The following is a 60,948-nucleotide window of genomic DNA, read 5'->3' on the forward strand; positions in this document are numbered from 1 at the left end:
GGAATGGAACAAATGTATTCATATGTCAGCCCTGGAATTTATTCATTGTTTCGTGTGTGTGTGAGTATAAATATATATATATTCTTCCACCCAGCAAGGAATTCATACACGCGCGTACTGTTATCCAAGATGTGGCTCGTGAATCACATAGTCTCCAGTCCAATCACCCGTTGGCACTTTTGCAGAATTTGCCACCTTCCTTCTCAATATTCCCAATTCCTTCTTCATTAAACAACTTCTCTAATTTTATTTTTTCTGATGATTCTCCTGGATCCTAGTTATCAATTTAACTTAATTAGGGGACTTTCATTGTTCATTTAATCACGTAGATCTATTAATAATTAATTCTATTTCACTGCTACCAAAACAATACAGGTTATTCAAGGGAATAGCATCTCGATGCTCTCCTTCAATTATAATTATTCTGCTTCCTCCTATATGTTCCTAAAATATCTAGCTAGCCAGCTTCAACGGGGACAGTGTGGATATAACTTCAGTATGTGTTAAAAATCATTTAAATCCTCGTCACCGTATTCTGTATTGAAATTTAATCAATTATTTGACGGCACACGAGCGCCAGCTCCAACCAAATCACAATAATGTGGCTACCGTAAAGTGACGGTGACAGAATTAATCAAACAAAGCAGTAAATCTGGATATGTTGTCCAACTACATATATCCACAACACCACCGCTCATAATTGAAAATTATTCATTTAGTGGCCCCTTTTTTTGGATGGATTAATACATATTACAACAACGCTACCCTGACTGTTCACAGAGTAAAACCATCACGAAGCTGACTTTTACTGCACGATATATATACTTGAGCGCTTGATGGTAGGGATCTTATTATTTTCGCACATAATTTCACCTTGTTTTAAAATAGAATTGCGCAAATTAGCTTTAGATTATATACTTAAAAGTCGATCCAAATTCGAAGGAAATTATTTATTTATTTACGAAAATAGAAAGTTTTATAAATAATTTCTGCTAATAATGACTTTTTTAATTTCTTGGGGAAAAAATGATGACTTTAAAGTAAACACTTTTGCAAGACTTTAAGACCGCACGTTTGGATCAACTCGGCAACATGCAAGTGCGTGTGTCGGCTGTGCTATCCCATTATTCCCAAAGCCACTTTAATTTGCACTAGTTTATTCATTTTATTAGTAACAATTTAAAAAAAGCAAGCCACCAATCAACGGCAATTAACCACTTCCCCACACATCTAGGACTGCATTTATAAACTGGAGTGTTTGGTGAGAATGCTTCTAAGTCATATCTCTTATTATTTATTAACAATTAACATTTACCGCGGACGGGGGATTTGAAAAAATGGTGATCACAGAGCTTGCGCACAACTGGTCGTGATTAACGATGGCTCGTCTCACATTCTTGATGAATATCCACACTTACCATTTTATCCCTGCTTTGTGCTTTTCTTTGGGGAGGGAAGGCTGATGTTTTTCTATGACACTCCCGTTAATTCAAAGTGAGAAATTTAATTTCTGTGAGTGTTTGTTGGGATGGTAGCTGCAGATTTATGACGCCGATTATGATTAAGGGACACAGAGATATAGTGCAGGCATACGGACATGATTAATCTGGCTATTAATATGGATAACGAGAGAGATATAATAACATGTGGGTGGCGCTTGCCAATTAACTCGTCACCCTAACAAATAAGAAGAATAAAGCAAATACATCATGGGAAGATATATTGGAGGACACAGTATATATAACTATAATATTGGGAAGGGGTTGATCCCGAACAAGAATCAGACATGAATACTGATTAATGTTGAGTAGGCAGGGCACTTTATAACTTTCACTGTGGGGATATATAGGGCAACATGCATTCTTACCCGTTTAATTAATTCCGTCGTCAATATGGCCAAATTGGAGCATAATTAGCTGCGTCGGATGATTCTAAACAATCCTCTGTCTGCTTACAGATTCCCCTGTGCTGCCACTACCAAAATTCCTGTGACAGTATCCTCAAATTAGGTGGATAGTAAATTAATTACAGATTGTTTGCTAACAAGATTTTCACATTGGAGTGAGATTTGATCTTACAGGTCATGAACCAAATCTTCACTAATTAGACTAACCTTTGTTTAATTTGTTGCTGAGATGAGTAATTGAATCTAGAATACTATAGATAGGCTAAATAGGAATTGGATTGGCGTTTGGGAAACGAAAATGGATTGGCACGTTAATTAGTAATGGGTGGATCCAGCAGACCAGTCTCTGTCACATCGTCCCTCACTAATGGGCCAATAGGCTCTTCCCCTTCTTGGAGAACACTAATGCAAGAAACACCATCAACGGCCGCCTATAAATTATGCATTTCATACATTAGATACATAAGGAAGGATTAGACTATCCTCTTGGCGCAGCCAGATGATTGCAATCAAGCCTGAGTATAAAACTCAAGTCCTCATCAGGCTCGTGAAACACATGCAGACCCGGCGACGCGTTCAAAGCCAACTTGGCGAGATGATCTCAGCAGCTAGATTAATTAGCCTGGAGATCTGAGATAGGTCGAGATCCCATTCTTGTTGAATCAGCCCTCTCGCTTCCATGATAATAGTAGCATCCTCGTGAGTAGAGATGTCACCTTCCAGTAAAAGTCTAACGGCATCGGAGCAATCTGACTATATGCGGAACCACAATCCATGGTAATAGATGCAGCGACGTTTTTTTTTTTTTTTTAAACTGATTTGTGATCTTGCAAGTTTCTCATAATGCCCCACATCTTTTGTACCGTTGCGATTTTTTTTATTCCTTGTCCTTGTATTTTGACGCATATTCAGACCATTGAAGCATCTAATTATTAAGAACGTATTGATTCAACTTTAATGCTTTTGCACTTTTTTGACTAAAACAGCGATTGAGACTTTGAAAAAACGAGAGAAACTTGGCGGTGGGTGAACTTTGTTGCTACTGCAAGGACTGAGTTTATGCGATCAATCTCTTCTCAAGAATTATGTGCATTCAGTTCTGCCTGAGAATGTAAAGTATCAATATAAATATCTAGTTATATATCAAAAAGCCGGCCAAACCAAAAGATCACACCAAAACTATTTTTTGGTTTCAATTGCCACCCCCATATGTGTGCGTCCCCTCAAAAGCCTCATCAGCAGCGATGTTGTTCGCAAATAAACATGCACGGACGTTGATTCGCGTTGAAGTTTAAACCGAAAGAGCTAGCATTTGCTAATAACGTAATTTGATCATTCTTAGTTGAATCTGACTAGATTTTTAGTTTTTCAGTAAGTATTTTTCATTCAATTATACATATGTGCTTGTGAAATTTAAAATTAACCTAAACAGCTTGCATCAATACAACTTTTAACAAATCTGGGCCAGCGATGCTATTTGTGGATCTTGTACTGTCCACGTCACTACCCACGCGGTCGGCACTTTGTGCAAAAGAGGCCAACAAGAGTAAACTGAGAAAGGACGGGAGGCTATATTACAGGAAGCTACTCTTGCAGGACATTTTTTAAAAAATAATTTTTGTTCTAAAATGTAAAATATTTTATAATAATTAAATCATTCTTTTTAATTTTATCATTTTATTAGCTTTAAAGTATTTAATTAATGTAATTGTATTATTATTTAAAATTAAAAGTAAAAATAAAAGTATATTTCATTTTTTTATGAGATTAAAAAAATTAACTTTCTTTAAAGCGCCTTAAGAAATGGAAGGAGCATGTTACAAGTATTGACACGTAAGTCCCATATATGCAGAAGTAACGAGCTTGTAACAAACTCGATCCCATGAAAAGTTCACAGAGCTCGGGCAATCAACAAATAAAATTTTTGCGTGCATACGAGGTTTTTTATTAAACGTTGACAATGAGAATAATCTAGTTTGACTGGATCGAGGGGCACATCGTACGTGACACAATACTGCAGAAAAATCGATACTTGACCACATTAGTTCGACCTTCACTACTTTAAAATAAAAATTAGAATAATAAAAATGCTCTCTTGATATTTTTTTAACAGATTAAAATATTGATATCTGAATTTAAACAATAAAAATATAAATTATTAATTAATGGGTATAAATTGAAACCTTCCTCTATTATTCCTTTTAAAAAAATAATAACCACGCATATATAACTTGGTAAAGAAAATTCGAAAATCATGCCTGTTACATAAAGTATAAATTATTTTTATTTTCGTGTTTTAAATTATGGTGCTTAAAATTGAATACCGCTCTTCCACATGTTATCAAATATCATGGTTATATCTATAACCTGTCATTATCACATTAATGACACATATATTTAAGAACCTTAATTAGTCAAAACTAATAATAATTTTAAAAGCGACTTTTTAATAAAAAAAACCAGAAAAACTGTCTATAAATAAAGAAAGGGAAAACATATAGGCGAACTTTTATAATTTGTTTCAATTTTTAATTAGCCCCTTGTAATTTTATTTGTTAAAATTATATCCTTATACTCCTGCATGTTAAGGCGTTAGCCCTTGAACCAATACAATAACACCGTAGGAAAAAAGTTGATCTGGCTAACAGAGATAGAAATGGGTCCTAACTTCGCTCACCGCCTTGTCTACCGATCTCCAGCTCCTCCACGATCTCTGTATCGTCAAAGTTGATCTTCCCCATCTCGACCACACCAATCGTGAAGCCACATCGTGGCGGCGCATTGCAGGAGGCAAAGGGCAAGAGTTATCGGACTCCGACGTCGAAGGAGAACAAAGTTCCCAAGGCTCTGACGTCCTGGCGGTCCGGCCACGAAGAAGGTGAAACGTGCCGTTTCCTGCAAAAGGAAGCTTCTGGAGGAGTTTCAGTTGTTTGAGAATAAGGATGAGATCATGGGTTCTTGCTATCGAATTTTTCAAAGAGGAGTTGCCGGTGTGCATGATAGCATGAACCTTCTCACCAGAAAAGAGCCCCATTGACGTGGCTGTTACTGCAAGAGTTTAACGAGGCCATGTGTACACCATTTCATCATCATCATTATCGTCTTCTTCAGTTCCTCTCATCTTTCCTCTCAATTTCACCCGTTCGATTCATCTCACTGCTTAAGTTGAGACCTGCTCAACATTACCCTTGGTTAAAGATTAAAATCATATACATAGTGGAACTGTTTAATAATGATAGTAATAATAGATAAAACAAATTAATGTGAGGTAAGATGATTCATCGTTCTAAGATTCTTTTCTTCTCAACTCTTTTATGGGGTAAATTTCAACTTTATCTTCGGTGGAATTCAAAAATTTCATAATCAACGGTTGAGGGATCTTTGTTAGGATGTAATATTATAGAAGAACTATGAACCACTTAAGCAAATGATTCATACACAATGGCTAACAATAAATTCCATTTAAAAAAGTAAATCATATTTTTATTTTGATAACAACTCATTCGTATTTATCATTGTTTGTAAATAATTTACTTGAGATATTTTTAATTTTCACTTTCCCTAACATCATCATGAGCATGTAAAGGAGAGAGAAATACAGTAGCAGGTTAAAGCCGAAGAGAAAGAACGGTCTGAATGTAACTCTTTTTGTTTTTGTTTTTTTTGTTGGGCCAAGAATGTAACTCATTTTCAATTTTTATGATACACCAACAGAAAGCCAAAGAACAAAGAGTAAGAGATGGAAAGAAACCACAAAACCAGAAAGCATAGATGAATGTGCCAAAATCAGAGACGCAGAGAAGAGGCCACGAAGCGCAGCATAGACAAGGAGCCCAGATACCGACGAAATGTCCTGGATGATGACTTGGCAATCCCAAAAGCGAATATATTGCAAAACTTAATAAATTGAAGATGCGTGGAAAAATTAATCCACTTAAGCGTGATTAAGACCCATTTCTATACCCCGTAAGCCACGTCACATCTTTTTGACAGCGTTAATGGTCCAAGGGTTACTCCTCTAATCCTTATAGAATAAAGAAAACAGATTAATTTTAATCATATTTATAAAACATTTTACTATTTTTTATATTCATTTTTACATTTATACTCTTATTAAATATTAAAAAATTATTAAAAATATTTTTTTGTTTTTAGTAGAGGGTAAGGTCCAAATTTATTAAATTTTAAGATAAAGTTAATGACCTTTAAATATTTTTTAATTTTAATAAAATATATTAAAAGTAATTTATAAATAAAATTGGAGGGGATAAACGCTAGACATGTGAAAGTATAAGGGCTCACTTTTAACAAATAAAATTATAAGAGCCATTGAAGTGAATTATAAGAATTCATAAATATATTGTTCTATTAAAAAAAATTACCTCTGAAACAGAAGGGACCGGAAATTCAATGCCACCAAAATCAAAAGGGGTCACGGCAGTCATAAAATTGATTAACGTGAAATTGACGGTTCCTTCACTCGAATGGGCAGTCAATGCGAAGCTAAGTTGTGCGATTACGTTACGTCATGATCATTTTGACTGATGTCTTGTCCCTCGTCTCAGCATCGTTTATTAATGGATTTATTTTTAAGGCCCACCCAACACTATATTACTTATAAATTATTTTTTAAAGAGTAATAAATATTTTTAGCGAATCATTAATTTTTTTCTTTTTTTAAGATAGCATATGCGTGAGATCATGCATAATGGTATATAAAACTTTAATTATATCCTTTTATATTAATTTATTTTTGAATTTTCTTTTAAGAATGCTAGTCATCCTATTTTTTTTTTTAGAATATTGCTCTGAAATTGTGTTAAAATAAAATTTAATAAATATTATTAAAAAATTAAGTATTTTAATATTTAATAATTGTAAATATTATTATTTAAAACATTACATCCACTAAATTTAATATTTTTTATATTTTACAACTTTGTATTAAAAAAAAGGGAAACCTTCAAATTAACCGAGGGATTTTTTTTTTCTTATCTCTCTATCTTTCTCTTGTTAAGTAACTTTTGATAGCACATTAATGAAATAAATAATATCTTTTAATAAATATTTTTATTGTCATATTGTTTGTCCTACTTTATCATGTTTTTAGTTTTACTCTTAACACTACAACGTGTAAAGAGTATTAAATTTGAATAGTACAATATTTTGAAAGAAGATCTTTAGTTGACCAAAAATTACAGAAAATGACTTAAAAATTTAAAAAACTTAAGTAATATAAAAAATATAAGTAAGTTTTAATTCACACAAAAGGCATAATAATTTGGACACTTTTTGGAGAGAAGATTGAAGATCATAGATCAATATATAAAAAAAAAAAAATTATCTATAAATTTATAAAATACTTGTTTGAGTTGTTAATATTTAAAAAATAATTTATAAATTTTAATAAATATTTATAAATAATATTATTTAAATTATTAAATATAAAAATATTTAATATTTTAAAAATATCTATTAAATTTTATTTTAATAAAAATTTAAGGTATTCAATGCTTTAAGAAAAAAACTTTAAGGTACCAACGCTTTTATAAAAAGAGTATAGGGCAAATTAACACTAAAAGATATAGTCAAAGTCTTATCTATCATTATGTGTGGGGGCACATGTCATGTGCGTAGAAAATGACAAAGTTAGTGGTCTTGTAACAAAAGGATGTTTTTAGACCTCAAAAAAATACTTTAGACGAAAAATTACCCCACTTAAAAGTATAGGTTGTTGTCGCTCCCGATCAAAAATTCCTCAATAAGGAAAATTGAATAAAAATATAAATATTTTGGAGTCGCCACCAAAATTTTATAAGTAATTTTGAAAACTTTTTTTACATATGGTTTACGTATAAAAAAAAGGATAAGGGAGTCGATTATATGCAGAGAAAGTGTTAAGCACCCCACAGCATCCATTCATGTGAATGGTTATCTTAAGTTAACTATATAAATTTAAATGATCTTGAAAATATATTAATTATTCCTAATAAAAATTAAGATAAAAAGGTTAGAAAATTAAAAGGAAAAATTTTGTTTATTTATAAGTTGAACTTAACCTATGATGAAACTTTAGGGCCTATATACCCTTTTGAGGGATTAACGCTTGCGTAATTTGGGGGTAAAAATACTTGTTTCTTGGTTGGAAATTTTTTAAGAAAAAAATTAATTATTAATTTTTTATAAAATAATTTTTAGTTTTGGTTTGTAGTTTTTATTTAAGAAGATATTTTATTTCTTTATTTATGACAAAAATTTGAGAGATAATCTTGAGAAAATATTTTGATAAGATTTATGAAAATTTCATGTATCCAAATCAATCTTTCAAATAAAATTTATTTTGTCTTATTTATTTTAGGAAAACCTTCTATTTTAATTGAGGATAAAATAATTTAAAATGTACTCACAATAAGTTATTTGATTTATAAATTTGTGAGAATTTTAAAAGTCTCACACAATTGATGATTTTAAAATTATGTATATGCAATAATTTATTGCTATGTATAGGATAATAAATTAATCAGTTAATTTATAAGCTTGCATCGACTTTGAAAATCTCACGCAATCAAAAATATAAAATGCCTTGCAGATGTACATGTTGATAATTTATCCCCATATATGCTAAATTAATTAACTTAAAAAATTTATGAAGATTTTAAAAGTCTCTCACAATAAATAAATTAGGTAAAATCTTGATGAATACCTTTCAAATGATGTTGAGCTTATTCACTAAGTCATCTATCATAACTTTAAAAAATTTCTTCTTATTCAACACCTTGAGGTCCAACGATGAAGCAATATAATCAAGGAAACAAATGATGCAAGAGGAAAATAAGAATTGATTCTGGCGTCTTATCCAACATCTTCAGACTTTAAGAATGATGCAAGCAAGAACTAAGGAATTGATTCTCACAATGCTACGCGTGAAACAAGTGACCAATGAAGGAATACATTCTAGATCAATGATGGAATACATTTTAATTCATACTTAAGATGAGAAAATGTAAACTTATCTTTATGAATGTCAATCTGTTTTAATATTCATTGTCCTCTTTCTAACTATCTCCTTGAGTCTCTATCTGTGCTTTCCTTTATATAAACCTCTACACCTAGAGTTTTGCTGATATCTCAATCCTATCATGATCACTGTTAATATTTTATATATTCTTATATTATTATTATTATTATTAGTAGTAGTAGTAGTAGTAGTAGTTAGAAATTGGATATTAATTGTTATCTTTTCTATTATCATATCCTAATTATTATATTGTTTTGAAATATTCAAATCTTAATATTTAATATTAGGTTATCTTGAAATCTTCAAAAGATTGGATTATATTATCTTAAAATTTTCAAATTATATTATATTATATTCTGATTATTTCAATTATTATATTGTGATCTAGCTTGAATATATTTTTTTATTATCTTTTACCCAACTTTTTATTATATTTTCTCATATAATATTTTTTTATTCTTATTATTTTCATTTTTCTATTTTACCATAAACATTATCATATTTATTTATCAGGACTCGAATAAAATATGGTATTCACAATTGCCCAACACTACTAAAAAATAAATATAAGAATAAAATTAAACCTTAACATTTTGTTAATTGGAGCAGGATATATTGAGCACAATAACTCGTAATTGACAAGGAAAATTTTGACATGTGACGTGAATATTTATAAATTAAAATATAATTTTAATTTTTTTAATTTATATTAAGTTTTAATTTGATTTCTTAATTTTATAACGTGTTATATTTTTTGTCCACTAATTTTAGCGCTGTTAGTTTCAAATCATTTTTTCTTGTGATAGTCATTGTTATTTTTTTAAAATTAAATTTAATTAGTTAACATCTGAAAATATTTTATCAATGTCTAAACGTTTAGTGTAAAAAATGTTTGTGATAAAACTAACAGTGTTAAATTAGACTATTAAAAAATATGTTTTATAAAATTTAAAAAAAAAATAAAAATTTATGTAAAGTTACGAGCACACTTTATCCTATATATATATAGGTTAAAATTACAAATAATAAAATATAGAAAACGAATAATCCATGTCATTATGTCAGCTTGAGGTCAGGCAAAAGGGTCAAGATTTATCCATTGGGAAAGCTAAAGTCCAAACATGACACGCAATTTTTTTTTTTTTTCGCCAAAGATATGCAACATTTTGACAGAACCAAACCATGACGTGCTACAAAATTATGACGCGATTACAGCTTGTAATTTTACACAGAAAAAGAAAAAACGGAAAAACTTAGTTTCAACTACACGTAGGTGTAAAAATAATGACGATTCTTGGCTTTCTATTGTCGTCGTGGAGATATGTAATTCTCCGTGAGGCAGGGACTTCAACTATTTCCTGCTTTGCTGATGAATGGCCTTTTCAGTAGTATTCTTGGCAACATCAATTGAGGTAACGGGCAGCTCTTGCGTGGATTCCGTTACTGTTACAGATAGTGACGTCATGTCTGAATCGTCCCGGCCTTTACCCCACACCACGCAGTACAGACCCACCGCGATAATGATCCCTCCAATTATACTGTCATCAACGTAACACGCCAATAATAGAAGCATCGTAGCGTGAGTCAGTAAAATGCTTTGGTCATCCGTTTAAAACACAAACAAAAAGCAAAAGAGTGGACCGAGGTCGAAAGAATAGAAAAGACCTGCCAAGATGGAGCTGTTCGGACAGAAGGAAGGAGCCCAGAGCAGCAACGATGACCATGCAAAGGGGATTAAAGGCCGTCACGAACACTGGGCCTTTGGTCTGCAACACCAGTCCCTGCACGTAATACGCTATTCCCGATCCAGCTATTCCCTGTATATATACATCATTTCATGTATGTTTATAATAATCATCATCATCATCATCCGGCCATCATTAATTAATTATTGAATAAGAAATATATGCATGAGTAATGACCGCGTAGAGAGGCGAAAAGAGCCTGTAGTCCCAACCCAGAGACCAAGCGCCGGTGGAGTGATGCTCCCAGATGAGAGCCACCGTTCCACTCTGCAAGCTACCCACCAAGCATATCAGGCACGCCAGTGACAGTTCCGCTGGGTATTTCTTTACCGTTATAGACTGCACACGTACAATTTCGCTCATCATCAAACATCAGTTTAATTTGCAGAATTGGATTGATATACAGCAGATTGGATATATCATGAACCTGCAAGATGAAGAAACAAGACCAAGCGGCACAGCCGAGAAGTATGAAAAGTGTGCCGATGACCCAGTGTTTGTGAGGGGAATCATGGCCTCCCTCTACATGGCGCTCGCTCGCATTGTTTGCAGAGTGAAATAGGGCCATTATGGGACCTTTGTACAGCGCCATGAGCAGAGCCCCTCCGAACGTCACCATCGTTCCCACCACCTTCGCTATGCCCCCTGCCTCCTTCATCCTCACACGCTCCAACCTGACCTCGTTCGTCGCATTCACAATTTCTTGTTATCAAAATCCTTATTCATTTCTCCTGGAGGTTCGCTTATATATAAACATATATACTGTCATTGCGAGACCGTTAAGTCACGTGGTTTTGCATGTGCAAGCCATTTGACAACTTTCAAGTTTCAAACTCAATTTATAACTAGAGATTTTTTAATTACCTAAATATGATTGCTAGTACAAAGGTCATGGAGGGCACAGTATTTAGAATAGCAGAAGTAAATGTAGCGGAGGTGTACTGCATCCCCAAGAAAGTGAAACCTTGGTCTACCACCGGCCTGAAAATTACACACATGTACTTAAAATGATGTATGATATAATAACAACCTTTTAACTGCCTTTGATGACTGCTTATTTGTTTATCTTCATCTAAAAGATTAAATTATCATAAGATATATATATATATATATATAAAGGAGCGGGATGCCCCGGCCCGGTCTTGTGTGTGATAACAATCAGTTTATAAATATTCATCATATAATTAATTATACGATATAATAGCATTATTACAGGTTCTTATTTAAGTGGTATGGATATTAGATTGAGGGGAATAGGTTAAGACTGTTATTACTCCAGAAAGCCGAGAAGCATGATCTGTAAAAATACAGAGATGGTCATCTTGGGCCTCACTTTCCTGCAAAAATAGATCCAGAAGAAAGCATTAATCAGTAACACGGTAACATGAACAATTAATAGGAAAAGTGAAAAGAGGAGGCACATGACACATGCATGGGAGGGTTTTGTAAAACGAGGGGAAATTAAGAAAGAAATACCTATCGAGAAAGAAGGCGAAAGGAGCGAGGGAAAGAGCAGCGAAGGCATTGCGATAGGCACTGAACACAAAACGATTGACGCCGTGCTTCACACTGGTCATCCCGAACAGCACAGTTCCTGCTATTCCAAACTGCAATGCCACCATCATCACATAAGGCTTTCCCTTGTTCACCAAACTGCTCATCCCGCACGTTTCTCCCATCACTCGCTCTCCAAGTATTGCTCCTTCCTTGATTTTGTTCACAACACTCTGAGATGATCCCGAGTGTGTTGCAACGACTTCCTTTTATATACAAACACCCAGAGAGCGATGGTCGACACAGCCAACCCACTTGGCATAGTGCATCTGGATAAGCATATCCGACTCGACTTAGCTTGCTTATTAAAATAACTGCTTTTAGATTTATTCTCCTCTAATTAACTTCGCTCTCGTTCTTTCAAAATAAATCAAAATAAAGTTAAAAATTCCAGAGATTCTTTGATTAGTTTCTTGGCATGTTGCCAATATCGACGTATATGCGTTTAATTTGTTAGTGGAGTACCAGCTTCCTCTACGTTGAGTCAGAGCACACTTGGGAGCATGGCACCATGTTTTCCCATCAAATCCTGTTATCACATCAACACAAATATGGTGGGCTCTCCGGGGCCATCAATTTGGCTAAACTTGTTTCTATAATATTATTCATCATTCTGTGAATCTTTCTCTTTTCCAATCACAAACACTTGCTCTGCGTATTAATGACGTACGTACATATGTAGATGTGGTGGCTAGTAGACAGGCTCAATGAATATTTTAATTTGATAACTGTATTTAACTTAGATACTAAGTGCTTGTAATATTTGAATCATTGAAATTCAAACTAATAATTTAAATAAATTTACTAATTCATTAATCTCAAGTGAAATATAAATTTAAAATTATTGATTTATATTTCAACAGTTCAGATACATACGCTCAGTGCAAGTGCGTGATAATTACTTGGCTATTGATAAACTGCATGAAAATTAATACTGTATATTCGCATTGACATGTAGAACAAAATAGCTAGATGCTGAGGCCGAGAAGGGAAATTATGAAAGGGCCTTCAAAATTGTGAGCGTCATGTAAGCAATCTCTAGTTTCGTTTGTTATTGAAAGGAGAGATCTTCGTGCGCCAGGTATGTTGCGAAGTGGGTGTGCTTCGACTTTTTCTAATCTCATCCTCTTCGAAGCTTTATTCATCATTTATCATTCAAAAGTTAAGATAGAGTGCACGTTTTTGATTGGATGGTGTTGGGGTTAAGTGAAACTTCGTTTTCGTTGAACAACAGGAGAATGGCGAGAATCGAAATTATTGTAATCCCCAATAATAGGATGGTCGTGCTTATGAAATTGGAATATCTCAGTGTCGCTTTTTTCTTTTTTTTTGGTTTACAGTATCTCAGTGCTACCATGTCTTCATCTGAATGGCTCCAAAACTTATTTTCTATTAAAAAAAAGAGAAATCTGTAGCTAAAAAATTTTTAAATATGAATTCCAGTGTGCGGAATAATTCAAGTGCCCCAAATTTAAATAATCACGTCCCATTTTCAGGGCCTTTTTTAAGATTAAAAAATGAATTATTTTTAAATAGTTTAAATATTTATAAAAAGAGATTATTTTGTAGAGATTTTATGAAAAAAATATTATTTTATGTTTAGTTATGCTCAAAAATAATAAAAAATATCTTTTTAATATTTGAATTATTTTCAAAATTTTAAAGAAATATAGTTAAAATTCATAAAATAGATTTTTTTTCAAAAATAAATGAATTTTTTATAAAAATAAGCTGTAACAAAATGGACCCTTAAAGCCTCTCCTTTTTAACTTCTCTGTCATTTTCGAACTCAGCACTTGCGGCTAAAATCAAAGGTTTTACTGTTCTAGGATACAAGTCCAGAGAAAACTTGACCGAAAACTAAGGACGATGCTCTGACGATGATTAACATTGCATTTTCCCTTTCGAGGGTTTGGCGTTTCCCATCCGCTGGGCACATCACGCTCTTTATACAGATTCCTTCGATTCGATGACACAGCATATTTTGGGAAGTCAAAAAATTAGCGTTCAATTGTTTGATTTCTTTGTGCCAAAAAAATAATTTGTTGGGTTTCGTTGTAATATTTTTACCATTAAATTTAATACACACACATGATTTAAATCAAAATCTATTGAAAATTCACCTTAATTTTTATTATTGAATTTAAATGATCATTTTAAATTTTATTTAATTCATTTATACGCTGAATAAAATTTAATTTTTTGATATTTTCTGATATAAAATCGTTGATTTCATGAAAAATAATTCATATTTTTTTAAAAGCAACGACTGACGAGTTTCATAATTAGGAAAATAGCAACCAATGATCTTTATATAAAGTTTATATCAATAAGATCAATTATTATTAAAACTTAAATGAATATTTGTTAATTTGAATTAATATTTTATTAACAAGTATTCATTTAAATTTTAACAATAACTAATTCTAAATTAATAAAGAATTCGAGTTTTGATAACTTATTCTTAATTGATATAAATATTATGTACAGATTCTTGATTATTATTTTTTATTCATAATTACTAATGAAGGATATCATGTTAGTTTTTGCCTTTTAGTCCTTTAGCCTAATCACAATTGTCATGATTTTTCACAATAAATATAAATTCTTATGAGTTACTTCTCTGATTCTATTTATAGGGTCAAGGGAGAGAAAAAATTTGATCTTATTTATAGAGTATTTATCAATTTTTAATATTTTTCTTTATATTTTTGCTCTTATTAAATATTTTATATAAAAATATCAGCAATGAAATTTAAAAATATTTATTAAAAATAAAATTAATTATAATAAAATATGTTAAAATTAATTTATAAATAAAATAAAATATAAGCTATAAATTTTTCAATCCGTAAATTTTTTTTAAAAAAAATAGAGGTGATGAAAGATTGCACCCGCACACCGAGGAGAGTGCGTGTATCCATTCACCAACGATGACAAACCTTTGTAGGGAATAAAAATAAAAAATTATTGAGTCCAACGGCTTCAGATTTCATCACCTCATGGTCCAAAAGAAAAGAAGGGTCTTCAATCTTCATATTTGCCATTTGGTTGCTTCTCATTCAGCATGCATAATCAAAATCTAGGGTCCTGGAAGCACACCGTTTGCTCCTTAATCATTCGTTTTTTTTTTTTTTTTTGCTCAATGCTTTGTAATTTGAGGAAATCAATTCGAAAGGTCCAGATTTAAGTGTTTTCGCATAATGGTCACCGAGCAATACTGTTAACCCAACATGCGCACGGAGCTGTGGCTAATAGTTTGTTGTCCCCTGTAAATGAAATCTAGCGGCTTGACTTGTTTCCAATTCTGGTTTACACAAGGCAAAATCGCGTCTTCTCGACGTCGTTCTATTGAATGGGCTAGCCAAATTATCAATTGCCCTAATGAAAGCTATAAATGGTAAGCTTGCGTTGGCAAATAGAAAGAAGCTCCCTAAGTCAATTCAAACGTCCAAGACCCATTTTGGCATCAATCATAGAGCAAAGACGTGCAGGACAGAACTAATCGGTGGCCGATTGTGCAAAAGAGGAAAAAGAGAGAGAGGGAAAAAAGAAGGTTCAATTCCAAAAATAATGAAAGGAAAGAAAACCCCGGGGGGGGGGGGGCGCCAACGAGGAAGATGCACGTAAGTTGTCTGGGCACCACTACAGCGACCTGCTCTTCAGTCATCATATGCCAAAAAAAGTAAGATAGCAAAGTATTCAAGATATCTGGTCTAGGGAAATACGATCACGGGATTCCTCTAGACTCATTAAAGTATTTTGATTTAAACGTAGATTAATCATTCTTTTCCCGTGTAGGTGACATGAGAAATCTCTAATCTCTGCAATACTGAATGGGACATTGAGTGTTTCTTCCACTAACAAATTGCCATCGTTTTCGTGCATGCATGCTCATATTATCCGGTATCCTTGATCGCTACTAATCACTCAATAATTTAGGGTTCGTCCATATCCATTGGGTTCTAATTCAGGGATAAATTGCGACGTCACTCTAAAGTGCCCAAGTGCCTGAGAAATTAAATAAACATACAGCATAGTGATAGAAATATTATATGCTGGGTGGAATTCCGCATCATGTTCTTCTAAAGCAGATGCCTCATGTACTTGCAGTAATATTGCCTGCTAGACTAGTGCATTTAATAAAATAAGCATGAAAGCAGTAATAGTAATTGTCTTGTCTTCGTACAAAAGGTAGACTAAATTAGGTGTGACAGCAGAATCAAGTCAACGAGGTGAGAACAATTCAATCACATCCAAATAGGTCGTGTTTCAATTAATGGAGTTAGAAAATACTTGAATGAGTTTATTACACGGAACATGAGCACGAGAAGTCTAAAAGATATGATTCAGGAAAAGCGGCATTGACTAGATAGTTAAAATGATATGAAACAATCATCTCTAGCTGCTTCCCGAGTCTTGTATAAAAGGTCCCTTTTATTCTCATCTTCTATTGTCTGAAAGCGGCGGCTATCTTCTTTTGGAGGAGTTCCACTCCGAGACGAGGAGACAATCGCGGTAGAATTTCCTGAAAACGAGACAATCTTGACCATCACATGAAGATTCAGATAGGCGAACGGTGTGAATTAGTGATATTTAATAATGCTAATGCTACTTCCTGGACCCAGGAAGCCCAATATTAACACATCCCACCCAGCGGTGTGCCTGAAATGGCCCAAGTTCAGCCTTACCGAACCGTTTATGTTACAAAGCCCACTTCAACAGTTCATCATTTCAGTGTAGGAAAGGAGAGTAAGGATATCTCCCAAACTATCTGAATGAAGCTTCTACAAGGGCTCTATTGACATCCTCGTGGAGTTTTCTAACACGACATAGCAGAAGGGAAAACATTGATTGGATTGCCATGGAATGAGAGTTATCTTTCTTGCCATATGATGTCAGACTCAAAAACAACTTTACAACTAAAATCAAAGTGTCATTCATAGGCAACTGCAATGAGTGCGTCTGATTGGATCTCCGTGAGGCTAATTTGGCAATTTCATGTCACTTTTCTCCATTAGAACTCCTAACCTAATAATATCGGTCGAACGTTCAAGTCATAATCACTTCCTACGCAAGAAACCCAAAAATTCTCAGTTTTCCAGAGTCCTAATCCATTAAATAACTCATCAAATTAAAGTCTTAAAACCTTAATATCAGGACGAAAGAAACCTGTATGATCAACTACAGCAGCCAGACGCTTTAAACTTCTGCTCTATTCAACCCCTACTCAATCTAAACTTATTTCACCCAGCCAATGCTCCTCCATCAATAGAGATTTTAAAAGACTATTGACATGCCAAAACATAATTGAAAGAACCCAAATTTTATTAGTGTATATAAACTGAACGTGAATGGAAATAAGGCTTATTTTTCTGTAAGGACTGACTTCGTTTACATATAGAAGCAAAACGTTCAGTAATTATGCAATCATAAATAACATGCAAACACCAGAAGAGAGTTGGAGGAAAGATAGCGTGGTACCAAAGGGTGAACAAAACCAACTACAAAAAGTAGGAAGAATACAGATTCAAATGGGTGGCAAGGGGCTAATCTTGAATGAAATTTTACAGTTGAGTCAGGTAGTTTGGGACTTTGCAATACCGCAGATCATGACAATTGTCCCTGTTTTCAATATATCTTCATGAGCATGGCAAGAATAATTAATCCATTTATAACATTTTAATCATCACTGAAAATCGTTGTTTCGTTACTGATTGCTATTTGCTGCTCTGCCTACAAGAAGGAAATGAGGTGCCAGGCAATATTTAAATCTAGGGCCGTCAATTTTTTTTTTTTTAAAGATGGGGTGAAATGAGGAATTTTAGATGGAAAGTAGGCTTTGGTAGAAACAAAGTTGTGTCTTTACTTTGGCTCATCAAAAAGACTCTTGTGGATTACGGCTTCAGGAATAATTGAAAGTTCCTGTGTGTTATGTAATTGTAATAAATAAGAAAATAATTAAGATTTATTTCGGGCTTAAATAGATTTAGAAATGACTTAAGATTTAAATAGGATTTAGATAGGATTTGATACTTAAACATATTATTATTACTATTATTATATTGGTAGGTTTTGGATAGATTAGGATACACATTCATATGATAATAATGCCTATAAATAGGAGGTAACAGAGTACCTAATTTCAGACTTTGATTTCCAATGAGAATTACACATTCGGATTTGTTCTCTTCATTTCTCTGTCTCATTTCTCTATTTCCCCCCTCTCTCTTTCCAATCTAAATTCTATAACACTCTGGCCTTCTGCTGAAGCCGGCTCTTGTCAATCAGAAGAATCTTCTTTCTCGATGCTCCTCTGAAGATAGAGATCCTAATATACAAACTACACGGAGAGATATTATGTGAATTAAGTGCTGAATTTTTGGACTTTTCTTATGGTGTCCTACCGATACAAATCACGGTGGGTTAGCTAAGAGTTATTTTATTTTGCCAGCTAATTATGAGTTATTATATAATCATATCAATCATCTAGCTTATAACAACATTCCTGATAAAAGTGAAGTTGACACACACACGACGCGCACAAAACTGGAGAAATAACTTGTGGATTGTGGTATATACTGTATCATGAGACCTTGTCACAGTAAATTATAAGCCCTGATAAACTAGGCATTGCCTGGTTCACAAGTCATAGGTCTTCACCGCTGAAAATTCGATATGAATGTGCAAAATGAGCACCTGCAGATACCTTATCATAACTCTGAAGTCACTGCTTCCCAACCACAATGAACCCCCCCTGCCTTTCCCTACTCAATTGTCATATTGTCAAGCAATAAGCGCTATAGAGTTTCTTGCAGGTCAAGTCAGTGTATAGGCTGCTGTAAATGTTTGAAGCTCTCAAGCTCCACCATAAAGGTCAAAATTTGTTCTATGATAGAGGTAGCATGTGACTCCTGGCTTTGGGTAAACTAACCAACACACACACACACACACACACGAAAATAGCAGTTAAAGAGACCGAGGCACGAGCTAAAGAAAAGCCAATTAACCAAGATGGCGGTCCCGAAAAACCAAGCATGGTATTTGGAACTGACCTCTGTGCCATCGGTGTGTAATTTGGTCAACACGGGTATCTCATATTGGTAAGCTCTTTCCCATTCCGGATTGCTAGTTATATCCCTTATCTGAGAAAAATAAACATGAGGAACCTGATATTCAAACATACAACGAAAAAGAAGGGGGGGAATACCTGCAAATCTACATCATGAAGTGAATCAGGACCAGAGAGCAAGAAAACAGCTTGAAGTTTGCCTTTGAGACCATCGCATAAGCAGCAACCGGGCTTCGAGTAAAGGACGAGCCTTCGAGAAGGTGCGGAAGGCGAAGATGGAGATGAGAATGAAGAAACAGCGAGGGGCTTGAAGACCCAACGACCGCTTGGTCTGTTTACCAGGAATACGGAGGAGGGCCTTGCTAACGCAGCCGCCGCAGCTGCGGTTGCAAATGCCATTGGGGCTGGCCGGATGCAAGAATAGGGTACCAACAGTTGATATTGCTTGGAAATAAGTGTTCAGTGCGCACGCCCTGTGTGCTCGGTGTAGATTGGCTGCCCAATGATGCCGTCGATGTCTCCTTCTGTCAGTCCCTCGCTACAGGGGATTGCTTTCCTGTGGATGTTTCTTCGTCGGGATTTTTCTTTTCCGCATTTGCGGAGAAAACGTTGCTATAGTTTAATTGAAAAAAAAAAAAATTGTTATAGGATACACTACACAATGAAATGAAAGGCAACGATCGTTAATACAAAATATACAATGAAGGGTGACGGAGTAAAATAAAACAAAACATGTTTATTAAAAAAACAAATGATTTTATTTAATTAGAATTTAAGAATAATTATAAAATTAAGATATTTAAATCAGATGTAATTATATTTTTCAGTTTTACAATGAAAAGAGTGAAAGAGTAAGGGACGGTGAGAAGGAGGAGTATAATTTTATAATAATATTATTTATATCATATCATTTTATCCTTAAAAAAATAGGTTTACGACAATAATAGATGGCTTGGATGACTACTCAAGCCATTTCACTCTTTTTAAAAAAAAAAATTCAAGCAATAATATAAAGCTTCTAGTCATTCTATTTTTTTTAAAAAAAAAATCCCAAATATTACCTAAGGGAAAAAATGCTTAAATTTTTTTTTAAATGAACACTAGATATCCTTATCTTTTAAAAAGAGCAATGTTGTCTTGTGAGTAAAGTTGATAATTTAAATTAAGTTTGAATCCCTTAAAAAAGTCTAGGGTAGAGCTTAAAAAAGTTTTGAACCAAGGGCTCAAATACTATGTATACTTTGTGAAACAAAATAAGTAACTTCGAAGTAAAAAAATTAATCAAAAATAATTTTGGAAATAAAATTTAGATATTATGGTTGTCCAAAACTAGAATGAATTTGGATCAAGTTTAGCTATTAGTAGAGCTAGAAAAATAAGTTGAACCTGTAAAGTTAGCCCGTTTAAGTTCGATAATTATTAAGGTTGAGCTTGAGTTCTAGAGTTTCAAAATAAAAATAAATTTAGAAGGGCTAACTTTAATGGGTTGAGGGCCTAAACGGGCTAGCCCTATAAGGCCGAGGGCCAGCCCGTTTAAGTTGATTTATTTATTTATATTTTAAAAATTATTTATTAATATAATATTATTCATATTTTTGATAATGTTTCAAATATTTAATTGTCATAGTATTTTTTTTTAGAATTAAAATTTATATAATACTTTGATTTATTTAATATTTTTTAGATAAAGTTTGGTTTGTTTAATTATAGACAATGATATATTTAAACAAAAAATTAATTATTTAATCTAATTTAGATTTTAGACAATAATTTGATTCATGTTAAATACGCGTGTTAATATTTTTAAATTATATTTTTTAATAATAGATTATTTTTATATTTACATAATTTTGTATTGTATGACTTGAATTAGAAATTTATAAATTTTAATATTTTATTATTTAAAATAATGAAATTTTTGCATAATCAAGATATTGTTAATATTAAGAATTAAAATGTTGTATTTGTAATTTAACATTAAAGTAAAATTTTATATTATAATACCATGAATGAATTATTTTTAATTTAAAAAATGAAAAAAGTAAAAGGGCTCGAATCTGGTAGGACCGATCTTAAGTGCATTATAATTAAGGCCAGGCTTGAGATATAAGCCTCTTAAAGAAAACTCAAATTTAAAAACGTTGGCCTTTTTAAGTTCGAGCCCGTTAGAAATCAACTCATTTTTTCAACTCTAGCTATTAAGCCATTTAAAAGAGTAGGCTTGTTCATGTCAAATCTAAATAAGTCTGGCTTGTCAGAATACCCAACTCTACTTGGAAGCGTTAAAAGTTTGGTAATTTTACCGCACAAGTTAATACTTGACTACAGGAACTTAAAATCAATTCCAGGAAAGAATACAGCCTTGCTTGCTTGATTTTTGTGAGGAATGTCGTTAAGCATCTGTCTTGCTTCTTCCGACCTTCCATTACTGATCAACCCTGAAATTAGTGAATTCCGGGCAACCAATGAAGTCCAGAGAGAATAAGCCATTCATGGAGGTCTGCACCGTGGGTTGTTTCAAGAAAGTTTCGTGCTTCCTGATGCCAGCGTCTAGACAGGTAATGGAGGAGCAGAGAATCATTGAAAATGGGATTTGGGTCTGCATCATGGACCAACAAGAATGGCCACCACCACTTGGATCGGGTGTTGAAGCCGCACTTGCCTCCAGTTGCCTCCCACAAACGTCCAGTTCAACACAAACCCTCTTCTCACCAAATCTTTGCTGATCTCTCCTTTCTTCATTCCGTTTTCTATCATCTTCGTCTTCACCACACTTCTCCAGCATATTTTAATATTTATTTTAAATTTTAAGACTCATTTTTTTAAAAAAAATTTTGAGTCCTATACATTGTTAGATTATTTCAAAATATATTTACAATTTTTATAAAATAAAATAATTATTTAATCATGCATGTTCCATGAATATTTCTGTTTCAAAAAAATATTATTTTTTACCGGTTTTTAATGTGTTACGTACGAGATGATTTTCTGAGTAATAATCATTTTTCTTGGTCTATTTTGAATTTATATTTCATCATTTTATTTTAAGGCAGTTGAACCTTTCTATTTAGTAGTCTCATTTAAGGTATTGGTGGGTTTGTATTTTATAATGCGTTTTTTTATCACACTTGTCCAGATACCTTCTTATATAATATTCTTAATTTATTAATTTTTTTTCGACTAGCCATTAATTTATTAATTTTACACGCATTTAAAATTTATTAAATTTTTTATAAAAATTATAAAAAAAATAAATAGAGATGTAATAGTATAATTTTATTTTTAGTCATATAAAATTCACATACCACATATAATCATCGCCTCTGGAATAGTTTTCACAAACATCAAATTGGAAGCCTCATAGCAATGAAAATGCCATCGTCCAGATAGACCAAGTTTCCTGGGATGACCATGAGCTCGTTCTCATGATGGCTACAGACAAAATTAAAACGGCTTTATAATATGATTTATTCATTCTGTCAACTAAAACTTAATATATGATATTATTAAGTGGCATGCATGTTGTACCTCGAAACCCTTTTTACCATTTTGGATCAAATCAGCTCATTATATGATTATGGAAAATGTTAGATTTGCACATATTCCTTAGTGAACAATATTTATTATTGTCATTGGACTTTAATAAACCTCATGGTAGAGGTGAGCCATGAGCCAAGATCCTGGCCATGAGGTGCAATATTTTTAAAAATTAATAATTTAAAATTAATTTAATAATTTTAAAAAATATTATATTTTACATGGTTCATGGTATAGAATTATTAAGTAATTATTTCATTATCGATACTAAAAAAATATTTTTTTAATATAAGTCACTAGACAATTATTCATTTATAGGTCTCCCATATGATTTTGCAACTAATTTTTCATAAATTTCATAACAAAAAAAAATCTTTTCACCGTTGTTGTGGCAAGTAGTAATTTCAATACTAACTTTAAAAAATCATAAAATTTGCTGGAACTTAAACATCTTTAGGATTGGACAAAGGTATACAAAATATTTAAATCAATGAGTGCAAAGTATTGAAACACATGAACTATTATTGTAATTTTTTTTAAATTCAAGAAGTGCATTTGCCTATGCCTCATAGTGAATTTGAGCTCTTTTCTTAATTTTTTTTTCTATACCCTCTTCCTATCGTTCTTTTAGACATTTCTAAGTTGCACTACTGTAAAAATCTAAATACAAGACACCATAAAAAATAACGGTTAAATAAAAACACGTCATATGAGCGAGCGGGGGGAGGTAATGGTCAGAACATAAATGAGGGTATTAAACAATCATCATTTATTGTCAGACGTTAAATGATGGGTGTTTAAAATATCTATCATTTAAAGGTCACTACTACAAAATTTTAAAATATAAGATACCCTAAAATATGACGGTTATAAAAAAAGTTGTCATTTAATAACAAAGCGGGTGATAGTAATAAATATACAACGGGTACATAGATATTATTATATTTTATTTTTTAAAAAAATAAAATATAATAAATGCATGACAGGTGTTTGAAAGTTTAGAAATAGCCTCGGTCTCCTTTCGCTTGGGTCAACTGAGTGAAACACTTAAAGTAGACTATGTGCCCTAGTGGAAAAGAGATAGGTCTCTAGGACCTCATTTAGCTGTCTTTGATCGATGTCGATATCTTAGTCAACCTACTGATAGCCCTTTTAAGTTTCTGGGCTTTGGGTTGCAATGCTGTTTGGTTCTTGAAGTTATGGATGATATCCTTCGGTCCTAATGTTTCCTACCACTTCTTAGCACTCTTCTGTAATAGGAATATTGCCAGCTGCACCTTCTGATTAGAAATGCACCAGAACCATACGAAAAAATACTCTCCAATTGATCTATCCATTCTTCAACCACCACTGGCTTAAGTTTCATCGAAAGTAGGAGGATTAAACTTACGAAAAGTACTCCAGATCTTTTGTGATCGTGGATATCTGTTGCTCAGAGTAAAGATCACATTTTCGAACTAGTCTCATTGTGAGAATAGGAAGGTGAGCCTCCATCAGCAAATTGACTTATGTGCCCTAGTGGAAAGAGATAGGTCTCTAGGACCTCATTTAGCTGTTCTTTGATCGATGTCGATATCTTAGTCAACCTACTGATAGCCCTTTTAAGTTTCTGGGCTTTGGGTTGCAATGCTGTTTGGTTCTTGAAGTTATGGATGATATCCTTCGGTCCTAATGTTTCCTACCACTTCTTAGCACTCTTCTGTAATAGGAATATTGCCAGCTGCACCTTCTGATTAGAAATGCACATAACCATACGAAAAATACTCTCCAATTGATCTATCCATTCTTCAACCACCACTGGCTTAAGATTTTCATCGAAAGTAGGAGGATTAAACTTACGAAAAGTACTCCAGATCTTTGTGATCGTGGATATCTGTTGCTCAGAGTAAAGACTCACATTCTTCGAACTAGTCTCATTGTGAGAATAGGAAGGTGAGCCTCCATCAGCAAATTGGCTTACATTAATATCTTGGCATGGCTTCCTTCTTGTTGGCCATTTCCCTCTCGGTTGGCATTCTCCTTATATTGTCTTAAAGCGGCCAACTCTTCTTCTTGCCTCTCCATGCGGTTACTAAGATTATGCAGTAGATCCATCATTTGCCTCATGGTTGGCTCACCCTGCCTTGGTTGTGGCTGTATGGGCTCGCCCTGCCCCATTTGTTGCTATGTGGGCTCCGGGTGTGGCAGTGAAGGTATGTCAGTTCCCACTGGCTTTATAGAATCACCGACAATTTCACCACCTCTTCTAGTTTTGGACACCATCTCTCCCCTCCTAAAGGATGGAAGTCACATCATTAAGTCAACACTAATCTCAAGACAAGAAAAATAATGGAGAAGCATTATGATTTAATAATGTATATTGTCAATAAACTAAGTTAATGTATAACAATTTCATAATTTATAAGAATTTGAAACATATAGCTCTGATACCAAGATTGTAACACACTAAAATTTTTTTTTAAATAATTTAACTCAACCATAGTTGGGTTACAGCCACCCAACACATTTTTTTATATCAATAATTTCAATATAAAATATTTTATAATTGGCTTCAACTCACACCAACAATATAACATTTCATATAAATTTTTACTTCCTACATGTCATTAGGCTAAATCATATTTGTCCATCCTTATACTCCCAACAAGTAAATTGTCCATCCTTATACTCCCAACAAGTAAAATAAATGATTTAGTCAATTTTCAACACAAGCCAATTATTTGGCCTCATAATCATGCCATTTTAACCAATCCAAAATAAATCAAATATTAAAATTACAGTCATCCAAAGTATATCAAAAATAGAAATAGTTTGAAAGGCATGATTACATTTATATATTCATATAATTGTCAATAAACAAAAAGCCCTAATATTGGCAATATAACATATTATAAATCATAAATCAAATGCCCAAAAAAGACAGTGGATCTATGCCACTAAACCTCTGAGACTCCTCACGTGTCATTCGTGGCTCTTCTCTTGAAAATTGTTAACCATATATATAATGAGACTCAAAAGTCCCAGTAACCAAAGCCAATTTATGATAGTGTGTACAAACAGTTAAGTGTGTGCTTACTAAGTGGGAATCAAAAATAATATAATTCCAACAAAATATAAGAAATATTACAATACACACAAATAACCATCTTTATATCCCTCCATCAGCCTCGAGCCGTAGCCCTCACTCGGTGTTTAAATTACCCGGCCAAAGGTAAATTAGCCCGAGTCCTCACAAGCCATCTATTGAGCTCCAATAGGGGCGTACCACGTGGCACATAAATATAACAACAATAGCAAGTCTCCCAACCTCCCACAATCAAACAAAATTCATAACAACATTGCATAATTATATAATATACAAAATTCATAATTTTCTCAATAATCACCCAATTAACATGAAGTAACAACACTAATCAAATTAAAAAGCATGGTTACCTCGTGGCTTTTTCAATAAATTATTCCTTACAATTTCTCTTCCACCACAAACTTCACCAATAATACAATCTACAAAAATATATTATTTATAAATATTAGTTTCAATTTTTGAAACTAATAAAATAAGTCTAATAATAGAATTAAAAATAAACATAATTCCTAATTTTAAATCTTATACAAATCTAGAGTTAATACTATTAAGTAAAATTTTTAACTCCTTTTTTTACTTATCAATAAACGTTAATAATCTAAAAATCAACTTCTAAACTAATTTCTATTATCAAAATTTTCTTTTTATTTTATAAATTCGCACCTAAAATACTCAAAAATTAAAAATTGAGTGTCTAGCTTAGAATTATAATCTTATAGCCATAATAATTCATTTCTCATCCCAATAATCATCTAAACCTCAATAAATCAACATATATTTTCAGATCTAGTTTAAAATTCAATCTATAAGTCACAAATCCAAAGATCATCAACAAGTTTATACTCTAAACATTTATTTATACTACCAACAACCTCAAAAAACTATATTTATTTAACATAAATTCATCCCTCTTCCAAATTTTAAATTTTCTACCATCACAAATCAGAAACCAAAGAGGAAGGATGACTAAGAAAAATTTTTAGAACACTTATTTAGTCTTGAAAAGCTTAAAATCACACCCTAAATATTCTATTAAAAACTCTTACCTTAAAACTCAGATCTCCCACGACGACTCACGCTCACTCTGCTCAGCTCGTGCACAAAGGAATGAATGAAGAAACGAAAGAAACATGTGAGTTTTTGTAAAAATTCAGTAGGTCTCACTTTTTTTAATTATTTCTTCTTTTCTCTCCCTCCCCTTTTTTTATTATTATTATATACATATTGATTGCACCGAAAGCCGTCTCGTTTTCCTCTTTCTTTCCTTCCTCTTTCTCATACCTTTTCTTCTTTTTTAATAATAATAATAATAATAATTTAATATTTTTTAATTAATTAATTTTTAATTAATTTTTTTAATTTTAATTTAGAATTATATCCTAAGTTAGATTAATAATCATCATCTCCTACTAATTTGCTTACCTCTAAATATTTTTCAAAATTTCTATTAACAAAAATTAACTATTAAAATTTAAATTGGGATGTTACATTAAATTTGCTAGAAGGCTCCTCATAGGGTTCTAAACCACCTTAGATCCATCTGGCTCTGTTATTATCAATCCCCCATGCAAATATCCCATCTCGAAGGTCATTTGCTATTCTCCTTTACATTCTACTTGGTTGTCAATGTCTGGTGCTTCTCCCAAGTAGTCCTAAACTACCTTAGAGTTGTTTAGGTTCTTTACACTTTGCCCTTTCAGGCCAACATCCTATCTAGAAGATCTGTTTCTGATAGACTGGCCTATAGGTTTTCCCAGGTGGTCCCATACTACCTTTGAGCTTTCTTGACTTACTTCTTCCTTGTTCCAGACATTCTAGGGCCTCCTATCTCTCTACTTACCATCATTTCTCCTGGTTTATCATTTGCTAGAGTTTATCTCCACCATATTGACTGTGGCAAATGGTGGCAACTGGTCCTCTTCTATGACCATGGATTTTTTTCTTAGGGAACTTCAAAAACTCCCTTATTGATTTGGTCTTAAGTACATTTGAAACCCCAACATGCCTTGGTGTTGTGACTCCATAAGTGATGGTATTTATAGTATTCCTTCCCTCTTTGCTCTTCTTCGAAGGGATTTTATGATCAATGGGCAAGGAGATGAAGTTTTCTTTGAGGAGGAATGTTTTGGTAGTGTCAAAGGTGTACTAAATTGCATTCGACTTTTTAAAAATCTCTCCAGCCTTCCTTATTAAGTCAAGCATGTGTAGTTGCCTGCATTTTTTAGTTCTGCTACCGTTATGTCAAGGTCACAAAATAGGTTCTTATTATAGTCCCTCAGCAATGATCCTCTTTCTTGAGCAATTCCTTGTACCCCATACTTGGCCTCGAGCTTGTAGAAATCTTGAAAATTCTATCCCTTGAAATTTCTTTTGGAGCTCTATATTCAGTCCTACTTGTGCCAGGTTGATGAATTTAGTTTTAAAAGTGGTACATGGCACGGCTCCTTAATCATTTAACCTTACTAGGTATTAGTCTGCCGTCTCTCCAATTCGTTGGGTGAGCTTACAGAGTTCTGCTATGTTGACCTCCAGCTCTACCCTTGTAGAACTAGATATGGACTTCTGCTCCATTTTCATCCCAGCTGATGATCGAGTTGTAAGGGAGAGAAGTATAACATTGAATGTTGGGCCCATAAGAGTGTTCGAAAACAATCTCAGCTTTAAGTTGGCAAAGTTCTCATAGTTGTCAATCTCCCCACGTTGGATTGTGAACTCTTCAATGTACTCCAGTATCGATTGTGCTTCATCCTCTGAGACAGCGTGAAGTCAAGGATCTTATGTCCTCGAGGGTATAGGTTGTCCCTGTCTATGTACTCCAAATATGGCCTTCGAAAAGGTGGGGTGGCCAATTAGCTTACCCCAATCCATATATATCCTAGACAACGTCTCTTAGGGCCTCTATGTTCACCAATTGGTTTTGAGGCTCGTTTTGATGCTTTAGGACTATTTCCATGCCCCTAGGCTGCTCGTGTCGGGCTCCTATAAATAATATAAAGGATTACTTAGAAGATTAGTGTGAGCAAAAATTTAGGGGTAAGGATGTCTCTTACAAGTAGGCGGCCCTGAAAGCCAGTACCTATATTAATTCCTACTTGCTATCCTCCATGTGGCCCTAAATTTGAGCTTGCTTTTGGAGGAGTGCTTTTCAATGATGCGGCTATGTTCTTCATGCCATTATGTAGAGCTTGCATCATGATCTACTGCTGTTCCTTCTCCATGCATTTTAACGTTTCCAAGGATCATGCAAAGAACCTTTAGTTCTCTTCTAGCTTATCCATCCGATCTTGAATTTCCCGCAGCACTTCTACCACAGGACCATTTGATATGATCAGTAGGTTAACTTGTCCACTTCCTAGCTTTGAGCCAGGGCTTGTGCTGCTGCTACCTGTCGACTCAGCATTTTATGCTCACGATGCTCAGCTGCTTTAGCATCAGGCGCTAAGTGTTATGACCCAACGTCTGCAGAGGTCCCTTTTGGCTCGTGAGAACCATACCTATTTCATCAGTCTTTTATCTTTTTTTGTCCTTACCATCTTCGTTACACAGGTCCTACTAGATGTGCCAAAAATTTTTCATGGTGAACGGACAAATACCAGACATGCCAGAGACGTTGAGTCTTAATTAATAACAAAAGGGTCCCCGTGCTCTCTCACCATAGTTCACTCGAATGTAAAAAATACACAAGCTTTGGTAGAATAAGTGTTTAATTTTTATTGAGATGCGATAAAGTTACAAGTTAAATTGAAAGTAAAACTAGCTAATAAAACTAAAGGCTAAAAGGTGTAAAAATGTGAGTCTTTGATTGAGTATTGACTGCCTTTCTTTCGTGTCTTCTCTTTTATTTATAGTGTCAGAGTAGTAGTAATCTCTCCCTTAAGAGCTAGCACGTTTTGTTGAGGAACTAGGGATTTCGCGAAACTCATGACCTTTATTTCGTGTTCTTCATTTTTGATAATCAGCTTGTCTCACCAAGATACTTAGGCATGATGTTCATAAATTTCAAAATTACTCGAGATTGTGTCTTCTTATACCAACGGTCTAATGTTTGTAACTGGCGGGATTTTAGCATGTTTATTTTATTGTGGCCTTATTGAACTTTGGGGCTGGCCTCTTTGTTCGCATTGGGTTTGACTCTTCAATTACTCAGCCCAACTAGCCATATGGCTTATTTGAGCGATGTTTTATATTTTAGTCCAAACACATTTTTGCAAACTTTTTAGTATTTAAAAAATATAATCTTTTTTCATCCAAAAATATACTCTCTTTGTTAAAAAATGTAAAACATTTTTTGAAGAGTTGAATGTTAAAAATACAAGACATTTTTTCAGCCTTTAGAGGCGTAATCATTGCCTTTTTTTAAATATGTCCCTATCAATGAATCACTTTATTTATTTTAAGGCATTAATAGAAATAAATATGAAAATATTGGTTTAGTTTGAAATAAGTAACTATTTTATTGGGGATGAGATTTAATTAAAAAATACCTTATATTTTTAAACAAAAGAAGTAAGACATTTTTTTAAATGGTTGAATGTTAAAAAATTTAAGATATTTTTAATATTTTAAAGTACAATTATTATGTTTTTTATTTTTAATAAATAAATTATTTTATATTTATTTTAAAATAAAATATTTAATCAAATAAAAATAAATACAAACAGAAAATGTTAATTTAAAGAGAAGAAATATCCATTTTATTGGAAGAAATTCAGTTAGATGGAGGAGTATTAGGGCTAGTTTGGTTCACTTGAAGCATTTCAAAAGAAATGGAATGGAAAATGATTTGAAAATGAAATTAAAAATTGAATTGAAAAATGTTAAGAGAAGCATGTTTGGTGGACTGGAAAATATAATGTAATCTTAAAACAATTTTTATTTAATAAAATATTAAAAATAGTCAAAAAATATTATTACCCTTTTCTTCCCATAGCCTTGTCTTTTAACATCCTCTCTCATCAATTTTACAAATCTAATCCACAAAAATAAAGCATAAATCATCGTCAGTTTTACTAAGATGATGATGGCGACACCATTAAGGTTAGGGATAACAGCAAGGTTGGGGACATTCAATGGAGGACGATGTTCGACGGGCGATTGCAAGGAGGAGCCCTTCAATAGCTTGGCTCTGATGACCCAAATCTACAGGTAGGAGGAGCGGCTTCTACAATCGATCTCTTGCCAAATATAAGAAGTTGCTTCCATGGCTGAATCACACTATCGAAGAACACAATATTGGAGAGAAGAGAGAACAGTGCAAAGGTTAAAGAGAGGAGGGTGGAGCCAATGCTAGAAATTGAAGGAGACGATATTGAAGATCTAAAGGAGGTGATAATAGCGTATGAAAATGTAAAGGAGACGATGCACGTGGTTCACCAAAGAGATTTAAAAAAAGTGAAGGATATTTTGGTTAGTAAAAATAATTTCCTAGAAAAATATATTTTTCCATGGTTTCAGCTCAAAAAATTAATTTCACTCTCTTTCTTGAAAATCATTTTCAAGAATTCAATTTGATGGTAACCAAATTTAAGACAAAGTGAAATTCCATTCTCTTTCCTTTTCCTGATTCAAAATTTCATTGATCCAAAACGGGGTCCTTACATATCATTTGTTAGTGTTGACTTGTTTGGGCTCTTGTCTTCCTTCTTCCATGGCTTCGCTTCCCTGCCGCCATTTCTTACTGCTTCATCTCATTATCCTCTCTGCAGCTGCGCTGGACTCGCCCCAAGAACAAGACACGCCCGTTACTCGCTTCCAGCAATACCTCAGGATTAAGACGGCTCCCCAGAACCAGACTATTCTTCCGCTGTCTCCTTTCTCGTATCTCAAGCACAATCCATTGGCCTCCAGTATCGAACTATCGAATTTTCACCTGGGAAACCCTTCTCCTCCTCTCATGGCTTGGCTCAAATCCATCTCTTCCCTCTCTTCTCTTCAATTCCCATCTCGACTCGGTTCCCGCAGAGCCCTCCAAGTGGCTCCACCCCCTTTCTCTGCCGTGAGGACCCCCGACGGCAAAATTTTTGCTCGAGGAACCCAGGACGACAAATGCATTGGTATGCAATACATCGAGGCAATTCGAAATCTAAAACACAAGAATTTCACTCCTTCCCGCACAATCCACGTGTCTTATGTGCCGGACGAGGAGATAGGTGGTCTCGATGGGGCCGCTAAGTTTGTGCATTCGATGGACTTTGACGATTTGAATGTTGGGTTTGCATTGGATGAAGGGCAGGCCTCGCCCGGTGACGAGTTTAGAGTTTTCTATGCGGATAGGTCTCCGTGGCGGTTTGAAAATAAAGGCAACTGGTCCACCTGGACATGGTTCGAGGATGTATGATAACAGTGCAATGGAGAATTTGATGAAAGAGCTTTGAAGTTATCGGTAGATTTAGGGAGAGTCAATTCGATGTGGTCAAGGCGAGTAAAGCTTCCAATTCCGAAGTTATTTCAGTTAATCCTGTTTATGTTAAAGCTGGGATTACTTCAGATACAGTGAGTGGAGTGGCATGATCAAATATATTTTGTAGTTAGAATTTCTGACACTAATGTTGTATTTAAAATGGTTTGTGGCATTTATGAAGGGATTGCGATGAATGTACAGCCTTCCCAAGCAGAAGCAGGATTCGATCTTAGGTTGCCCCCCACAGCGAACCCAGAAGAAATGAAAAGGAGAATTACTGAAGAATGGGTTCCAGCTATTAGAAATATGTCATATGAGGTTAAGTATCTGTGAAATTGGTCCTGTGATATTTTGTTACTGAGGGCGACTATATATGTCATCCGTTAGAAAGTATTCATTTGGAGGATATAAACTATAAATTTCGAGAGGGATTGTCTCATTTCATTACAATGGATAATGCTAGTTTGCATTGGATGAAGGGGCAGGCCTCGCCCGGTGACGAGTTTAGAGTTTTCTATGCGGATAGGTCTCCGTGGCGGTTGTTGAAAATAAAGGCAACTGGTCCACCTGGACATGGTTCGAGGATGTATGATAACAGTGCAATGGAGAATTTGATGAGAGCTTTGAAGTTATCGGTAATTTTAAGGGAGGGAGAGTCAATTCGATGTGGTCAAGGCGAGTAAAGCTTCCAATTCCGAAGTTATTTCAGTTAATCCTGTTTATGTTAAAGCTGGGATTACTTCAGATACAGTGAGTGGCATGATCAAATATATTTTGTAGTTAGAATTTCTGCACTAATGTTGTATTTAAATGGTGGTTGTGGCATTTATGAAGGGATTTGCGATGAATGTACAGCCTTCCCAAGCAGAAGCAGGATTCGATCTTAGGTTGCCCCCCACAGCGAACCCAGAAGAAATGAAAGGAGAATTACTGAAGAATGGGTTCCAGCTATTAGAAAAATATGTCATATGAGGTTAAGTATCTGTGAAATTGGTCCTGTGATATTTTGTTACTGAGGGCGACTATATATGTCATCCGTTAGAAAGTATTCATTTGGAGGATATAAACTTAAATTTCGAGAGGGATTGTCTCATTTCATTACAATGGATAATGCTACGTGGTTTCAGGCATCAACTAACGAGTTATGTTGCCACGGCCCACGGGTGAAGTTAACTGCATTTTTGCTTATGTAGAGTTTGAATTTCCTTGTTTGAGGACATTGGCCTGGCAGCCTAGCCAGTTATTCTTCATGCCTGAATTATGTAATTAGCATGCAAAGGTTGATTTTTTTTTTTTCCGTTTTCACTGCTATACATGGATATTATTAGACAATGAACGTGACAGACAGAATCTTTACTAGCACTGTAGCATGATTATAGATTGCTGCCTGGTGGTAGTCTAGCACTGTCGTCCGTGCACTTCAAACGAGTTTGAAAAAAAGAATGAAACGAACATATTTTTTATGCATATTTTCCCTTGCTCTATGTTTTGTATTCCCCTTACTTTGCATAATTTGAAATGGAGAAAAATGTTGGATCATTTAAAGCAAAATAATGCTATTTGGATGGATTCCTTGAGCATGAAAATTGAAAGGTACTGCTAATTTATCAAAATTTTTAAATTCAAGGGCTGTGTGTGTTAATATTAGATCTATGATGGTCCCACATCAAGTGATTAGAGAATTAATCACAACATATAAGTGTGTGTAATATTATATGTATTCTCTAAACACTCACGTGGTACCATCATACAACTAATATTGTGTAGGGGAAGGTCAATTGGTTACTGGTTGTATTACACTCATTATTGTTTGCATAAGTGCCATCTGTTCAATTTTTGTTTGCGTTGGGACTCATTTTTCTATGAATGAAATCAGAAGTTGGGGTGGATTTACTCCCAATCCTTCCTGGGATGAATTACTACCTTGCTGTCTGAGATACGTTCTTCTTCTTCGTTGTGCTTGTTTTCTTGATTTGTCCATTGTTTTAGTTCTTGACTTTGCATTGACAACCTTGATATTTTAGCCATGTTGGATATAAGATAAGAAACTGAAATGCTTAGGAAACTCTGACCCTTTTATCTAATGGTCATTGTGTTAGCTTTTCATTTCAGGGATTTTTTCGTTTGTCTTGTTTGTGATCAAACAAAAATATAAAAATGATGGTTGACAGGCTGAATGCATTCTTTATATGGCAGATCATAGAGAAAGGACCCATTAGAGACCACATGGGCGCCCTTTAATGACCTCAACTAATGCCTCCAATCCATGGTGGTTAGTCTTTGAGCAGGCTATCACATTTGCTGGGGAGAAACTAGCGAAGCCTGAAATTCTGGCTTCAACAACTGATGCTCGGTACATTAGACACAGAGGAATTCCTGTGCTCGGTTCTCACCAATGTCTCTAATACTCCCATCTTGCTTCACGACCACAATGAGGTTTGACGGTTTCTAATTCTTCATTGTGAATCCCTCTTGCTATTCCATATGATTTCAGTGATGGCACATCTCTTTTAACTCCCATGAATTCACTTGCAGCATCTACAAGATACTGTGTATTTGAAAGGAATAAAAGTATACGAGACTCTGATAAGTTCCTTGAGTTCATTTATGGAAGCATGATGATCGGTGTCCACAGTTGGTACTCAGTAACGGACGAGGCTATCTTGTTAACCAACCTCACAACGACAGAATATGTCTGAGTTATGGTGTTACCATTATTCACTAGGCATACCTGAGCCTTGTGTCCATTTAAAGTGAACAAGTTCTTCGCGCCGGATGCTCCCATCCCTTGACGCCTGGAACTCGACGAAACTTTAGAAAATTTGTCTGTGTAATCTGTAAAGTATTTCCCTTAAGTCATTGGAAAGCCAGTAATAAGCAAGATGTCTGTGTGACCCTTAAGTAGCACATTGAGTTGATATCTTACTTCTTCATTGGAAAGACTGTCACTCATAAGTTGCCTGTAATCTTTGCTGGTGGGGTGGATCAAGATTTCTCATAATTCTTCTCCAGTATGCATGAGCTTGTTTTCTGTGCGTTCATTTGGGTGCGTATGCTTGTCTTCTAAACATTTTGGGTCAGCATTTGCTTTTTTCTCTTCGCTTGATGATTGTTTTCTGCCCTACTTTTGGGTCAAATCTGATTTCTATGGAGTAATTTCCCCTTTTGGGGCCTTTTGGCCTTTCAAAGAGTCCCCGCAACTTCTGATCATCCGAGTTTATTATGATTTCCATTTGTATCTTCTTGGTTACCCCTGTTGAGTGATTTTTTGGTACTGTAAAGCTTTTTCTATGTATATTTTAACTTATAATTCTTTTGTTATCAAAGTCATTGATCCCGTAACTATGATTAAGAGATTTAGTTTCAAAATAAATTATAGTTATACTAAACTCATCGATGCTATGAATTGCAATAAATATGTCTTGACTTCGGGACCTACGCAACAGGTAAAATCTTATTCCAATGGCAAGTTTTCTTCTTACGCCCGCTGTGAATTTAAGCGATAGGCATGGTGAGTGAGAGCGATAACAATTTCATGATAAATTATCGACACTAGTTCTCGAGCCATTCGCTGAAAATTCAAGTCCTTGGCTCAGAGTGGTATTTAAAGAACACATAATTTATGTCATCTTGACTGTCGAGGTAATGAATGACTAACAGTGCTTCATTACCCCGTCGAAAGTCATTTGCAGATTGTGACTAGATTCAGTCAAACAAAAGCGTATATAGAAACAGGAAAAACGCATTGAAAGGGGTTGGGGGAGATATGCCATACAAGATCTCAAAACCTGCGCTTGAGATGTTGATGCCTGTTGCTTTTGTTGGTGTTAACATATATTTAGACGCGTACCGTGGCCTTTCCAAAACTTCCCCTAATGAAACCCAATTCAGTCAGTAAAAAAGCTACGAGAGATTTACCTGACATCGATTTATCAGTGTTTGCTGGAATGGTGAAAAAAAAGGAACAAGTTGAGGAATAGGAAGTAGCCAAGAAGGTCACTGGTCACAGCGAGTGGATGAAGGAGTTGGGTGCGAGAGATGTGTTGAATATATTATCGCATATAAGAAAAACAGCTATCAAACACTGAGGGAGATGGCAATTGTAGATAATAGATATGGTTGTTGAGGATATCCGTGCTGCGATAGAACAGTAATTTCTAGGAAGTTTCACTAAATATGCTTTTTATCCAAAGGAGAAATTGAATCCTGCAAAATGTAAGATGATCTCAGGGGGGCACATGGAGATTGCCTCTTCATCCCCCAACAACCACCCAAATGAAAAAGAAATCCTTGACCGGGTGCAGGTCGCCCATCCTCCCAATCTCTCAGCCTCTGCATAATTTATTTGAAAATGAAGGATCCTGTTTGATATGCATGCACAGTCATGCTTCTTCTGTGAGATTTCAATAAGCATTGGCCCTACTTCTGCTGGCTGTACTCGCCCTCATTCATTGCTACCTATATATTATTTGCTTGTCGCTTTCACTCTCTGTCTATGGGGTACGGAAGGTCTTAGTCGGTACGGGCCAGTTAGGATAGAGGTACTGCACTCATCTCTGTCACTGCCACATTATCAACAATATAATTTCGCACAAGCATGCATGCCCCTGCTTTTATGCTCAATCAGTTCCGCCACAGGCTTCGCTTGTTTTCTCTCCCTCTGTGGTTATAGTCTATGATGTAAATACACATTTTCTTCATCAATTTTAATGGGGATCGAGCGTGAGTATGTGTGACACGTGTTCTTAATGTTCAATTCTACTCCCTTCCACAGCCACTAGCTAGCTCCCCCATTAACAACTTGGCAAAGTAGCACTCATGAACTTTATTTTGCCCCAGAGATCAAGGAGTTGCTTGAGAGAGCTCCATTTTACTTTCCATGTAATCATACGCATATAAACAGTCAAACCAATTGAATACATTTATATCATTGACGCGGTCCCTTTACACTGTATTGGATATTTATAATTCTGTGAAAAGAAGGCCAGGGTGGGGAACACAGTGATCTTGTTCACATATATTAGCAAAATTAAACGGTTAACTTGTCAACAAAATCCACAAGGTCCAGCTAATCCAGCATTTGGATTAAACCCAATTGCATCGTGAATTCCCCTTTCCTTCCAACTTCCAGCAAGCAAAACCTTTGCCAGTTTGCCTCCCTCCTCGATATTTGACGGATCTATAATAAGGAATGCGGCAAAAAACATGTGGGAATCATTATAATGAAAAAGTAATGGCACGTCAAAGACCGTACCCTCAGCTGCATCTAATTAATCAAATGTCAAATTTGTTAATTAGGACCAACTGGTTTTAAGATTCATATAATTTCTTAATACCAAAGGAGATGCCTTGAAATCTGATATGTATTCTTTATGTTCCCGAGTGCATCACAAGGGCGTCAGGAAGGAGGGAGGAGGCTGGCGACTTGTACGGTATGACGACACTATTCTCTTCACTCCTGTATTATCATCGGAGAGTGCAACTATGACTGTTCATTTCCCATTCTTTTGAATTAATGCAAAAGCACACGCCCATTGCCATTTCAGAATCAATTGCTCCATACTCAGTAATTATGTGATTTTAATACACACAAGCTCGAGGAAAGGTTGACGCAGGAAGATAGTACCAGTGTTAAGAGGGCTGTTTCTAGTTCAACTCGGGCATCTTTTTCAATTTTTTTTTTTAATGACCATTCTCACTCTGCAATAATTACAAATTCGAAGAGAAGGTGGGCTTGTGGACTAATAATAACAAGCCTTCGCTGTCAGGTTGACAAACAAGCACACTTTGGTTTGCCTACTACTGTATGAACTTTAGATGATAATAATATTAAAAATAAATGATAGAATGAAGGTCTTTGAATGTGTGAAAATTGACCCTACAGAGCACAGACCCATGTTAGAAAGAGCCATAAATTTATATAAAGAGGCGGTGTTTTTCAAAACCTAACGTCCAATCCCATGCATGTGTGCTGGCATGGCATTTTTCCCAAAGTAAAAGGCGTATAAGGTTGTGCCGTACCAGTGGAGAATCTATTTGAATACCTTAAAACCAGAAAGGTGAAAATAAAATAGAAAACATAGGGACAGAGAGAGGAAAGGGAGTGAAAGTCAATTATGGAGGCGTGAGCAACTAAGCATGGTAATCCTAAATAAAAAAGAAATGATAAGTATTATTAAATTAAATAATGCTGATTAGTTTTGGAGATAACAAAGATGCATGAGGAAAGGAGGCTCCTTGACGCGGTTTTGGAGCTGGGTACAGAGAAGCAACAGCTGGTGTGTTTGCAAATGCCCTTCTTCGTTACTGTTAGAGACTGCGCGTCTCATCTACTCACACATTTTTCCCCTTACCTTTCCTTTTTTTTCTAATTAATTTCTTTTCCTTTTTTGGATTCTTTTTAAGCATCACCACCTGCAGAGCTGCCTCTTATGCAACAGAGAATCCTATGTTTTTCTCCTTCATGCATTGTTGTCATAAATCTCGTCTTGTATTTATATTTAGTCTCTAAGTACATCTCTTTTGTCGCAGTCGAAAACTCCCTAAATAGTAAATACATTATTTAGAGTTCCCTTCATTTTTTTATGTACTGTCCGCTGTGAACCATGATGTTACTCAAATGAACTCAGTCAAAGCGTTAATTACTATCAGCTGGCTTTTTTTGGCTCCTTAGTCCATAGGATTTAAGTCCAAGTCTTAACGCATTTTAATTGATTTTCACTCTTATTAATGGTGGCGCTTTGAAACAATTGCTCCTCAGCGATGTCCTTAAACTGCCGACTTCGAAAAAAAGTCGTGCCGTGTTATTTATTGTTTCCAGAGAGTAACTTCTGCAGCATCTCACATGGTAAACTATAAATATTTAACATGTTTTAACAAGAAATCTGCCATTGACTAAATCATAACTGCCCCCATCGAAGACCAGAAAGATATCTTGGTTTTTAAACTCACTAAAAAGCTAGCTCACATTGCTGAAGTGATCAAAATGTGCCGACCGAACAGTAAATCAGAAAAAGTGACATATGTCTAATCCAAACGACGAAGAAACTCGGATTGGTAAAATAAATGGAAAGGGGTAAAAATTGAAACTTATGGTACAAAATGAGAGGGCATGTGACTGAACTGCGATACAGTGGGCAACCAAATGATGCATATCTGAAGGAAGCTTCGCGTAGAAAGGACAAAGAAGTCATTTTATGACCTAGGTTGTCTGACGTTAATGTTCATATTAAATTTAAATTTACTTGCAACCATCCGGCAGAAATGTCATATCAAGGGAGGAACTTTTTTTTGTTTTTTTGTTTAGGGTGAATTGAGTGGAGTATTTAATTAATATCTTAAAATACAAGCATCCATCTATAAATAGGTCGCCTTTAGTGCTCAACATTCACTCGGATTGATTCATTCCCCCACTTTCAGAGCAGCAACGAGAGGAGAAGGACAACAAAATCACATTCAAAAAGAGAGGAACAGAGACTGGTGAACACCCTTTGGAGCTCTGTGCCTCAAGGAGTGATTTGAAACTTCCGGAGTTGAGTCTCTAAATGGTCAAGAGAGGGCACAAGATCCACGCAGAGACATCAAAGCCAATGCAAGCTCAGAATCGTCAGCATCATCAGATGGGAAGAAGAGGTACAAGGGAGTGAGAATGAGGAGCTGGGGATCATGGGTTTCAGAGATTAGAGCACCGAACCAGAAAACAAGAATATTGGTTGGGATCTTATTCAACCCCGGAGGCTGCAGCCCGAGCCTACGATGCTGCACTTCTATGCCTCAAGGGTTCGTCAGTAATCTCAACTCCCTTCAAGTTCTTCACAATACATTCCTCAAGACAATGTCATGTCTCCTAAATCAATCCAAAGAGTTGCTGCAGCTGCTGCAAATAGTTTTCTGACAATGCCACAACCCCACCTTCTCCGCCCCCTGCCTCCGCCTCGACCTCCTCATCCTCACTCGTCTCGTCCCCATCAATGTCCTCCGATCAAATCGATGATGATGTCTCACTAATCTCATCATTTGGGGCCTTACGCTAGTTATGATCAGACTAATGAACCAGTCTCTTTGATGGACTCTTGGTTTATAGCTTTGATGATTTGCAATCTCCCAAGTATGTGAATCAAATGCTCGGTGGTAATTTGTTTGATATTGATCCAACCCAGCTGCTCGATGATTTTGCGAGGAAAGTGATATTCGTTTGTGGAGCTTCTGCTGAGATATAAATATATATATATATGCAGGCCAAAACCCGATTCTTTTCTCTTTACAGATGTATTTCGTTTGCCTTCAGTGCTACATGTTGAAGCTGAGATATATTACATTGCTGACTGTGACCAAATTAAATTTTCATTTATCTATGTATACATATATGGTTCCTATATGTGTATTTTAGAAGAAGAAAATTCGTAGAGATAAGACAATTTTTTTTTTTTCTGGCCTACTCTTCCAAGTGAATTTCTGAAACATCTGAAATTATGTATCATGGATGCAAAGCTTATCATGTCTATGTTATAAATATCTTTTCCATGTGTTGTAGAATATGTTTCTCTGTGTCCCTGTAATAAACAAATGTTTAATTTCGATTGTGGGAAACTAAGCCCCTTCATTTATTGCACCAATCGGACGACCTAAGATTTCTCCGAAAAACTAATTAGTTACTTCAGATAAATTAAGGAAAAGAGGGAACCATGTGTTACAGGATGCAGACATCGTCAGCATCATCAGATGGGAAGAAGAGGTACAAGGGAGTGAGAATGAGGAGCTGGGGATCATGGGTTTCAGAGATTAGAGCACCGAACCAGAAAACAAGAATATGGTTGGGATCTTATTCAACCCCGGAGGCTGCAGCCCGAGCCTACGATGCTGCACTTCTATGCCTCAAGGGTTCGTCAGCTAATCTCAACTTCCCTTCAAGTTCTTCACAATACATTCCTCAAGACAATGTCATGTCTCCTAAATCAATCCAAAGAGTTGCTGCAGCTGCTGCAAATAGTTTTTCTGACAATGCCACAACCCCACCTTCTCCGCCCCCTGCCTCCGCCTCGACCTCCTCATCCTCACTCGTCTCGTCCCCATCAATGTCCTCCGATCAAATCGATGATGATGTCTCACTAATCTCATCATTTGGGGCCTACGCTAGTTATGATCAGACTAATGAACCAGTCTCTTTGATGGACTCTTGGTATAGCTTTGATGATTTGCAATCTCCCAAGTATGTGAATCAAATGCTCGGTGGTAATTTGTTTGATATTGATCCAACCCAGCTGCTCGATGATTTTTGCGAGGAAAGTGATATTCGTTTGTGGAGCTTCTGCTGAGATATAAATATATATATATATGCAGGCCAAAACCCGATTCTTTTTTCTTTACAGATTGATATTCGTTTGCCTTCAGTGCTACATGTTGAAGCTGAGATATATTACATTGCTGACTGTGACCAAATTAAATTTTCATTTATCTATGTATAATATATGGTTCCTATATGTGTATTTTAGAAGAAGAAATTCGTAGAGATAAGACAATTTTTTTTTTTTTCTGGCCTACTCTTCCAAGTGAATTTCTGAAACATCTGAAATTATGTATCATGGATGCAAAGCTTATCATGTCTATGTTATAAATATCTTTTCCATGTGTTGTAGAATATGTTTCTCTGTGTCCCTGTAATAAACAAATGTTTAATTTCGATTGTGGGAAACTAAGCCCCTTCATTTATTGCACCAATCGGACGACCTAAGATTCTCAGAAAAACTAATTAGTTACTTCAGATAAATTAAGGAAAAGAGGGAACCATGTGTTACAGGATGTGGGAACTTGAAATCTGTCGGGAAGTGTATCTGTTGTTACTTTGAATCTAATGTCCACTGAACCTTATCTTCTTGCTCAAGCATCTACGTTTGGCAACACAGGAACTATACTTTCTGGAGGACCGCTCAGGGGTATAAATCATGAAAGCTGTTTTGTTTCCATTTTGGGTTGGGTAATGTATTGAAGTTGGTTTATGCCTGAAGCCGAATGACAAAATAATAATAAGCTATCTAAGATCATTCATCATGTGATGATTTGTCGGAACCCAAGTTTGTTTTACATGAAGCAACACATATCTACCATGTTCTTCTCTTATCTTCTTCCTTGTGATGTAAGCAATTCTTTTCATGTATCTTGCCAGGGTTAACGTGAATATAATATATAAGATTGTATTCTTTACCTCCTCAGAAGGAGAACTGTTTGACACTTTTAGGCCACGTAAGGACGTGATATCATGAGATGGAGCCAATGGAGGGCACATGAGCTGTCCGATTGTGAAAGAGGAGAGTTTATGGGGTCCCATCCTCCCTTGTTCCTTTTACACTGGATCAGGGCTTCTTAAGCCTAGAAGTTTGCAGGAAGAAAGAAAACTTTCGTTTTTGATATACGAGTTCAAAGATACGCAGGAAAAGTAGCAGAGGATCTTCCTTTCCTTTGACTAATCCCTGAATACGTTATAAGAGTATGCATTTTGGTCTACATAGGGCTACGTCCCTCCATCGACTATTTAGCTGATGCACATGGAAATATATAACTAGAAGACAATCTCAATTTGATGCGTTTCAGACACAGCATGTGGGTTTTTAAACGTCAATCAATCCCAGAGTATAATATACAACACTGTGGGTGTTTTTGTTTGATATTAACAAACTTTGGGCAGATAAATTCCCCTTCGAAACTGGGGCTACTAGTTTAACTGGGGAGTCCTGTGATTTTAGGGCAATGTAGGTGAGGAGATACGACGTGTGTAGAATTGGACAAGGGCCATATTAATGTTTGTAATTATTGCTTGTGTTTTTATTTACTACATGCATCCAGAAAAGAAAATGACATTCGGAATAGTGCTCGAGTATCTTGCTTTATAAAGAAAGCCTGGATTAAAGCAGGAGCAATTATTTATGATATTTCATGTGAGTTACACTCATTTCTCGCATTATCATTGTGGCAAAGAATAATTGCTCGCCACGAAGAAAGGCAGCGGGATGGAGTTCCAGATCCAACATCAAGCATGAGATTAATGATCTAGGTTTGGCCTTATTAAGACATGATTTTATTCGATTTTTTTTAATTTATGAAAATTATATATATATTATTTTGCCGATAAATCTTTAATGATCGACTTTTTAAAATTAAAATGTAACTTTTTGTAATAGGAAAATAATAAGGTTACGCACTTTTTTAGTGGCGCGTGGCTTTGTGATACGTGTTACAAAATCAATGGAGGAGCAATCTCTCGCAGAACACACTTTGGCATTCACATTGCCCCCTCCCACACAATGCCAATATTGTGATTGAATCATGACTTGAGTATTTTTCTTCATATCGGGGGTTGTTTTGTCTGATTTCTAAGAAAGTTATGGTGACAATTATGTGTCTTATGGTGAGGATGTTTGGGTTTTTCTAGCTTGTATGAGTTTTCCTAATGCTCATTCTTGGGTTTACTTGGTAACAATTATTTGTCCCATGTTGGGATTAATAAAAATTTACATTCTTGTGGGAATTGGCTGGAATTTTCTTACAATAAAACAAAAACAATAATAAACAAAATAACACTTGATTTCCATTTCATCGATTAAGATCCCTCTATTATCTTTTTTATTTTGCTGAGTAACCATGATTTTTGTTTAATATAATAATAAAATGATTTTGACGGAGAGAATTTTGATACATGAATGTGGAACGAAGAGATGCCATTTACGCACAAACAAATATTTATCTCTTTCTTTGGAATTGTACTTGCACTCAGGCTTCGCCATTTACGCAAACTATTCTGTCTTGTTGCTCAAAAGCAACAGCTCGCAACCATTGTATTATCATTTTTTCGCTTTTGTCACTCATGGGTTGCTTGTGACTACACCTACACGTTCACCGTTATGCAGAAGCCCAATAAATGGCTTCCCGAAGATTGAATGAAATTGACCAGGGATAAATTTATGTACATAACTACGCTTCTTCACCATAAACGCGAGATTATAAAACATGTCCTGTCCCTGTACATATATTAGATACTCTTGCTCTAGATGTTGAAACAAATGTTTCTGAATTCCATTTTGGGTTGTCCGTTTTCTTTGGCCTAAATTAAGCTTTCTGTATTTGCATCTTCTCTGGGAACTGCAAGCGAATATCTAATTGTATTGAAGTTGGGACCCCTGTCTTCAGATGGAGAGGCAGAGTGTGAAGTTCAAGTGCAAGCCCATGCAAATCAGTATCAGAGGTGAACTAAAGGATACAGCATGGGATCCTCCCTGGACTAGCAGCTGCAAATGGCAAACAAAAAGAATAAGCAAAGAAAAGAAAAGTAAACTCAGACTTAGCACAAGTGCAACTGATGTCTCACTCACTATTACGCTAATGCCATTATTAGCATGGGGATTAGATATTCAATTTGCTAGATTTTCGTTTTAAAACAGACAAGGCAAGGATCTCTCAAGAAGCATTTACTGTTTATACTAATATTCATTAAGTATAGCTATAGAAAAAGTATCCGTTATAACCCCTTGCGGAAGCAATCATGTCATTCTCTTCTTCTGGACGAATCCGTCGACGCCTCCTGAAAAGGCAACAGAGAAGCCAGTTGAATCTGAAACCATCTCAGGCACCTTCGTATCCTGCCTCCTCCGTCACTGGGCTCAACAGAGTCGGTGGACACCGGCACCTCAAGCCGACAAACAGGGCAAGAATTGTGAAGCCTTAGCCAAGGAACAATGCAATCCGAATGGTATATGTGCTTGCAGGGCAATTCCCTTGCATCTCCACCCACTTCAAATTCTTCTGGCAACCGGGCAGTATGGGTTCTCCTTCAGATGGCTCTCCGAGATTTTCACACTCGGAATCGCATGGATAGTTCTCTCCGGCGCTGGCGGTGCCCCTGGCTGTCATTTTCCGTCAATTGGTCAATCAGTTCTCCCAGACCAGGACCAAAATAGTAGTCTCTCGGGTCAACACCGCGCGGTATAGGGTTTTGTAGTCGCGGAATTAATTCCAATGGGTCAGACGGATCTCTAGGTGGAAGAATTAGCCAAGTCCGAGGATGAGGAAGAATTAGAGGTTCGGGTCCATCAGCGTCGGAATCACCAGCTCTCTGATCAGCCCGACGATGTCGTCGACGTGTGTTACGCCGGACGGGAATTTCACCATCGGAATCGGCATGACGTCTACCCTCTTGTTGGCGGGGTTGCTCTCGATCCTGAATCCAACGGAACGCGTGGAGGTTGAGCTCGGGGGTCGTGGAGCCGCCCATTAAACCGTCTAATTGGGGGTAAACGACAAAGAAAGGGCTTCTAAAAGACGGGCCTCCCGGTGATGGGTCGTGATGGGTAAAATCCAATATGAGTTCTAGGCCTGGATAAGTCGATCTCGCTTGGAATTGGCCAGAACAAAGCGGGCAGGTTATGTTGGACAAGTCCGTGGAGGGGAGACGGACCATTCGGTTGCACTGGTAGCACCAGTAGAAAAGGTTTGTCCCGGGTTCGCCATTCGTCCTTTGCCGACGAGGGCTCAGAGACATTGTTTTTAGTATTGGAAGACGGAAAAGTACAATGGGCCTCAGTTTTAATCTCGATCATGGATTTCGAAACAATGTTGGGGAAAGCACAAAGCAAGGAATCACTTGTGGGCTCCAACGAAGCAATTCTCCCTTCACGCCTTCATCTTCTTGGCACAGTTTCTTTTCTTTTTACATAATAATAATAGTATTTGTCTAATTATATTTTTTAAAGATATAGTATTTTAGGAGGTCACTAGGCTTTTGGCATTTTTGTCCTTAAAGTTCAATGATGCCGTCCAGATGATGGGCTTCGTTTTTGTCGATACCTACATGGGCTAGGTAGCCCTTTTCTGGTTCCCTCCACTCCCCTAAAAAAGGGAAAACAATTGGTGGGGTAAAAAATAATAAACATAATCATGTAACGTAGTGACTATCTCACTCCATCCTTTAAAATATGGTGAAAGGTTTGATTTCTTACTCCTGCAAATAGAGAGCTCATTTATGACCAGCTGTATGCCCCATTGTGGGAGACTCTGCAGTAAATGGATTAATCACCGTTACAAACAGTAGATACTTGGACAATAAAAAAAGTAATAAAAATATTACTAGGAATTATTTGGTTTTGTTTTATTTTTATTTTAAAAATTGTTTTGTTATATATCTTTTAAAATTTTTTTTTCAAAAAATCAAAAAAATAAAAATTTGTTTTGTTATGTCAATTAAAAATCAGATTAAAAATTAAAAAAACTGAACTGATAATAATGATTAAAACAGTAATAGTAGTGACTAATAATAGAAATTAGTCAAGGTAATTATAATTTTTAATAATCAAATGTAGTGTATTTTAACAATAAAAAATAAAACAAAAACAAATTAAAGTTCTTTATTTTTTTTGTTTTTAAAAACAAAAAACAAAAATAGTTCTGGAGACAATTAAATGACAAATACTTGTCCAAACAATTTTTTAATTTTTTTTTGTTTTCAAAAATAAAAAACAGTTTTTAAAGTAGAAACAAACGTGTCCTAAATATGCAATGAATTGGAAATAGATCCCAAATGGCTTCGATCGAGCTGAAACTAGGGACGCAAATTAAATATCTAAGTGTTTCGGGGCCTAATACGGATAATTAGGTTGACGAATTGACAACCCTGCAAGCTTCGGTTGATTCAGCTCTGATCAAGTGGTTGGTGTAAAACACAGTAAAATGACGAATCCTAGTACTATCGGAAGCCAGACCAAAAAGGTTAAAAAAGGCATACTCATGTTGGCAAGGACCCTGTGTTGTTTGTGCATGCTTCAGCTCCAACTTCTAACTCTCCCCGTAATTGAAATTCGAAGCTCTCGGTAGCAAGATTCTTCACCCACGATATAATGAGCGTTTAAACTTTCAAGAAAAGAACGCCGCATTTGCTTGAAAGAGTTCACGATCTTTTTATCATTATTCCATTATTGAGCTCGAGGAGGAACATACAGTCTCAGTCCTTTTGACTAAAATAAAACCGGGACGACTAATTCAACATAGTTTCAAAGATATCTGCAGCTTGTAAGAGGGAGCGCTTGGACCATTATTTAACAACAACAGTCCTCTGCAAGCACAGTTGCCTTAATAATCAAAAATTGAAAGATAGAAGGGAAAGTATGAGTTTGACTTGCTACACGACAAACACACATTACTAGTCAATCTTCATACATAGTATTCATTCACACACAGTAACAAATATCAAGGCTGTCGAAAAAAATTGAATCCCAAAGATAATAATGAATTCCCAAACTTTCTTGTCCTGATTTAAAAATGTGTAAGCATATTCATGCATAAATGGTAGCATCATGAGCGTGAGGTTAAGTTCCCATCATGTCATTATATATATCACGCATGTACTTAATTTGAAGTTTGAGCAAAGAACAATAAGGTTAATTTGTTCCTAGTTCTTTCCTAAGGCCTTGCCCTTGCCTTTCTATTTCAAGCTAGTCTCTATCGACTTCTAGTTCCAGACCAATAGAGTATAGACTTCCTTCCTCATCCTTCGCTCACTCCATCGACGACCAAACTAAAGATCAAAGTTAGAGTCCACAACGAGCGATAGCCACTTCCTCCTCCTTGTATAGATTGAACCGTAACATAATGGCACCCTCCTTCATTTGCACATAAGAGAACATGGGAGGGTGTTGCCATTGATTTGACATAAATTATTGTTAAGATGGATTGAACTACAACATGAATGGCAATAAAGGGAAACTCAGTGGGAAAAGCTTGACAGAGAAATGACAAGAAGTTGGGAAGTCGAGCAAGAGAGATGGAGTTTTGATCGATAGGTATTCATGAAATATAAAAAATTTACTAAGGACAAATTAGTCAATATATTTGGCTCCCTTCTAAAAAACCTCAATTTGAAAGGGGCCAAAGGGAGGGGAGGAATAAATTTTGACTCCCCCTCCCTCTAAATTTTCAACCAAATGAGAGGAGGGGAGCATCACTCCTCCCATTTCCTCTAAAATCTTTAATGAAACATACCCTAAGTCTTTTAAAAGCTTAAATGTCAAATGTTGCCTTGTACTTGACTCTGTTGAGTTGAGCAACCTTTTTCTCATTTGGGTTTAAAAAAAACTCAATTGGCAACGACAATCAAAACTGGCAGCTCCCTGGTTTCAAGTAACCTCGATTAAGTGCGTGTATATACACGCTTGTTAGTTATAATTTTTTATCTATTAATTAATACTCTCTCCATTCCAAATTATAAGACATTTGTAATAAGGGATCCGATTCTATGAGTTCTGGGCCCATTTTCATATGGGCCTAAATCTCTGATTAAAAAAAAGGGAGGTGGGGAGAAGTTGGCGGGGATCCACTTTCGTTTGCGTTGGGCCCAGATGAATTTGGGCCTGATTTAAAAAAAAAAGGGAGATTCTATTAATTACCTTTTGACCCCAGGATAGAATTACATCATTCGGCCCAAATTTATGGAATTTCCTCCGTGACCTAATAAATTTCTTAAAATTATATTGTGGTCCCCTTAACTTCCAGGATTGTATTTTGACCCAAATCTCTTCCAGAATTACTTATTTGCCCCTGATTACCTTTTAAAATTTCACTTAAGTACTAGATTCATTTTCTAATTCCTAAAAGACCCTAAGGACTTTTAAAATTATGTTGTTTTGTCCTAAAGTCATAAAATTTGTGACTTTATGAATTATTGATGATGCTTAGGATCTTGTAGCATGGATAATGGACATACCCCATAGGTGTGACATTATTAATGTGATTTTGATGGTTGGCTTTGAGGATAGGCTAATAGCACTCCTTTAATGTGTTAGATATTTATTGTATCCTATAGGTATGAAAATGTTTAATGCATTATTTGTATGGACTTTTGTATGAGCTAAATTTTATAGTATATGAGCCTTCTTGGTGCATGATTATAGTTGCCTAATTGATAATCGCTTGTTGGGGAATTCTGTTTTATAATTATGTTATGCACACATAATTAATATTTCTCATTTTCTGTTTTGCGATTTCAGTTTCTGCTTTTACGCAACTATCCTTTGTGAAGGCTCTCAATGGGACTAACTATGATGACTGGAAAGAGTCCCTCAATATGTATCTGACCATTTCTAAGAAAGATTTAGCTCTGAGAGAGCCCAAGCCTGCGGATCTCTCTTCCGAGTCCAGTGCTTATGAAATAGCCTTCCATAAACAATGGAGTGAGTCCAACTAGATCTGTCTAGCGATCATCAAGTATACAATTGAAAAGGGAATTAGGGACAACATTCCTAAAAATGATACTGCAGTAGAGTACTTAAAAGCTATTGGTAACAAATACAAAAAGCTTGACAAGACTCAAAAGAACTATTATCTATCACTTCTTGACAACACTCGATATGATGGAGTTTCTGGTGTCAGGGAGCACATTCTGAAGCTTGTTCATTACTATAACAAGCTTAAGTCATATGGGATTGATTTGGGTGAAAGTACCTTAGTTTACCGTGTCTTCAATCACTGCCATCAGAGTACGCATTCTTGAGGACTTCATACAACTCACAAGAAGCTAAATGGTCTGTTGACCAGATGATATTGATAGTCACTTAAGAAGAGGAAGCTATAAAGAAGAATTCCTCTCACTCAATAAACTATGTTTTCCATGGCTCTAGTAGCAAATCTGGAGGGTCACATAAGAAAAAAAGGAAGAAGCATGATGCCCCAAAGCCCAATAATCCAACCTTTAAGAAGGATGGTGATAAGAGTGAGAAGTCGAGGAGAAACCCTTTAAAGGGTTATGCAATTATTGCAAGAAACCGGGTCACATTAAAGCTAATTGCTTCAAATTGAAGAACAAACAAGAAAGTGAAGGTATAACTCTTCAAACTGCCCCTCTAGCTCTAGTTTGTTTTGAATCTAACACCATTGAAACTTCCTTTGACTCATGGTGGCTGGATTCTGGTGCCATTGTACATGTTGTGAATTCTCCACAGGGGCTAAGAAACCAGAAGGTTCCAAGTGAGGCACAGAGGTCAGTCTTTGGCATAGCAGGGAGCGAGGCATCAGTTGAATGCATTGGAACTATTTCTTTATATTTAAATTCTGGTCATGTTTTACATTTGAACAATGTTGTTTATGTACCTTCTACGAAGAGGAATTTAATTTCAACTTCTGCATTGGATATTTGTGGCTATTCATTCTTCCAAGAAAATGGGAAAATTGACATTTATTTTGATTCCATTAATGTTGGTGTCGCTTCCTTGATATATGGTTTATATCGATTGAATGATTGATCACTTAAACTTTCTAATCTTCATGTCAATACTGTTATTGGGCATAAACGTCAAAGGCCCAATGATAATTCCTCTATGTTATCGCATCGTCGTTTGGGTCATATCTCTAGAGAGAGATTGGAGTGCATGATCAAGCAAGGTGTCTTACGAGACCTTGATTTTTCAGATTTTGAGACTTGTATTTGATTGTATAAAGGGAAAATTCCCTGCTAGAGCTAGAACCAAAGGGGCAAAGAGGTCTAAAAACACTTTAGACTTAATCCATACTGATATCTGTGGACCTATCACGCCTCCGGCTATGGGTGGTTTCAGATATTTCATCACCTTCACAGATGATTACTCCCGTCATGGATGGATTGAACTCTTACGTGAAAAGGACAAGTCCCTTAATGCATTCAAGACCTTTAAAGCAGCAGTCGAATTGAAATTTGGCAAGTTGATCAAGTGTGTAAGATCTGATAGAGGAGGAGAATTTTATGGGAGATATACTGAGACTGGCAGGAACCCTGGGCATTTGCTTTGTACCTTCAAGAGCATGTCATTGAAGCTCAGTATACTATGCCTGGCACCCCGCAGCAAAATGGGGTTGCAAGAAAGCAAAATCGTACTCTCATGGATATGGTTAGGAGCATGATCAGTCACTCCTCACTGTCGGAATTCTTGTGGGGTGATGCACTTAAAACTGCTGTTTATATCAAGTTCCTAGCAAGTCAGTTCCAAAGACTCCATATGAGTTGTATTTTGGAAGGACTCCTGCGCTGAAGCATATGCGAGTTTAGGGTTGTAAAGCACAGGTAAAACCTTACAATCCACAACAGATGAAGCTTGATGCTAAAATTGTTGATGGTTTCTTTATTGGCTATTGTATCGGATCTCGTGGGTACAGATTTTATTGTCCAAATCACACTACTAGGGTAATTAAATCTGACCGAGCTTACTTCTTTGAAGATGCCTTAGACAGTGGGAGCTCTGTGCCTAGGCATATTACCTTGCATGACGAAAGTAGCATTTTGCCTATGCCTATCTTGACAACTCCTCATGTTGACAGAGATAATGCCGTAGATCAGAATGAAGCTCAAGATGAACCACCTTTAGAGGGTGATAGGGACATGGTTGTTGAACCGAGACGGTCCCAAAGGGTTCGCAGGTCTGCTATTCCCAGATGATACATGGTATATTTGCAGGAATTTGATTCAGATGCTATTGATAGCTTAAACCCAATGTGTTACCAGGAGGCTATTTCTAGCTCGCATTCTTCTAAATGGTTGGAGGCTATGAGTGAAGAAATTGCCTCTATGTACCGCAATCACGTATGGGAGCTTGTAGAGCTACCAAAAGGGTTTAATGAAGCTTGATGCTAAAATTGTTGATGGTTTCTTTATTGGCTATTGTATCGGATCTCGTGGGTACAGATTTTATTGTCCAAATCACACTACTAGGGTAATTAAATCTGACCGAGCTTACTTCTTTGAAGATGCCTTAGACAGTGGGAGCTCTGTGCCTAGGCATATTACCTTGCATGACGAAAGTAGCATTTTGCCTATGCCTATCTTGACAACTCCTCATGTTGACAGAGATAATGCCGTAGATCAGAATGAAGCTCAAGATGAACCACCTTTAGAGGGTGATAGGGACATGGTTGTTGAACCGAGACGGTCCCAAAGGGTTCGCAGGTCTGCTATTCCAGATGATTACATGGTATATTTGCAGGAATTTGATTCAGATGCTATTGATAGCTTAAACCCAATGTGTTACCAGGAGGCTATTTCTAGCTCGCATTCTTCTAAATGGTTGGAGGCTATGAGTGAAGAAATTGCCTCTATGTACCGCAATCACGTATGGGAGCTTGTAGAGCTACCAAAAGGGTTTAAACCAGTGGGTTGCAAGTGGGTCTTCAAAACAAAACGAGGAGCTAGAGGTGAAATTGATAGATATAAAGCCAGACTTATAGCTAAAGGCTACAACCAGAAAGAAGGTATTGATTACACAGAAACCTTCTCTCCGGTATCCACCAAAGATGCTTTTAGAGTGGTAATGGCTTTAGTTGCACAGCTTGATCTTGATCTTCACCAGATGGATGTTAAGACTGCGTTCTTGAATGGCGATTTGTATGAAGAAGTCTACATGACACAACCTGATGGTTTTGTTGAATCCGATAAAGAACATCTAGTGTGCAAATTAAAGAGATCCATCTATGGGCTAAAACAGGCCTCTAGGCAGTGGTATCTGAAATTTGATGAAGTTATCACCTCTCTCGGTTTTGTTGAGAATGTCTCAGATCAAAAGTTTGATGGGAACAATTTTGCCATTTTTGTTCTCTATGTTGATGATATCTTATTAGCCAGCAATTCAATAAATTTCCTCATTGAGATAAAGCACCTATTGTCTTGCCATTTTGACATGAAGGATATGGGTGAAGCCTCCTTTATTCTTGGGATACAAATTTATCGTGATAGATCTCGTGGTGTTCTTGGTTTATCACAAGCCACTTATATTGAGCGGGTACTTAAGAGATTCAAAATGGATTCATGTTCTCCTTCACCTGCTCCTGTACAGAAAGGTGAGCTGTTGTCAAAGTTACAGTGTCCCAAGGATGATAAGAAGAGGGCTGAATGAGAAAGATACCATACGCTTCCGCTGTTGGCAGCCTTATGTATGTTCAAGTGTGTACTCGACCAGATATAGCCTTTGCCATTGGAGTACTGGGTCGATACTTAAATGATCCAGGTCCGGATCATTAGAAGGCTACTAAGAAAGTTATGAGGTATCTTCAAGGTACAAAGGATCATATGTTGACTTACAGAAGGTCAAATTCTCTTGAGTTGTTGGGTATTCTGATTATGACTTTAAGGGATCAGAAGATCTTGAGATTGTTGGCTTTTCAGATTCAGATTTTGCCTCTTGTCTGGATGATCGTAAATCCACGACTGGCTATATTTTCATGTTGTCTGGAGGAGCTGTCTCTTGGAAGAGTGTGAAACAGACACTTACGGCAGTTTCATTTATGGAAGCTGAGTATATTGCTTGCTTTGAGACTACACGTCACGCTATATGGCTGAGGAAGTTGATATCTGGCATACACCTAGTTGAATCAATATCACGTCCTCTAACCATTTATTGTGATAACAAATCTGCAGTATACTATGCTAACAATCACAGAAATTCCAGTCGTACAAAGCATTTTGATATCAAACTTATGTTTTTGAAAGAGAAAATTGCTGAGTCTCAAACCCGTGTAGTACACATTCCTGGCACGCAGATGCTTGCAGATCCGCTGACTAAGGGCTTACCTGTAGAAGTTTTTCAAAATCATGTAACTTGTATGGGTATTGTGAATTCCTTTAATGCCCTAGTTTAGTGGGAGTTTGAAAACTTTTTATGTTGCAATTTCTCTTTAGGCTTTGTTTTCTTCTATGAGTTATGTTCAGTTCAATTAGATGCGTCTATATCATTTGTATCCCTATAGGATCCAATGATTCTGTTGTGGTACGCTATGCATGTCACTTGTTTCCCCATAGGAATCAGTGATTTATGTTGTTATCTTACTGAGCTGTGTTTGAAATAAAATTTCATATTTTACTCAGATTATAAGATATCATAATCACTTGTTTCCCCATAGGATTCAGTGATTTTGTGGAGTTTCATTTTCTGAATTTTGTTTGTGGCTTGTTTATACAACTTGCTTAATTAATGCAATCCAATTAGGAGATTGTTGGAATATTATTTATGAATTAGCATTAATTAATAAGCCCAATAAATTGGTCCTTATGATCTTGTGTGGACCATGATAGGTGGACCACACAAGTGAGCCCAATGGACAGAGGCCCAACGCACAACCCAGTAGTCGTCAGTTATTTCCTATCTCTTAACTGACTGAGTCAGAGATAATAGATAAGATAATTATTTAATTATTGAATAAGGCAGTTACCGATCTGATCTATATAAGATGATTAGTCGGTAACCGCAAACACACGACTCATTTCTTCTACTTCCATTATCTCTGAACTCTCTGAAGGCTCTGGAGACCTGAGGGTTGTGTGCCTGCCTACACTCGAGGTAATCGAGATTTCTCTAGCACTCATGGATTCTTCAGGTACGCATGAATTAATTTATTTTATCATATTTTATTATACATATGAATTGAGATATATAGATCTAACATAAACTTCATTTAATATACTTAACAACCTTATCTTTTCAAAATAAAATATAAATTTTTTTAAATACCCATCATTTAATATATTGAAAAGAAAGTAAAGAAAATGAATCATAGAGAGAGAAGGTAATATCAGAATTGGTGCATTTAGTAAAACTTTAATTTACTCAAATTGTCTTATATTTTGAAATGAAAAAATTCCTTTAAAAGTGCCTTATAATTTAAAACAGAAGGAGTAATTGATTAATGATGCCGATCCACCATACAAGTTTCGTTAATATATTTGAAAAGTAAGCCATACCTAAATCACTTTATCTGGGGCTTAGTATCATAATTCTTATAATTGTGGTTAGATCCGGGTTATTCATTAAAACTAATTTTAAATATTCATATTTAAAATTTTTATCATGCAATTTTTCATAAAAAAAATATTTTATTCTCTAGAGTAACAATAATAAGATTATTTTTATTTTAAACGTTGTACGATTGTACCTATAAAAAACAATAATTTATTAAAAATAAAAAGATAAAATTATATCAAATTTAGACTGTCAAAATCAAATCTAGACAGTCCAATTTGAGGCAAAGTTAAATGTCAATACTAGGTAATTTTAAATGGTCCAAATTTTATCACAATGATATGGTGTTCATTATTGTAATGAGTATTGAAAATCAATATTTAAATTGATTTTGTCGAAGTGTGGGAAATATGCTCATCCAAATATTTGATAGCCTTTTGGGGAAAAAAAAAACTGTTTGATAATCTCATCTTTTAGAAATAATTAGATACATGCGATACAAATCTTTTTAATGAATCAGCATTAATAATGCGACAAGTTTTTTTGAGTTGGCAGATGAGTCAATATTTTAATGTTGAGATTGGGATCTCGTCAAATATTTTACAAGATATAGGATAGTCAAAAATCACAAGACGACTTAAAAAGTTGGTTTTGAATTTCACATTGGACGACAGTGTGTTAAGAGCTTAATTACGGTGGAGCAATCCCTTGCGGGAAACAGTCTGTCAGATTGGGTTTGATCTGATGTCAGAAAATTCAAATTCCAAACCCACCTTACGGTTACTTTTTGGGCCACCAAGACTGCACACTCTCCCCATCAGAAAGAGTAGTCCAAGAAATGGATTTTGGAATTAAAAAAAAAACACACAAGAAATTAACAACCCATATAGAGTATACTGATATGGCAAGGAATACTAGAGAATCAGTCACATGCATGTTAACTTGAAATAACTCAAAAGGACATGTTCCTCTCCTGGTCATAGTCATAGGCGAAAGCAACAGAAGACGTAGCTGCTTAATTAGCCTTCACAGAAATTGAGCTTTCCCAATTGGACCACTCCGACTGTAGAAATATATTCTTTCTAAAATGATTAGAGCACTCTGCAGTCTGCCCTTTGCATTATGGTCTTCGGGCTTTGACTAAATTGCAAGCAAAGCAATTAGTTGCTCGGCAATCATGGTTTCTGCACGGTGGAACAGCCCCCATCAATCATAACGTGCCACATGGAACTTCATGCAGAAAAAGAATAATAATTCAACCCTCCCTTCCCTTGTGAATGGCGTGGGACACACTCTGCACTATCCAATTAATCTAAGACATAGCGTGGTCAACTCAGCTCATCATCAATCGTTGATTGCTTTTGTTCTGTAAGGATCGGATTCCGTGTGAAGGGATCGTGTCGCTGATCTTCTCTGCTGATAGGCTATGTTCATCCTGCTCTTCAGCTATCCCTTTGGTGCTTCAACCTTGATTGCTTGCCTAAATTTCCAGGTCACTCTAGTTTTTTGCTCGACCAGACCAGAAATGCACTTAAAAAGTCATTTTAAATGTTATGTTCAGTTGAAATTTGCTTTTTTTTTTTTTTGTTATAGTATTTATTTATCCCTTTTCTTTACAATTCAACATTTTCAACTCTATCGACATGATTGCCTAAAAATAAACATAATGTCAGCATAGTGCTAATAAAAAAATGTGACGGATCAGTTTTAACGAGGATGGGGAAAATAATTTAGTCACGTAGGCGAATGATTAAAGAACATATCAGGGCGAAGGCGTCAAAATACTAGTAAAGTTATCCGCGCTGGTATTATTGCTGAAACAACTTCAAAGCGTCTGTTAAACCAAACCCGAGACAGCGTCACCTGAGTGGCTGAGTCAGATAATATTCCTTCCGCATTGCCTTGATCTTGTGATAATGGCAGCGGGGCGCAATGCTTTACATGGGATTCTGCAAGAAGCAAGCGTTTCACATGTGTAAAGAGAACAAACAACGCCTGCATGTTATATATCATCATATCATTATTTTAACCCTCCGTGTGTGACAAAACCAAATTATTAGCAATTTAAATCACAACCTGCCTTATATATACAAAGTTTTTTAAAACTTTTTTTGTCCTTAAATAAAAAAAATTGTTAGTTATTTTTTAATAAATGAACCATTATACACTTATTAAATTGAAAAAGATAAATACTCTTATTAATTTACTTTGAAAAGAAAGATTTATTTTTATTTATAATAATTAAAAAAAATAAAATATTATTATGCTTTTAATTAAATAACCAATTTTTTTAATTTATATAATTTAATTAAAAATATTTTATATATAGAGATAAAAGGAATAAATCACAACCTACCCATAATGGTAGTCAATCTAGTTGTTATAATTTATGATTCATATTCCTGAATGTTAACGTCCTGCCTGCTATGAGATGCAACGGGATGTGCGAACAAGAGATTTGACAGGGGAGGCCGTTACTAACTTGCTGATTCCTATCATCTTGGTATTTTCTTCTGCCCTTATATATAAAATAATTTTTAAAAATTTATTTTATTTTTAAATATAAGAATTGATAATGATTTTTTAAGTAAATACATAATTTTATTCTTGTTTTAAAAAATAAAATAAATTATTAATTGTATTTTTTTCGTATTACTATTATGATATTAATCATGATATTATTAAAAATAAAATTAAAAAAATATTGTGTTTTTTATATGAATTTAATTAATAATAAACTTTTATTAAAATATAGAATTCGATTAAAAATAAGGACATAGCGAGTAGCCTAACCGCAAGGACGCCCATTCAAAAGGAGAGATAAAGTTCATTCCAGGGGGCACCCCTACGAATATTCTACACATCCTCTTTTCTCGGACTTCTCTGAGAAATTGCACAGGAAAACTTCAACTGCACAGATTTCGGTATGAGATAAAATTACGGGCAGGAGAGACAATCATGGACTTACTAAATGCAAATCAATCACCAAGATGTTCTTAATTCCACGGATAATTGGTTGCCAAAGGAAACTTCTAGGAACCGTCCTCAACATGGATTCTTTCAACGGAAATTAATGAAAAACTTCAAATTTCCCACTTCCCAATTGCCCCCGTCAAGAAAGTGGAGTTGAAAATTATCCTGTCGTTGATATACATGGTTTCTATATACAAGTTAAACCAGCGTCAAAAGTCAAAACATGCTCTCATTCAATCCGACTTCTGACGAGCTTGCTCGACAAGGTGGCGTATGATTCCCATGTAATTAGGATTTAAAGTTAGTAAACTTTACAATTCGAAGGAAAGCTTAAGTCTTGAGTTTTAGACAAGAGTGTCGCAAAATTTGCCATCCATCCTGTTCTGAACAGCTTTTACAGCAGCAACTCTAGCAGCGGTGGCAGCTCTGTTGGCAGCAGTCATAGCTTCATTCACTTGTTCATCCACCCGGCGAAGGTTTATAGCATTCTCTGCTGTTCTCCTGGCAGCCTTCGATTCAACACAACACATGAGAACATGGATTATCATTTCTAGAGGGATTACAAGAAATCTAATGTTAAGGGTGATATATGAATGACATATACCTGGACAGCTCCGAGGAGCTTATGGGTTAGTGATGGCAGAGGATGAACGAGGCTGCCAGCATTCCACTCACCACATTTTCTGTCACAATTTCGAAAAGTGTAGATGCCATGACCTTGCCTTCGACCATCATGCCACGCTCCTTCATAACAATGGCCATTGGCAAAATGGTATACCCCAAATCCATGTATTTTGTCTCCAAAATACTCTCCCGCGTATTTATCTCCATTCCTTTATCACAGTCAAAACATTAACCATGATGGATTCGCATGGAGAACAACTCATAATACACTAATCATCAATCAACACGGCTTCAAAAACAGACTCTCCGGTCAATCTTGGAGATATCGGTCAATTCATCAGCTTGGCCAACCAAACTTGAAACCCCCTTCAATGCGGAATTAATTTCATTGACAGACACGGACTGAAAAGAATTGGAAAACACGGTACGCCAATGCCACATAATTGCGCAGGAAGTAATTAGTAAATCAACGGAAAAAGATAAGAAAAAATGGAAAACAAAGACAGCATTTCAGTTCCCCCATCGATGCAATTCCGGACACACAAGATAGCAGTAACTCACCTAAAATGGTAACATCCGAGACCGTGCTTGACGCCGTACTTGAACTCGCCGATATACCAGCTTCCGTCGGAGCAAGTCTGTACTCCCACACCATGGCTCTGCCCATTACACCATTCCCCTGCATAAGAGTCCCCGGTATAGAACATATAAATCCCATAACCGTGCCTCAAACCCTGTCTATACTGTCCCCTGTAGCGACTACCTCTTGCCCAGGTCTCAATCCCGTACCCATCGTACCTTCCGTCCACCCATCACCCTCGTATCTCGCGCTGCGAAGTAATTGTAAACCCCACTTCCGTTGCACTTTCCTTTGTGGAACTCCCCCTCGTAGAAGTCACCGTTGCCGTAAAATTCCACGCCCTCCCTGATAATTTTCTTCTCCGTTCGTCCTTTAATTACTGTAGAGTCTCCGATGAACCACTGCACAGGCTTCGAGTTCGTCTTCGAAAGGCCGAGTCTTTTCAGATTCTCATCCCACGAATGCTTCAGAGTAGAAAGACCCGGTGGATTGCCCCCTTGTTCTTAATTGCAAAGTATAGCCCAACGGCGACAAAAATCAGCCCTATTAACAGGTTCTCTGGGACGAGTATATGCTCTCGTTCGAGATATACAGAGTAGAATAGGTAGAAAAAGAAAGAGTATGTGCAAAAGAAAATCAACCCGAGCGAGGCTATGACAATAGCTGGGACGCTGATCCGAGTTGAACCAGTTGGTGAGGTGGGAGCCGACATGGGGTGCTTCCCCTTCTGCTCCTCTTCATCTTGAGCAGCGCTAACATCGTCTTCGTTGATCGAAGAGAGGCTGTGAATGGAAGAGCAAATTTTGGGTGAGGAACGAAGGAGCGAAGAGTGAGTTCTAGTAAGCTTAGCCTGACTCTTCTGACCTTCCATTGCTGAGGGTATTGGATCCAAGAGAGGGTTCAGATCTTACCAACTAGGCTCTTCTGTAACGAGATATTCTTGTAACTATGACTGCTCCCGTTGCTGCCGGCAACATCTCGGGCGGCGCACGAGAAGCAGAGACAGTGAAGTTGGGAGCAGCAAGCGAAGTGGCATCATCAAAAGAAAGAGAGAAAGCGGATGAACTGAATTTCTATTTTAGTCCGAGGAATTGGCCTTTCGAGGGAGAGAAGTGGGCAATGGCTATATGCCTATAGCTTCCAGAATGGGAATGCCGCCGGGATTTAAAAGCAGGAGAAAGGAGAAGAGGGACTTATATTCAATCTGAACCGTGGGATGGATATCTGACAAGCGTATATCTTCCAGTGAGTTTATCACCGTACGCGCTAAACTAATGGTCCCTCCTGATCTTGACCTTGAAGTACTGTAGCAGGCCGGCACGTGCCTTCGCTAATCGCACTTTTAACTCCTCTCTCTCATTTTTTTTTTGGTGCATTGGCCAACATCCTTTTTCATTAGAAATGTTTGAAATTTCTAATCACGCGTTACTCTTCTCCCACGAGTTAGTTTCATATTATTAAGTGCATATTTTCATTTTTAACTTTTCAATTTTTGTTTCAACATTTTCTTTAATTTTTTACAACATCAATCAATGCAAATTTTTATCACGAAATAATTGCTATTGATTTACTGATTGTTATCCATTTTTTAGTTGAGCCACCGTGGATTCAAATTCAGATCTACAGTAGTGCATGAATCATTCCTAAAAATTTAAATCATCAATGTATATTAATTAAGGGACATCTTATTAAATTATTAGTTATCATATGAACTTTTTTCGTTC

General features: G+C 35.8%; 3 protein-coding genes, 2 long non-coding RNA genes and 3 pseudogenes across 5 annotated transcripts; 4 read left to right on the forward strand and 4 right to left on the reverse strand.

Moving 5' to 3' along the window:
* Window positions 1-9,996: 9,996 nt before the first annotated feature.
* LOC129294297 (WAT1-related protein At4g08290-like) lies at window positions 9,997-12,410 on the reverse strand. The gene is made up of 7 exons (XM_054932542.1): window positions 12,146-12,410; window positions 11,944-12,006; window positions 11,534-11,650; window positions 11,097-11,343; window positions 10,847-11,008; window positions 10,590-10,741; window positions 9,997-10,462 (listed from the first exon to the last, which is right to left on the reverse strand). The coding sequence occupies exons 1-7, from the start codon at window positions 12,346-12,348 to the stop codon at window positions 10,276-10,278; spliced, it is 1,131 nt and encodes a 376-aa protein (XP_054788517.1). The 5' UTR covers window positions 12,349-12,410; the 3' UTR covers window positions 9,997-10,275.
* Window positions 12,411-15,666: 3,256 nt separating this feature from the next.
* On the forward strand, window positions 15,667-16,060 carry LOC129294301 (uncharacterized). The gene is made up of 2 exons (XR_008589346.1): window positions 15,667-15,908; window positions 16,025-16,060. It is a non-coding gene; the product is annotated as an uncharacterized LOC129294301 (long non-coding RNA).
* Window positions 16,061-16,459: 399 nt separating this feature from the next.
* LOC129294300 (uncharacterized) lies at window positions 16,460-19,957 on the reverse strand. Its single transcript, XM_054932546.1, has 3 exons — window positions 19,434-19,957; window positions 19,279-19,368; window positions 16,460-16,751 (listed from the first exon to the last, which is right to left on the reverse strand). Exons 1-3 carry the CDS (start codon window positions 19,692-19,694, stop codon window positions 16,674-16,676), a joined length of 429 nt encoding a protein of 142 aa, XP_054788521.1. The 5' UTR covers window positions 19,695-19,957; the 3' UTR covers window positions 16,460-16,673.
* Window positions 19,958-31,550: 11,593 nt separating this feature from the next.
* LOC129294737 (uncharacterized) lies at window positions 31,551-35,505 on the forward strand (annotated as a pseudogene).
* Window positions 35,506-39,861: 4,356 nt separating this feature from the next.
* On the forward strand, window positions 39,862-40,529 carry LOC129294187 (ethylene-responsive transcription factor ERF014-like; annotated as a pseudogene).
* Window positions 40,530-41,001: 472 nt separating this feature from the next.
* LOC129294563 (ethylene-responsive transcription factor ERF014-like) lies at window positions 41,002-41,771 on the forward strand. The gene has a single exon (XM_054932980.1). The coding sequence runs from the start codon at window positions 41,002-41,004 to the stop codon at window positions 41,629-41,631; it is 630 nt and encodes a 209-aa protein (XP_054788955.1). The 3' UTR covers window positions 41,632-41,771.
* Window positions 41,772-44,093: 2,322 nt separating this feature from the next.
* LOC129294763 (uncharacterized) lies at window positions 44,094-45,441 on the reverse strand. Its single transcript, XR_008589445.1, has 2 exons — window positions 44,833-45,441; window positions 44,094-44,595 (listed from the first exon to the last, which is right to left on the reverse strand). It is a non-coding gene; the product is annotated as an uncharacterized LOC129294763 (long non-coding RNA).
* A 12,788-nt stretch (window positions 45,442-58,229) lies between these two features.
* On the reverse strand, window positions 58,230-60,373 carry LOC129294171 (uncharacterized; annotated as a pseudogene).
* Between the last annotated feature and the right edge of the window lie 575 nt (window positions 60,374-60,948).

Source organism: Prosopis cineraria, unplaced genomic scaffold (assembly GCF_029017545.1).
Source record: "Prosopis cineraria cultivar Desert tree isolate PC_DT_omini unplaced genomic scaffold, ASM2901754v1 PC15, whole genome shotgun sequence".
In the NCBI taxonomy this organism is placed as follows: Eukaryota; Viridiplantae; Streptophyta; class Magnoliopsida; order Fabales; family Fabaceae; genus Prosopis; species Prosopis cineraria.

Excerpts from the sequence above, each read along its gene's own strand:
- LOC129294297 (XM_054932542.1), bottom strand. The coding sequence starts at position 12,348 with ATGGGAGAAACGTGCGGGATGAGCAGTTTGGTGAACAAGGGAAAGCCT. Across the intron at positions 12,007-12,145 it reads TTCGCCTTCTTTCTCGATAG|GAAAGTGAGGCCCAAGATGA; the intron begins GTATTTCTTTCT and ends CTATTTTTGCAG. Across the intron at positions 11,344-11,533 it reads GTACTAGCAATCATATTTAG|GTTGGAGCGTGTGAGGATGA; the intron begins GTAATTAAAAAA and ends GAACGAGGTCAG.
- LOC129294300 (XM_054932546.1), bottom strand. The coding sequence starts at position 19,694 with ATGGCATTTGCAACCGCAGCTGCGGCGGCTGCGTTAGCAAGGCCCTCC. Across the intron at positions 19,369-19,433 it reads TTCATGATGTAGATTTGCAG|ATAAGGGATATAACTAGCAA; the intron begins GTATTCCCCCCC and ends TATTTTTCTCAG. Across the intron at positions 16,752-19,278 it reads TACACACCGATGGCACAGAG|GAAATTCTACCGCGATTGTC; the intron begins GTCAGTTCCAAA and ends TCTCGTTTTCAG.
- LOC129294563 (XM_054932980.1), top strand. The coding sequence starts at position 41,002 with ATGTGTTACAGGATGCAGACATCGTCAGCATCATCAGATGGGAAGAAG.